Raw genomic sequence first — 72,089 nt, 5'->3', positions numbered from 1 at the left:
TCAAATTACCTGTTTCACTAAATCTATATTTGCAACCATTTTATAATCACGTTTTCTTTTAAAGAAAATTTATTTGAAAGTAAAAACAAATCTTTATAAAGGCGTTGCTAATTACATATTCAAACTCACTACGCGTTTATTCATTACTTGTAAAAACCATTACATTATACATGCAAACAGTTTATTTTTAGATTATGGAATAGTCTATTTTTAGCAGAAATAATGCGTTACGTTCCGATGTAACTCATTGCAGAGTTGGAGCGGTCTTCTGCGCATGCCCGAAAGTGATTATCAATTGGAGCGCACGGCAAAAATATGCATATTTTTGCATGTCCGCACGCATTTAGTGTACAATATGCATAAAATACTGACTAAAGGTTAGGGTTAGTATCACCATGGTTACAAAATATATACATTTAAGATAGTTTTCGTTCAAATTTAGTTAATCCGGTATGTACCGGAGTCTGTAATTTATACCGGCGCTCCAAGTCTGTATTGAGTCACACATACATACATACTCGAGCTAACCCGAGTCACCCTGGGTATTACTCGAGTATAACTCGTGTAACCCGGGCGATAGTAGTTGTGTCATCCGAATACTACCCACCTCCTGAAGCTGGGAAAGGCGGGTGATCGTATCCGAATGCATTAACACTTTAAACATGGCGTCTTTGGTAGACTGTTAAAATTTTGGGTGCAATTATCTTAGAAACCACAGATGATATTGAATTGAAACTTCAAACACGTCTTTCCACTCATCAGACCTACCAAAATAATCAAGTTCCTTGATAGAATCTTATGTGAATTATGGGTCTCATTTATAAACTTATTGCTTTGAAACCTATTTTTGGACTTTGAAAATGCAGTTTTAAGTTTTACATGCAAGTTAGTATATCCAAACAAATGCAGATTTTTGGTTAAAACTTCACACATTTCTTCTGGTCTGTAAAATAAGGTCATATCAACATATCACAAACCTTATAACTCTTACTTCCCCTTTCTAGAGTTAAAGTTTTGCATGCAAATTTTTTAAACTAATGCAGATACTGGGTTGAAACTTCATACATGTTTTCCATGTTGTAAAGGATATGGCATCAACTTCCATAACTCTTACTTGAACTTTGGCCAAGTTATGCCCCACTGTTTAAAGTTAGAAAAAGCTGGTTAAAGTTTAGCATGCAAGTTATTATCTCGGGAACTAATGCAGATACTGGATTGAAACTTCCATACATGTCTCCAGTGATGTAAAGGAAGGTCAAAGCATCAATTCCCATAACCTTAATTTTGGACAAGTTATGCCCTCTTCCTTGTGCATAGATATTGTTGTGTTTGCATGCAAGTTGCTATCTCCAAAACTAATGGGGGCATTGGGTTAAAATTTCTCACATGTCTTCAGGGTTGTAAAGCAAAGTAAAAGCATCAAGTTCCATAACACTTACTTTAATTTTGGCAAAGTTATGTCCCTTTTTTGTAGTAAGAAAATGACGGTTAAAATTTTACCATCAAGTGGCTCTTGTCAAAGCTAAGGGGGTACTGGGTTGAAAACTTCTTGTATCTATTCAGTGTTTTAAAGCGAGATCACAGAATCAAGTCAAATAATCCTTGAATCATTATTTCAGTTCAAGAACCGAAATTCATTCATATTGACAATTGCCTTCGAATAGTGGAGCGTGCTGTTATTGTTTGAGCTTTTGTGATCGCCCTGTGTCCGTCGTCCGTCGTCGTCCGTCCGTCCTTCGTCCGTTCTGTCAGAACGTTACCCTCAATAAAATCTTGGACGAGTTTTATATTGGGTCATCTGGGGTCAAAAACTAGGTCACTAGGTCAAATCAAAGGAAAAGCTTGTTAACACTCTAGAGGTCACAATTTTGGCCCAAACTTAATGAAACTTGGTCAGAATGTTACCCTCAGTAAAATCTTGGACGAGTTTGATATTAGGTCATCCGGGGTCAAAACCAAAGGAAAAGCTTGTTAACACTCTAGAAGTCACAGTTTTGGCCCAATCTTGTTGAAACTTGGTCAGAATGTTACCCTCAATAAAGTCTTAGACGAGTTCGATATTGGATCATCTGGGGTCAAAAAGTAGGTCACTAGGTCAAATCAAAAGAAAAGCTTTTAACACTGTAGAGGCCATATCTTAATGAAACTTGGTCAGAATGTTAATCTTGATGAGTTTTAGGTCAAGTTCAAATCTGGATCAGGTGGGATAAAAAAACTAGGTCACTTTTTTCAAATCAAAGGAAAAGGTTGTTAACATTCTAGAGGCCACATTTATGACTTTATTTTCATGAAACTTAGTCAGAATGTTAATCTTGATGATCTTTAGTTCAAGTTTGAATCTGGATCTTGTGGGGGTCAAAAACTAGGTCACCGGGTCAAAGCAAAGGAAAAGTTAGTTATGACCATATCTTAATGAAACTTGGTCAGAATGTTAATCTTGATGATCTTTATGTCAGCTTTAAATCTAGGTCAGAAGGTAGCCAAAAACTAGGTCACCAGGTCAAATTAAAGGAAAAGCTAGTTAATACTGTATAAGCCACATTTATGATCATATCTTAATGAAATTTGGTCAGAATGTTAATGTTGATGATCTTGGGGTCAAGTTTAATTCTGGTTGAGGTGGGGTCGAAAACTAGGTCACCAGGTCAAATCAATGGAAAAGCTTGTTAACACTCTAGAGGCCATATTAATGACTGTGTCTTCATGAAACTTGGTCAGAATGTTAATCTTGATGATATTTAGGTCAATATGTCAGGTGAGCGATACAGGGCCTTTATGGGCCTTTTGTTTTAAAACCTTTTACCTGCTTCTAAATGTAGAGTAACTTCGAAATGCTCTTTTGGCATTCATGCCCCCATCTGTACATACTGCTAAATAGGACAGAGGTTGAGAAATCTGCTTCTTACAGCAACATCCATGTCAAGCATATTTCGAGGATTTTCGATCTGATTCTTAAAGCTTGTAAGTTTTCTCTCTAGGTTCACAAGGGACAACTATGAGAAAAAAACATCTAGGCTTAAGGACACATAATGAGTGATAAGGACAAATAATCCACAAAAGAAGCCACACATGTTGAAGTTATAAGTAAGACATTCAACCTTCCCACTTGCCGACAAACCTTCTTTCCACAAATACATATGGTACTGTTTTCTAGTTAGCTCAGTAGTTGATGCACTATACTGCCGGGCCAAAGGTCACGGGTTTGATCCGGTTAGCGAAGAAATTCCTTCCATGGCTATTTGCAGTCTTCCTTAGTTCATACGAATGTAGTTTTCAGTCCCTTATGAAAGTGTACTGGTAAGCCACTTAGGTTGCTAAGCTTGCCAGGGAGAGTGAACATTTGTTACCATTAGTGACTGTCAGTCATATATGGCAATAAGATTGTTGGAAATGGTGTTGAAACCAATTGAACAACATCAAGAACTGCATGGTACTTGGTCTTTTAAAAGTCAAAGAAGCATTTAGCACATTTCATGGCTTTACTACGTACAAAATTTGAAAAAAAGCATACTGTTATGTGCTATATGTGAGCATGGTGAATTCAGTTATGTCATTTTAAACTAATTGACATTTTCATTCAAAAAAGAAAGAAATTTATTAGCATGGGGGAATAGAGACAGCAGAGTTGAGCTTATTTATTTTCGTAACATTTCTTCAATGGACATGGCTAAGTGATATCAACGTCCCTGGCTAAAGGTTGTGGATTCGATCACCTGTCATGATATACAAAAGTAGTTGCAAATGGTAAATGTATCAGCAGCTGTCCCTGGCATTCAGCTCAAATATGGAAAATGGTTTCTCTCACACCTGCGTGGCAATGGTTACCATCCAGAGTGATTATTTATGCCCAGTGTCCGATAAATGGGTCTTGGCAAACAGTGCAGATTGAACACCGCAAAACAGATCATGTGATCAGTGTCTCCGCTGTTTCCTTAAATGAATTTCAGTCACAACAATGAAAAAGAAAGAAATAATTATACCAAACACCCTTTTAATTTGAAATGGTTCGGGGTAGTAGAGTCATGTGTAGACATAAGAGGATTAATATAAGTTGTAGCTCTTGCTTCGGAAATAATTTAAAGTATAAACGAACATAAAATAGAAATTTTTAGTCTATTAAACATTATGGGCTAAACATTTTTTTCCAAATGTTACTTGATCCCAGAATCTGAAATGTATATTGGTAATAATCCAGTCTGATTTTTCACTCTGACAGAAGTCGTACCAGTTTATTTCTAACAACGATACCAGACTGTCTGTCCTCATTATTGTTATCAAACGTATCTATATTAGGTTCTTCACAAAAATCATTTAATTCATTGTCATTGAAAATGCAAACATAATATAATATTAATGTAAGATACACGCAGCGGCAATGTAATCAACTAACAGCACAATATCGCAAACATAAAACCTATAGTCCATTAATTCAACATAATTTCTGATACGAGTGATACTGTTTCGTCTTATTAGCTGTTTACTTTGGAAAAAGAAGTCATTATGTGTCAAAAGTAGCAACTATTCTTTATTATTGTTACAGCTCAGAAGCCTTTAAACTGTTAGCATATAGGTAACGTTCAGTTACTCGATAAAGCGTTCGGACTACAATTGTTACTCGTGTCCGACTCAGGTGAACTCGAGTGATCTAGTCAGAGTTACACGGGTTTGTATGCCGAATGCGTCCACAGTCGTTACGTTCTTAAGGAGTTAGGTTACCTTGATATTTGACTGTGCGCATGCCCAACCGGAAGCTAACGTGACGATTTACGACAAGGTTTACGACAAACTAAATGTGTTTGTATATCCATTCTTCTTAAAGATAATCATGAACCTGTCTCCGATCTAATGCTTCATGGTTTAATAATTCAGAAATAATGAATAAATTGCTGCAAAAATGCTTCAAAACATTGTTGACTTAAAATGACGTCATTGACGTCATGACATTACGTGTCAGTTACCGCGCAAAATTAATAGCTTTAATAAAGAGTGATTTTTAACATGAATTATTATATTTACTTCCCTATGGAAGATCTTTGAATGAATATAATAGCTTTTATTCCGAAAATACGTAATTCTGAGCTTTTCTATATTTGAACTATTTCTAAACAGCCATTATTTGCTGAAATATTATTTATGAGTCTTTGAAAGGTTACTTATTATGGCCATTTTCAAATAAAAATCGGGCTGTTTGATTTGTAGTACATATTTTTCAGTTTCCGTTGATAATTTAAAACTAAGCACTAAAATTGTTCCAATTTCAGTAGAAAATTGTGGTTTCTTGAATTAAAATGATGTTACCATGGGAACGAAGCCTTATATATCTAAATGTAAAATTCGAAAGCGTTGACACTGGTCTATTTAAGGAACACAGCGTCAGCTTTTTATTTGCATTTTTAACAATATACATGAGGCTAATAGCAGCATGCAGAACGATTTTCTATGAAAATTTCAGACGAGTGGTACTGCTGTAAGTACTTAAAGCAGTGAAATTTATTTAAATAAATGCAAATAACACGAAAATATAACTTACGTTAGAAAGAAGATGTTTTAAAGCTACATTAACAAGAAAGATAATTTTATATACTTTTTTATCATAAGAAAATACGATAAAAAACAAGATATAAGCTATTTTAAACATCACTGTTGCCGTGGTTACCTTAAACTTTAAGAAAAATAAGATACCATGTAAAGTGCTTGGCATTTTGCTAATAATATTACTCAAATATTCCATGTTGGTCATGAACAGAATGGCACTGAAGCCGTCGAAAAAAACCCGTTTTCATACATCATTGTTTAAAAATGAGAGAAAATGCGTCACCATGGAAACACGAGCCCCGCGACATATACATTTTAAGGTTATATTTGAAAGCTAACGCGCATACTAGTAAAATTAAAGATTACGCATACTTCTACGGATAACAATGAAACTGAAATACATTGAACAATGTTAAATATCCGGTTTTTTCCTTCTTCTTTCATTAGAATACCTTTGGAGGGTAATGCACTTCAAACCTGGACAAGTAAAATTTTGATGCAGAGCATCAAGTCGCCGGAGAGCTGTCGGCTAATATTTTGAACATTGGACTGGAAAAAAGGCTAATAAAGCTATCACTGATATTGCGGTGCATTGCATGCCGTTGAAAGGCTGAAAAACGTTGCATCCTTGATGAAAGTTACAAATCTACGACGGCAAATATTTTTCACATTTTCAAACAATTCAAAGATTTCTTGTAACCGAAACATATCAACAAATTATATCATATCTTCTAATGAAAGGCCCATAGTTTGACAATAAAGTAAAAAAGAATCACGAAATTTATAGACTGTTCTTACAGGTTAAAGGTCAGTAATTTTGTCTCATAAAAAACGACAACATCAGGTCGTCTTTGCGTATCTTTATAGAACATCATTTTTTGCTACACCTATTTTTCATGAAAGTTCTATCATAAATTAACGAAAAAAATGAAAAGAAAATAGGGTTTGAGTAAGTCCTAGTTAAATGCCAGTCAGTTGTGGTCTGCTACCCTAAATATGGCACATATTTGCTCTTGTCCGCACAATTAAACCCCTACTCTCGGTTTCGATCTGCAAAACTTGCCTTGTGGGGTGTATAAACATGAAAACCGTCTCATTTCATGCAGAATGTATTCTAGCAGTGAAAAAAGTGCAATTTAAGCACTCGTTCTACACGAATTTGCGCTAGAAAATGGGAAAATTAGGATCTATTTACTATGGAATTCTTTCGACTACACCACGGAAGCTCACTTTCGACCGAATTACTGACCTTATTCCTAAAGACAATTATGCCCTCAGACTGTGTTACTTCCCTTGTCTTACATGCGCTCATGTAGATTTGTTTTTCGTCTTTTTTATTTATTTATTTAATTTTATTTATTTATTTATTTATTTATTTATTTATTTATTTATTTATTTATTGTTTTATTCGTTTTTATTTGATTACGTTGCGCGGCTTAGTTTTGGCCATTTCCGGCCAAATAATAAGAAATGTACTTGAAGGGACAGAGATAAACAAATTGAGATTGTAGCAGTTAAAGCAGCATGCCTCCAGATCGTTCGAAAAAAAATTTTTTTTTAGATATCTTGAAATAAATGCTATATTTCTTAAGAAGGCTTTAAAACTTAATTACTGACAAACTTTATGTTACGGAAACACATGAGAATTTGCTGTTTTTACTACTTTTTTCGATGAAAATCGAAAAGCGTTTGTCACGCTTTTACTCCAGGTAAACTGTCTCGATTATAAATATCTATATTTTGTATTTTGAAGTCATTATTCACTACTTCAGCTGTAGCGCTATTGGTTACGACAACGGAAATATGTCTTTATTGCCGCGGCAGTCCGGGGTTCGATTCCCGGCGTGGTCATATTTCTTTTCTTGATTTGGAACTTTTAAAATATTTTAGAAACAAAAATTCAGATTCTAATGTTCATAATATGACCAAACTTCAATTTGAAAGAAAGATTACTTTTTTGCCAAATCTGGAGGCATGCTGCTTAAAACATTAAATTACACGAAATACAAAAAATTGCCTCGGTTCAACTTATTTGAATTTACCCTGGTAACAAGGTAACCTACCTCCTTAATTAGAGCTTTTTCAACAACTCGTATATATATAATCTAAAATAGAAACATTGAAATAAATAGTAAAGATACCGAAGTTGCTTTAAAAAGTAAATGAATTTTCCCCATGCATAATCTATTGGTCGATTTTTAGGTTTTTCCGTGTTTTATTTTAGGCTATACGCGACTCATAATAAAAGCCGTACCGCACGTACGTTTCTTCTACCTTACAAAGAGAGCTGAATACGGTCGGCGCATCACATGATAATGGTGTAATTAACCGATCGATTAAAGTCTTCTACGTCTTCCAGACCACTGCTGTAATGCATGGATCCAATTCTTTTCGATAAGGAACGTCCCCTACCCCACCCCACCACCCTGGATATTGTTGCTATGTCTCACAAGCTTTCTCCAAAATGGCGGATAGGCATGATACCGCTGTGACAGATTCTCTTTTATCATGTAATTATAATAAGCTATTAAATGTCGGTGATAATAAAGGTTTTATAGATACATAAGTCGAAGGATTTCTTTTCTTTCTTTCTTTCTTTCTTTTTTGCTCAGTTTAGAATTGGAATTCTTCCACTCAGAATTGAAACCGGAAGATATATAGGTGTCGTATAATGACTTTATGAATTCATTATACTTATTTAGATAAGCATATTTCATCTTGTTTTTCGGTCAGTTATAAGTCATCGGTCAGTTATAAGTCACACACAAAGAATTTCGGAATGCTACTTTAAATAACTTCAGCGTTTGTTCATATCTGGAAAATGACAGGTTAAGATATCTCGCCCAGGTTAATTACCCTCTGGCCACGTTATTGGCTGCGTCATGATTGTTGTTTTGTTTCTAACTAATTGTTATGACAGGTGACTAAATGAAATAATGACATGTTTTTATTATTATGGTCAAAATGCGTGCCCTTTTTGAGAAAAACAATTTAGTCATCCCTATGAAGTTTTCCTTAATACCGCTAATTTCTAGATAGAACTTCTGTATCAATTTGGCTCGTCCGAAATGTTAAGTTACGTATGCTGATACTCCACACGATTTAAGTTAGTTTATAGTCGAGGCAATTAATAATGAATATTATTGTTAGAGTTAGTCATTAATGAAATAATAGAGATTATGTTAGGAAATTGTGAAGAAAGACATTGATGTATATATTAACTCAGAACATAGTACTATATTAAACATTAGTTATTATAGTGAACAGAGTTGTTGTTGTTGTAGTTAGTAGAGTGAACTTTAGTAACGGTTACACCACATAGGTGAATCTCCAGAACAAAAGCTGTGTAGGCTGTTTAACTGGAACCTGATAGAAGACGAAATTCACTTTCTTGTTGTATGTACTTTATACAATAACACGAGATCTGTCATTAATCAGCCAATGTTTCTAACAAGCTGTTCAAAATTATATGTATGCTGATTGTCGTGTGCAACGCTGAATGAAAATCCTGTGACACTTGTCATTCATGCAAATAAAAAAAAAGTTGTATTTCAATTGAAATGATAAATCTGGCAAATGAATACTGTACATGAGTGTTTGCAATTATTTATTACATGTGTTCACTTCTTTTCTTATTTCTCAATGTCAAATTTACATGTTATATTTAAAACATCTCTTTTTAAATACAGGGCAATGAAGAGAACCTTAAAGAACACTGTTTTTATTTAGAACTTTACAATCTACAGGTACTTAGTTACGGCTGGAACAACTGATACGTATTAGACATTTCTGGTTACGGTGAGCTTGTGAGAGACAATGGCGCCTAAGCAACAGAGATAACGGATCGATTGATAATGCATTATATCATAGGCCAGTATTATTGGTTTGATTGACAGGTCGGATCTATGCATTATTCGTCGTAGAAAAAAACAACGAAACAAAATTGCACCCCATTAGAAACCTTTGTGAAAAATTAAAAGAGACCCATTTAAATTGTTAAAGTATCGTGTTTAGTTTTGCTATTTTGAAAAATGTTAGATAGATGACAGAATAGCACAAATTACATAAAAACCTCATAAACGTCTTGTCTTATTAGAATTCACAGACCATCTTTTTAAAAAAGAATATTTCTTGTTAAAAGTAAATGGCATTTTAAAAATTGCTAGTAAAAGCAGTGAGCTTCTTTACATACAAATATTAGCGTTGACTTAATTTACCAAATCAATGTCAAAATGTGCAATATCGTTATAAAAATTAAAGAGACAATGTCGAGAGTTTATACAAAACGGCAACGTAGGGTTATTGTTGTCGCATTTTGTCCTTTTTCCTTTTTAGTTCTTCTGTTTCTAGGTATCATTCTTTATAATATATAATACCTCATTTTTGATTGCAATGTTCCTAACCAGTAGGAAGTTGTGTATTGCTCTGCAATACTTCTCTCGTTTGTACACCTTACAACTTAAACATTGTAAGCAGTTTCATTGTCCTTTGGGCAGTTTTCCAAACATGTGATTGCATCCCTGTATATTAATATGATCTTTTTTTCTACAAAATTACTTATTTACGTATATGCAAGTCTATATTAAAGTCAATGACTCAACTAGGTTTTAAGAGTTTATTTTGGAACCATGGCGGTGGCCTACCTTAAGGATACAAACACAGCATAAACGGTTTAGATTTACCAATGTGCTTGCCACTGGTGGGGACAAGACGGTGTAACTTTTGTTGCTCATTTTGTCTTTATTGTCTATAAGATTTACTTCGTCTATATTTTGTCAGATTCCCAAGTAAGAATTACGTTCCGTTTGTCCCATTAATTGTGTTATCCCCAACGAAGCAAACATTATGTGTTTTCACCACCTATAGTCTGTAATACCGTAACACTACCTGTCTCAAGTTAGTTATGATGATTCCTCTCAACAATACCCTATGTTCGCCTTAGTTTGATACGAAAAACCCATAATATTTCAGATTCTGCAAACTGATTTCCCATACAATTAGTAAATGTTTTGTGGTAGCCAGCCTTTCTGTACTTTCAGTACTTTGATTCTTAACAGGAACAGTGGGTATACAATTTAACAGTTAGTTACATGCGTCCGCTAACACCATCATCAATACATTTGATTCGTAAAATTCTGCTGCTGATCGAGTCATTTCCTTTTTTAAGCCTATAAATGTAGAAGTGGTTTGATTTGGCCAACTCGGTCTTTTTTATTAGACAAACCATCTTTGCTTTCAGAGACAGAAAAGTATCAAATTAGAACACAATTATGTAATATTTTGTTAAATAAAATTTCTTCGAGTTTGTTTTCAGTTTATTTCCGGAAATCAAATCTCATTCACAATATAAAACGTGGCTGTTAGAGTTGCAAATAAAACAATGGCGACAAAAAGCTATTTAGAAGTTCAGCACGTTTGTCTCTTGTCTTTTACACTTGCAATAATGCAAATAGCGACACAAAACTATTTAGAAGTTCACGGTACGTTTTTGTCTTGGCCATAGACTTACAAATAAATCAATAGCGACACAAAGCTATTTAGAAGTTCAGTACGTTTTTCTTTTGGCCCTTAGACTTACGAATAAATCAATAGTGACACAAAGCTGTTTAGAACGTCAGCACGTTTTTCTCTTAGCAGTTGACTTACAAATAAAGCAATAGCGACAGAAAGACGTTTAGAAATTCAGCACGTTTTTTCTTGGCCGTTAGAGTTACAAATAAATCAATAGCGACACAAAGCTAATATGAAGTTTAGCACTTTTTTCTTTTGTCTGTTAGATTTACAGTAAAACAAATAGCGACACAAAGCTATTTAGAACTTCAGCACGTTTTTTCTCTTGGCTGTTATACTTACAAGCAAAACAATAGCGACACAAAGCTATTTAGTTGTTCAGCACGTTTTTTCTTTGTCCATAGGCTTACAAGTAAAACAATAGCGAGACAAAGCTATTTAGAAGTTCATCACGTTTTTATTTTGTCCCTTAGACTTACAAATAAATCAATAGTGACACAAAGCATTTAGAACTTCTCTTGGCCATTGACTTACAAATATAGCAATAGCGACAGAAATGTGTTTAGAAGTTCAGCACGTTGTTTTCTTGGCCTTTAGACTTACAAAAAAATCAATAGCGACGCAAAGCTAATATGAAGTCCAGCACTTCTTTCTCTTGCCTGTTAGACATGAAAATAAATCAATAGCGACACAAAGTTATTTAGAACTTCTGCACGTTTTTTCCCTTGTCTGTTAGAGTATTAAATAAAGCAATAACGTCACAAAGCTGTTTAGAAGTTCAGAAGATCAACACTTTTTCTCTTGCCTGTTAGACATGCAAATAAATCAATAGCGACACAAAGCTGTTTAGAACTTCTGCACGTTTTTTTCTCTTGTCTGTTAGAGTATTAAATAAACCAATAGCGAGACAAAGCTATTTAGAAGTTGTGCACGTTTTTCTCTTGGCTATTAGACTTAAAAATAAACCAATAGCGATACAAAGCTATTAAGAAGTTCAGCAAGTTTTTCTCTTGTTATATATAATTCTAAGAAATCTCCAAGCTTCTTTTTTCTAAATACTTTTTTCACAGCTCTTAATATGTTTCCTTAAAAAAGGAAACAACTTTTTTCCTAAAAGCACTGTTGAGCCAGAAGTAGAAGTAGGGATTGGCACAATTGTTGATCAAATACATTCTGATCAAAAGAAATATAGCTATACTTCCATCTGGATTGTTTTTAAAACCTGTTGATGTTAAAACAACAGTTGCTAAGGAGGGAAAAATCGTTGACACAACAAATACTACTGTTACAAGAAACATTAACTTAGTTGTCCGCGCAGCTTTAACATAATGATTTCCAACCGGAAATGGCACAGCTTCTATGGCATGACTTCCGGTAGCACTGGTTGTCGCATTTGTCGGATTTATTCTCATTTTCGACCTTAAGATGATAAAAATACGTGCATAGCAATAAAATGTCACAATACTACACAAAGTAATTATTCCGAAGAGTAATGCATATAAAATTAATTGAAGTTTTTTTTAGAAGGATCATTGATGCATTGACCTATTTTATTGTTCCTATTACTGAATGCTGCTAAAGCCCCTAAAATAATTGAAAACCCATACGCAGCCATACTGCTGTAAAAGGCCTTGCGCGGAGTAAAGAACTGAAAAATGTATTTTGTCTTCCACAGCCTATCCACTGCAATATATGTAAATATAATGATCGAAGCCGAGACGTTGAAGAGCATACAAAAATTGTGATATCTACATCCGGTTGTTGATCCAATACTCGGCCATTACTGTATTATTATCATAACGTGGATAGGTGCACATACAACTAGAGACATAATGTCGCAGATCGCAAGAAAAGTCACAAACCAGTCGACTGTCGTTTTAATTTTGTTTTTGGCTTGCACTAATATAACGATCACGTTCCCAGGTAATCCGGTAAAGAAAATGATAGCAATAAAAATGATGAGAACATTCCTGCACCACTGTGGGACTAAAGAAACCAGCGCAATTTTAACGTTCATCTCTGAATCAACAGAATTCTGCATAATTGTCAGGTTATCCTCCATCCTCAGCCTTGGATCCTACGACGTCGTGTAATAAATCTTCGAATTCTGTCGAATAGTTCTAGGTTTCACGCCTTCCTGTACTTGCCAGATGCTGTGTGCTAAAGTTCTGGTAATCCGTATTATTTGAATCCTGCAAAAGGCAACAGTTACTCGTGGAATTAATTTTCATGCATGTGTTATCCAAACAGTTAATATAGATATCATAAAATTTATCGCCATAAATTGACAATCATTAAAGATATAATATGTTCGTCTTTCACTGAAATGCTGTATTATTTGATATCAAAGGTATACGGGATCCAAATTTCATATTTGAAAACATGAACAAAAATACTAAATATAGGTTAAGTAAACATAAACTTTACAAGTTTATGTGAATTAACAGTACTATGCATTATGTAAGAAATATATTAACGAGCTGAAAACATGACCCGATTTCAAACTTTGTCGAGAATTTGTTAACTTAAGTTTAACCTCTACAGTGTTAACAGTGAAATTGTGTACGGCGGATGACGACGGATGACGACAGACACAGTGCAACTTGATGATTCAGATGATCTAAAAAGTCGGATGTGCAACTCCTAATGTTAAATAAAATCCCTATACAATTTCATGACCGTTACGATTGTTCAATACTTTTGGCGATATGTGTAACACAACTTTTCTCTGATGAACAGAAAAAAAAACGGAAAACAGGCAAATCCAAATTTATATCACCTACCGCATAGTGATGATATGATATGATAACCCAAACCTTATTGCCGTTAAAGGCTGGTTTTCCTACCGCGCATAATATAATCAAATTATGTTGAGATGACCCCCTTGAAAATTCAATCGTCCTAGGTGTTCACACTCCACTTCGTCTTAATTCGCAAATGTGCAAATGTCTAATAGGAGATGTACATTAGTTAGATTGAAAATTTTCTACGCCTGAAATAAATATCTAAATCCGTTGGACATCTTTAACTGTATATGTTGAAAATTCTCATAAAATGTATTTTCTCTTGGCTTAATGAACACACTGGCCATAGCTTTCGCTGAAGCCGTGGTTCCAACTCCGCGGCGGTGGAGGATTCGTCGCAGAAGCGGTGGAGAAATATGGCCGACTGACTATATTTACGCTCTCATCGGTACTTTTTCTAATGAGTGTTTCACGTTTGTCTGAAAACAATCAGTGAGACAGGAGCCCACAAGTGTACTCTTCCAGCCACAAACACTTGTTTAGTGCAATTCTTTGTCATTAATGTAAACACTTCTGTACAGTTTGACGAGGGACTGCCGTTTTTGTAGAATTCCCATCAGAAATGGTATAATCTTGTACAAAACGACCCCTGAACACGTTTGCATCAAAGTGTAAGTATGACACTGTCAAGCAAAAACTTTTTCTCCGTAATCAATGAGTTTTCATTGTAAGTATACAAAATGATCGACCAAACATGATTGCAACGCAGTGTGCGGTAGGTACAATTGCAACGCATTACGATGGATTTTGTTTCTTTAATGTTCGCTATGGACTTTAAACTGGAGTAAACAGCATTTTCCCAGGATTTTGTTTGGGTAGGGCTAAGAAATCACTTTGACATTAGATAGCAACAGAAACTGAAAGTTTAGAATAAATATGATATTGATTTGCACATCCGTACATACAAATTATCAAGTGGCAATATTGATTTTCTGATTAAATGCTGACCATATGCGACTTCTGCATCGTAAGATAAACCAATTTGACTAAAGTACAATACATTTACTAATACGTAGCATACCATATCAAAATGCCATTGAGCAGCTGTGTTATAGGAGTTAAGACTTTTTACAAGTAGGCTAATTGACCTCTTCTTCAACAATATCCTTTTATTTTCAGACGTTTACCACAGAATCTCAAAGTGTCAAGGAAAAAGTTAGAATTTTTCGTAGAGACAAGATGAGATTTTTTGATTGCCCTTCGTCCGTCGTCCGTCAGTCGTCTGTCTGTCCGTTGTCCGTCCATAATTTCTTGTGAACACAATAGAGACCTCATTTTTCAACAGATTTTAATCCCTGAAGGAGCCAAAATGTTAAACTTATGAACATGATCGCAGTGACAATTTACTTTCGGATTTAACCACACTTACACACAAATTAAGTCACAATAAGATCTCGGTTCCTATTGAAAATCAGCTAGATTCCATCATATGTTCAAGAGATACTGCACCTGAAAGGGGCAATTTTCTATTCGGCCCTCTCAATCATATAAGATTTCATTTATGCTTGGATTTGATACAAACTTGCATCAGCGTGCCCAATCATGGATCGCTCTACGTCATTTTGAGCTCGAAAGTGAAAGTGGAAACGTAAACAAAATTATAAATCAGGGCTTAATTTTTTATTCAATATATTGTGTTAATATTATGTACATTATTCGAAACCTATTTGAAAGTGCTACCCCTGGTACTAAAATTTTCCCGCCAAAACCTTCTCGTTTTAACACTATTCCTGATCAACCACTTTCGACAGTATGCGCTCAATGTGCAAGTCAATTGAACAGAAATAGCATTAAAACGAGAAGCTTTTGGTAGGGAAATCGTAGTACCGGGGATAGCACTTTCAAATACCGGTAGGTTTCGAATTATATGCATGATATAAACACAATATGTAGATTAAAACTTATGCCCTGATCTTCAATTTTTGTTTACCTTTCTACTTTTACTTTCGAGCTCAAAATGACGTAGGGCGATCACGTGATTAGGCACATTGTGCATGGAAGTTTTATCTTAATAATCTATAGGTCAAGTTCGAAACTTTGTCATGTGGGGTCAAAAACTAGGTCACCAGGCCAAATCAAAGGAAAAGCTTGTTAACACCATACGCCACATTCATGGCCTTATCTTCAGTAAAGTTTATCTTGATAATTCTAAGGCTAAGTTTAACATTGAAAGATAAATGGTGAAACAGAGTCCAAATAACTAACAACAACCAAGCAGTAACACAATACAGTAAAATGAAGATGTTATTTCATGATATTCTTCAAACAGATGAATACTTTCGAGAACATTTTCTATGCATTACAAATAAATACACACACAGCAGTTTTGCCAAAGTGTCTGTGTAAAGTGCATTAACAGTAACAATTATCAAATCCTGAGGAATGATGAGATCGATTTCTAGTATTTTGAAGAGTGCGCAGTAACTGATTCAATCCTTACAATGAAACAATTAACAGCAATTTAGATTACACAAACAATTCAAAGACCTTCACACTGCACAGTTTTATCCGTGGTACTAGACGTGCAGATACATTGACCCGTGTCTTCTAGTGGAAGAGCCTGCATGTTCTTATGTGATCATCATTTATGACAATGCACTGCAAATGCTTAAGTCGAAATAAAGTTTCTGTTCTGTTCTGTTCGATTTTATCAGTACAGTAAAATATGACTTATTCGGCACCTGCTTTAAAGGGCAAATGGAACAGTTGAATCAAATAAAAAAACAGAAATATGAAATAAAACAAACCATAGTAGCCCAGCCTTGGTCATGAATTATTTGCCCTTGAAAGGTTGAAAATACTGAAAAAAATCTACTTTCAAGGGCAGATAATTCAAGATCAAGCCTGGGTACCTATGAATTTTTATATATATTTCCGTTTTAAACTTGATTCTCAGTCAGTACACAAAGTTGAAAGAAATTCTGCCTGTAGGAAAATTTTGCCTATATACATATAGGCAACTGTTCCATTTGCCCTTAAAAGCAGGTGCCGAATAAGTCATATTTTACTGTACTGATAAAATCGAACAGAACAGATATTCCTATGCGCAAAATCTAGATTAAAGAAGAAATTCCTTCTGTAAGAATATTTTTGTCCCATGTCAATATAGAGACTGTTGCAAATGTCCTTAACTGTGAACATGACAAAATTATACTGCAAAGTCCTAGTCTTTTTCATGGACCAAATTTCTTTAAATTTTGTATATTGACTGCAAATGAAGTCTAAAACAGAAATAAAAATATTTTGCGCATATTTTTAATATAGATTTTGCGCATAGGAAAAATTTTGCCTTATATATATATATATAGGCAACTGTCCCATTTGCCCTTAATGGACTCACGCCTTACCCGATACAGTCATTCGGTCCAGATTTGTTTTTCTGTCTGCGTAAGCATAACCTACTTTACCCGGGAACATTCTGTTATCCGGCGGGGAGTAGTTGTCCTCTTAGCTTTGATAGACCTTTAGAAATAAAATTTTAACGAGCATTGTTCAATTTATTAAAAAAAAATGTTTAATGTTTTTTTCCATCATGGGTAGACAACCAGAAGAATAAGACATGCCTTTCGCGAGGATAGTAGAATTTTAGGAAACGTTAAAATGCTATTGGATCTGACTGAATAAAATAACTATTTAAATACATTCTAGTAAAATCACCATATAATCAACAAATACTGCAAAACGAGGCACATTTTTTAATGTACAAAAGACAGTCCCCTCAAGATTTTAACCAACATGCTACATGTACAGCACATGAAATATCGGGATTTTGTTCTTAATTGAATACGTATGAACTATTTCAAGGCTCATAATGCCTTTGTTCATAATGTGGCTGTGACATTTTTATTGTTTTGAACATATTTTTTTTAATTTTTCTTACATCCTGTTTTCGATAATTAGTTTCTTTAATAATTGTTAACGATTTGAATATTGATTAACACAATAGGAAGTTTTAATTAAACACATTTTCTTTATATTATCTCCCTTTATGGTTTAAATAGAATAAATGCATGTGCAGTAATGAAAATAGTCTTATTCTAACCATATAATTATGCATATTATCTATTTAGACAGCTGTTTCATATGAGTTTAACATAAAAATTAAAGCCTTACGGAACTTTAATTAAGATGTTTGAAATGTTTAAATAGTTGATAATTTTACTTTTGTTGTTCAATTAGCGTTCATGTAGCGCACATGGCACCAATGGAAAACTTGGTTAAACCCTCAATCTGTATTTATAAACATATTCATGTGGTTTCTAAAAATTCGTATAACTAAAAGTAATATCAAATCTCTTACTTCTGAGAAGAGCATGCCCTACCTTTCAGCAACTTCTGATGGTAATAAATCAATCCATTCAATGTTAGGCTACTGCTCAGAGTCCTTCTAAGACACTGCAGCCTTTTTACTGTGCAAAAAGAATCACGAAAGTACCGATTTTTCACCACTGTAAATAGGCGTGCTTAATAAAAGGACACGAACCCGATCATCCTCATCATTTTTCTTTTACATCAAGTAATTATTTACAATGATATAGAACTTATGGCCTGATTAGTTATATTATTTTTTCTTGTTTTTTTTTTTTGGCGTTGTTACACTCCTCAAAGAAGTGGCTTCATCACATTGTACGATTAGTATGGCTGTTTCACACTAACTAAATAAGTTAATTATCTTTTCAACATCGTCACTGTTACCTCCCTTGACTCTGTGTAACAAGTCTGTTCAGGTTACGGTCGTACTGAAAGGAGTGGGGACTGAACTACCTTGCAGAACATAAACATGTCCTTAATGTAGGTGCGGCAAAATTAAAGGAAGGTCAAGCAGAGAGTTTTAAGGTTTTCGATCGAAGAGGCGCAGACAGAGTGTTCAAGGACTTTCTCTCCGTAGCCACTAGGAACGCCTAGAAAAGTGTAACCTTTGTTATTGTTTTGACGTCATAAGAATTGTTTAAATAGTTTCGAAGTATTTTACGATTTTAAAAGAGGGCGCTTTCTAATTTACAAATCGTTTTTTTTTTCTACAGGAAGTATCATTGTTTACAATAAAGGTATATAATAAAAAGTCGGAACAAAGTATGTAGCCACAATCTTAATTTGGAGCTTTGCCACAGGATACAGACTTTTCCACTTTAGGGTTGGTAAATGGATTGTCTACTGAGAAAAGAATCTGATAGCCCCGTCTTTGAGTGTAGAGAGCTGATTGAGAAATACAGTCCCTGGCTCGCGGATTTTGCTTTTTCCGCGTTACCACCGGCACAAATATTTTTCGCATTTAAGCACTACTGAAGACTGTGATAAATCGCGATGATTTTGTAAGACCCCGCGATCTATTATAGATAAAGTGTCCACGGCGACCCGCGATGAAAAGTCTCAGTGGGTCGCGCTGAATTGCGATGGATCGCGGCGAATCACCGTCTGTCGCCGAGAAATCCAGATAAGGTTTGCTATTTATACACTTAACAAATGATATTTTCGAACTATTTGCAACCGCGTTTATTGCAAATATCTTCAAAACTAATTACTAGTAATGTGTTTTATAAACTTTTACTGTTATCAAATACACTTTCAATAACTTAAATGCAATAATATTTAAAATGATAATTTTACTTTAATCACGAAAACGAAGACGGTAATAGGAATTAAAATAAAGCGGCTCCGTTATTTCAAATATAGTCTATTTCCTTTAAATTGGTTTGCTACAATTATACTTGGTATATAGAAGTAGTATTTTAATTATTTTCATATAAATATAAAGAACGGTCTACGATGCTATTTTTTAGCTATAATTAAACAAATCACACATTACGATTGATTCGTGCAATTTTTTAATTCGTTTTCTTATCATTTTGTTTATCATTTCAACATGTACTCCTCTATACAAAAACAAAGAGTTTATGCGCCAAATTTAAGGTTACCTTGTTATATTGCAATAACAAGAAAAGAAAAACTATTAGGCATATTTTTTTGTATTTTACATCCCTTTATTTAAAAACTTTCTTTATCTTTTAAACTTTTAAAGATTATTCCATTTCGTAATATTTATGTACTATCTTGAAATTTAGTTAATAATAATTTTTGAATTGTGAAATGTAAATGTTGTAATAATTTTGGTTTGCTTTTGCCGAATTACTGTAAAATTAATTATTGTATTTATACATGTATCTAGCGGAATGTCACATTACATTCACCGATTTAATTTTAAAAGCGCGTAGACTGTTCGTATTGCAGTTTAAGCAACTGTATATATACATATTATTAATCTAAGAGAGGTTCTTTTATGTATATGCGATTTATCTTTCCTATTCATTCATACTTATTATCATCAGTTTTGACATTTCCTGTGCAGTTGAACCTCAATAATCTGATTTTATACTGTTGTGTTATATTTCAATAGCTTTGTATGATTGTATATGATATAAAAAAAACTTTTACCATTCTTTTGTAAGATTTTTAAATAAATAAAAAATCGATTACACTGATATGACATTTTTTTCATTGATCAATTTATTTAATTAATAGATCTGCATGTGTCATACAGCTGGTTTGATAAGGTAGGTATTAACTGTAATTTCGTCTCATTAAGCATAAGTATGAGCTTTTCATGATTACTTTTCCCGTCTGTCAATGCCTGAAATGTTTAGCTTGTTCTATATTACTATTACATAAAGGCCCGAATTCTACAGCTGAGTAAGAAGGTGCAATAAGACCTAAAACTCTTTTCTGAGTCAATGTCGGTTTCAAGAAATGTACAAGTTTATTTGTATGAATCAAACATATTTTTCCTGTGGTATATTTTTTAATAAAACATTTGACTTTAAATCTACAGCATCTTCATCCTTTTGTATATGCCAGCAAGTGTAAGACTATAACAAGAATCACCCATGTATCCAGAATTAGTGTATCAAAACATGCAAAATGATGCATAAACTGGTTTCATGAGCTTAGTAGTGAAACGCAGAGGCGCCAAAAATGTCGTTTTGCAAACAAACATACTGACAGATTTTTCTGACTGTTGAATGACCACTTTTAACCATAGATACAGAATAGTATGCATGTCGAAGGTTAGCAGATGCAAACCATGTGTGAGGTTTTACAAATTTTAGAACAGACTCAAAAGTTTCCATCTTAATGGCAGGTGCGTACCTGGACATACGCCTATACGCCTGTGCGTACAATTCAGTTTCGGCACTGTGGAAATGAAAATGCTCAAAATGCTAAAAATGGAATAAAATGACTATCCTAAGTAAGTTAGGTGGCTATTTAAAGTTTTTCATTTGAACAATATCACCTGAATGAAATTATCAAATTCGTTTTTGAAATATAAGTTGAAATTGTGTGTTTTTAATAATCGGGACTATAGAAAAACAAAAGGTAAGTGAAGATTTCAAGGAAGCATAGCACAGCAAACACAGCCAGAGACACATATCGCCAAATAGACCTGCCACAAATAGAAACACGCACGTACGCACAAGTACACACACTGACAGCGAGGACAAAACGAACGGATAAAGGAACACATTGGGCACTGCCAAGGAAGAGCCAGTGGCAAGACGTTCGAACGATACATCAATTTATATATTTTTCTGTCTACATCATACACTGCTTACAAAGAAGCAATTTTACAGATGAAAGCTGGTCTTACTGACAGTGTTTTTTCTGTGTTTCCAGTTCTCGTGATCATCAATATTCATCAGTCAGAATCAATATTATTGTAACCAATATCGCAAACGTGAAGAAACTTCAGATAGTGAGTACAGATATAACAGCTGGTGTTGATAATATTTTATTAATTATTTCAAATATCGTATATGTTTAATGGAACTTATAAAGTTTTTCACAACCATGTCATATGATCTTGATTACACATGTGTATATTGGGCATCGCTAGGTTAAAGTTTTCAATAGAAGAAATTTCGCATAGATATGTCTCACAAGAACCAAAATGCCCAAGTGACAAACTTAAATAGAAACATTCGAACAAGTGTATTAATGCCATGGGAAAAATGCAGGTAAACCCTGAAACGCTTAAAAAGTTTAGTATAAGATGTTCAATTAAAGTAAACTTGCAAATTTTACAAGTTCGTGTCTTATGTCTTAAGAACAATCCAGCTTTTAACAACGTTTAATGTTGTGAGGAAGACCCCGGTTGCCTCATTCGGACATAACTTTAGCTATGAACTGGTACCTGGATAAAGCCATGCTTTGTTCACAAAGCCAGCTTGATGGCTTACTCTTATTACGAAAAAGACACCTAGTGAGGGGTTTTGAACATACAAAGACATGAGCGGTTACAAGCTACAGACATATCTCAAAGGTATACTAGATCCGAATTTTACATTTGAAAATATGAACCATTACTACATATAGTTTATGTAAACATACAAATAACAGTACTATGCAATAGGTTTAAAATAAGAAAAATAAATGTAAAACAGTATAAATATTTATTACTAGTATAAGGTCTAGCCAATGATTTACATTTAATATACATAATTGGATGTTTTAGATTTAGAGCATCACTTCAGAGGCATCATTTTGCCACAAACTACAAGTTGGATACTCTGTCAAAATGTGCATATCAAGTGAGGAAGCCATCCAATGGCGTACGGAAAGTCGGTGGTTCTACATAGGTGGCCCGTGGTGAAATAATGCATAGAGGGGCACCTGGGGGTCTTCCGCCGTCATCAAAGCTAGAAAGTTCCCATATTACCTAAATTTGTGTCGGTGCGTAGTTATACCATACAAATCTATTGTGCATGCAGGTTTCTACAAACATACCAACATAACACTATGTATGTCCATTGAACCTTGATGTACTCAATATAAGCATGTCGGAAAATTTTGTTTGCACAAAAAACAGGATACCCGTCTCGCTCTGCTATCCAAGCTTCAAATGACAATGTGTTTTATTGGTAAACAGCCGATGTCTCGAGTAAGAAAAAAGTTACGCTAGATATAACACTCTTCGTGTGATATCAAAGATCTTTTAATGGTTGCAGTTAAATCTATCAATCTATATCAAATCTGGATACCGAAAAAAACATTTAGCAATTTACGCAGTTTGCGTTTGCCTATATTAGATGTTGTTTACGTTTACTAGAAAAAAAATTACGTTTCGCGTGAGAAAACTTGAAATAGTTGCAATATGTGGGTAGATACATTTATTAAAATCTGTCAAAATGCGGATGCAGAAGTCATGCATTAAATTAAACATTGAAGAAGATTTCAAAAACGATAACAACAAAAAAAAACTAGTTGCACACAGTTCGAATATATGATTTGTTCACATGTGTAGCAGTTGGGATTAAGTAAGAGTTTAGATGCAGTTACCCTAACAGAGACATTGTTAGATCCCTTTGGCGATACACAATATGCCTGCGCCGGTCTTGACAGTTGCACAATAAAATATATCATAGAATGATACAGTGTTTCAGTGACGCAAATATTTTTAAACTTAACTGTATATCTAATGTTACTGCTGATTTAAAATTGTTGTGTCCTGGTGTGTATTGTAGAGCAGACTTTTCATTATTCTATGCCTGGCAAAATTCATCATTTTATGTCTGGCAAAATGTATCGTTGTTTCGAAGTAATTCAAGGAAAAATCTGCGAAACAGATATTAAACATTTTAAAATCTTAGATAAAATTATTAACGAATACTAATACGGGCAATGTATCGTGCCAGAGCGATCGATCTACTGAAGCACACACTTTCCAGGTTAAAGTTACATAGGACTCTATATGAAAAATGGTTTGGGTTTTTTTTTTTGGATTTAACGTCGCACCGACACATGATAGGTCATATGGCGACTTTCCAGCTTTGTAATGGTGGAGGAAGACCCACCGATCTTCCGTAAGCCAGCTGGATGGCTTCCTCACATGAAGAATTCAACGCCCCGAGTGAGGCTCGAAGCCACATCGATGAGGGGCAAGTGATTTGAAGTCAGCGACCTTAACCACTGGACCACGGAGGCGTTTATATTCCTCAAAATATCCGGGGCTGCTCCAGTTGCAATTTTAGACACTCTCACGATCCCTGCCAGTAAGCATGAGCGGTGTGATAAACTATGAATTTAAATGATTATCTTTGTAATATGTAGAACAAATGTGACAAACAAAATATATTAATGCTGGAATATAGCAAGAGAACGCATCTCTTGTCAAAATTTTTCAACATTTTCAAGGGGAGATCCCTCCATAAAAAAACAATCCACCGGGAGATGGAGACCCCCTCCTTCTTCTATCCAACACTCTCAGCATCTTTGCTTGGTTCGTATACAGCTCAAAATCATCCAGGTACGCCCCTGAATGGTGATAAACAGTAGATTTGTTCAGCTTCAATATCATTAGATAGAGGATAATTGTTGGTTTCGGTGTAATATCACGTTATAATTTCACCGAGTGGGCACCAAAAGTGATATTTTCACGAGTGGCGCAGCCACGAGTGAAAATAACAACTTTTGGTGTTCACGAGTGAAATTACCGTGATATTACATCGATACCAACAATTTTTCTGTTTATTTTATGTCTAAAACTCTACTTTTGTTGTGTTTATTTCAATAAAATGTCGAAATTTGCGGGAAATTTTATCAGGAAGCATCGCAAAGATGACGTCATTTTAACGACGTCATCGTCATATTGTTTCCGGCTTTCAGTACGCTCGGTAAACTTTTTGACGTTAATCCGGGTATCAGATTTGATAATTTTCACTGAGTGGCCAGTGAGTTTATCAGGATATAATTCACCGTTATATTTCGATAAACCACCGAAAAACATAAAATAAATATTGACCATTTTGTTTTGGTTTGATGAAATTTAAAAATGTACTCATTTGTATGTTAGTCTACTTCGTCAATCACTTTCAGTTTCAACAATTTTTCAATTTGCTAGTCAATATTTTCTTCTTCTTCTTTTGCAGAAAACCAAACTTCATTGCTAATAGACTTCACCACGCTGCACACATTCACTATGACAATGTTGTACTATGTCAAGAATTTCTTTGAAGTTATTTTTCCCCAGTTATGGTCATATTCTTTCATTCTACCAATCTGAAAATCACTTACTTCTAATACTTTTTGGCGTGCCATCTTCTGTTTTTTACATAGTTACATAGTTTGGTTTTCTCAAGTTTTTCGTCCTGCTTTACAATCCATTTATTTTGAAAGTTCAGTTCCTTATAACCAAGGACAAAGTCTTCATTAATGTCTTGTGTGTGTGTGTGTGTGCGTGCGTGTGTGCGTGTGTGTGTGCGTGTGCGTGCGTATGTGTCCATTACTTAGAAAAAAGTGTACAGACATGTGTAAATGTGTGCATGTGTGCCTGCATTTGTTTGTATGTGAGTGTGTGTGCGTGCGCGCGTGCGTGCGTGCGTGTGTGTGCGTGTGTGATTATTTTTAGCAATACATAGCAATACAGTAAACTATTCATAGTTTCTTTGTCTTGGCGAGGGCTTTCTTTTTTCTTATCTGCGAATATCACCGGAGGTTTTATCAGGGAGTCGACTATGATGATTGTGTGAACCGAAACATTTTCCGATAAATGTATGCAAACGAAATATTTTCCTCATTTCAAATATGAATAATTTCCTGTAATTTTTAGTCAAAAGTGAATAGATACCTTTAAGATATAATGTAGTACGTATGCTCGACTTTACAGCTTGAAACTTTAAGTATTGTGTATTGCCAGTAATGTTTCTATTTCACATAAAATGCAAATAATTTGTTCTTATTTTCAAATTTCACTTTTGTGTGATGTTCTTTAAGGAAATTCAAAACAAAAACTGAATTCAGATGCATAGCTTTTCGATCCCATAATATTATGGCGTCTCCAGAATTTCTTTTTCAGATGAAACAAATGTATAAAATATACCCTTTTTTGGTACGTTTATCATTAAACTGATGTGACATAAAGCCGCAAATATGTGTGCAGATGCTACTAGGTAACACAAATTAAAACTTCAGCTTCAGTATGTAACATATTTGTTTGAGCTTTCATACTTTACATAAACAAACAAAAATGTTAATTCAGATTTAAATATTCCTAAGTCTTTTGTAATATTAGATGTGGGCATAATTATATGTTGTATTGTCTTGCATATTCTCAAATATAACTTAAACATAGGTAAATAAAACCAACCAATCTAAATGTAAGACAAAGCATGGAGTGAGCTAATGAACTTATTTTGATTTAAAAGCGCATTACTAAGAGCAGAAAAAGAATATTGACTATTTTTTCCTTTGAATTAAACAACGCATGACATACAAGGTACAACGATCCATTTACAAATCAAAAGTAGCCAATACCAAGTTCTATTGAGGCAACGCCCTTATGGGTATATGACATAAACATAGCACACCTAACAACATGGCATATTAAGCAAGATATATTCATGGGTAACAATGTACACGGAGGATGAGAAATGCTATTAAGGTAATGGACCCGCAATGACAATCACTCTCCACACACGATCTCAGCACTCTCCGGTCTTAATGGAAAGGCATGTGAGCATTAATTACCTCAACATCCAAAGAATGCCGAAAATATTTTACCAATTAGACAATGTACCGTGCTATGCTTCTTCCAAAAAAGAAACAAAATCATTGGCCTAATAAAGGCTTCGTAGTGATTATGTCTGTTTAACAATGCTTAGAGGTAAAAGATGCATAGTCTGCAGGATATGAAAATTACCTAGTCACCTAAGACTACGACAAAGTTTTTGCGGAGTAGTATCCACCTGGAAACGTTGACTACAGCTAACCATAGCGCAAGGTAGGGCAATCACAAATAGAAACTGTAGTGAAATGATATAACAGACGTTTGCTGCAAATATCCATCAACATGCACATTTTAATTAAACGAAAGACATGAAAAATGAAAAGTAGGAACGGAGTAAAGGAGATAATGGGGATATGAAAAGGGGTAGTGTAAAGGAGGGAATGTGAAGGAAGAAGCACTACCAACATACAAAATGTAATACAAAATATGTAAACTGAAAATAGGGGACACCGCTTTGGGAAGGTCTCTTAATATATAATTGAAATTGGGAGGATTTAAAGTCATTGTGAAGCCGTTCAAAACGCTGAAACATTCTTTTGAAGACGGACTAGAAATAGATACGGTACTTTGAAATGTCAAAAATTGTTGCTCATGTTTGTGATGTCATTTACACACTACTGGACGTAACCTTACCTTCAGGTGCAATGTATATTAATTTCCGATGTGTCAAAGTTTCTTGTGTTTGAGATGAAAAGCAGACAATTTCTTTCGTTCCAGTTGGAAATGTTAGAAGTCATGTACGTAAACATTAACAAAATACAGTTCAAATAAATATCTGGAAATAAATGAAATCGTCCTTCTGTTACTATGGAAATACTAGTAACATAATTGCCTTTTGATGAAATATTAAAATGATCATACCTTTCTCCGTTTTTATGGGGGATTATTTCACTTAGACAACTAATCTGATAATATTTACATACGAACAGAATTACTAGTATCTTTCTCTTTCTATATAGTGTATTGTACTGTGTTTATATATAAATCATACCCGAAATTCATATTTGAATATATGAACATTACAACACAGTATCAAGGTAAACACAAGTTTATTTCAAAATTCCATCAGGCCAGTGGCCCAAGAAGACAAACATAGCATAATACATGGCAAGACAATGTAAGCATATACATACAATGATATGGTAAACATAAAAGACACATGTTTGTGTGCATATACGTTGTATACGATTTAAAATATTGCAAACTTATAAATGTATAAGTAAACACAGTATGAATATTTACCTGCAAGCTTTTTAAATGACGGCTATTAAGATGTATGATATTTAAAGGCACATCTGACAGTCAAACTTGACGATTGCATTAAAAATAGGCAATACAAATATAGGTCATGGTATTCGTTTAAATCTAATGCATCTGTATTTTGAAAAAAAATACACACACACACAAAACTACCCAAAACGTTTCTTTTAATCTCGTTTAAAAGTTATAGCTTGCAAACAGAACTTATGAACAATAACAAAGCAAATGTGATAATACTTATAAACAATAAAAGATGTAGAATCTAAATGATTTAATCTTGGTATTTGTGAAAAAACGATTTTACATGTGAAAGTTAACCTCCATTGTTCCAAGTTAATTCCTATATCACGAACACTGCAATATTTTAAAGTGTATAAAAACAATGATAGGTCATGGTACTTATTTAGAAGAAAGACATTTTGTCAGAATTTTAGTTAAAATTGCCTAAAATACAAAAATAAGAACTGCTCTCTATTTGAATTTAAAGGTGTGATCTTTTATAAATCATCCATCTGAAAACAAATGACATATTCCGAAATAAATGACAAGACACTAACTATATAGTTATATGAAATAAGGCACTGCCTCAATCGGAAATCGATCCGATTTCAACTCATTCCATAAGGCAAAGACAAACCACACGGTAGCGCCCTCTCTTCTTCTTTCTCGTAACTTCATCCCTCATATCGAGTATTGTCGAAGATTATGCTATTTTCAGTCTTGACGGGAAATAACTCGTGTTTACCGCTTTAGTCGTTCGTTTTATTTTCAGTCATTACAGTCCATCAGCTTGCCCACAGATATGCGTTTGTATTAATTTAAAAGTAGATTTTGGAATAAAAAACAACACTGTCCATATTTTAACTGATGTGCAAGACGTTGCGGTCTGGACATGTTATGTGAACGCTTATTAGTCACAAGGAAAAAACGTATTCCTCCAAAACATCCGAAGTCAGACGCTCCGTGCACGTGCTGGAAGTACATATTTTATAGTTCGATAGCATATCTCATTCGATAAACCGCATGTTACCGTAGAGAGATCGAACCCGATTTTCGTCGCGACGAAAATCGGTAGGATCGATTCCCTATTAATCGTGATAGCAATAAACAGTTGATTCATATCTTTAGCAAAGTTTAATACATTTGTTGATCTAATGAGGATTTTCTTGTTATTAATCTATATGACAATGTCATGCTAAAATATTGAAAAAAATCCGTATTGTACCTTTTGTTCAATACTACGTTCACGTACACAGTTTTATAATTAACGCACACGATGACAACTTGATTACGATTTTGTCGATCTTTAAGTTGTAGAACATGTGATACACACTGCGCATTATTACAACATTCAAACAATAATTCAATAACTTTAAACATTAAATGAATGAAAATCAATGATAAGAAATTATTATTTGGTACAAATAACATAAAAAGGGAATTCTTTGTAATAAATATTAAAACAAAAATTATAAGGTCTAAGATGCATAATAAGATGAAAAAAATCTATAATATCTTTTTGGAAGCTAAGAATTCAAACAATTCAAGCAGAGTAACTATAAAAGCAATCTCTCGTTTTTTAAGCCCACTAGAACCGGCATACATAAAGATTGAATAGATTCTAGAATATGATTATAACACCACTGAGTCAAAGTATGGACAGTCTTTTTTCGGCCGCCACACACTCGACTGTACGTGTCAAAGACAAATTCAATGATAGGAGTTATATTAGCTATAACATTTCAATGAAAAATATCAAGTTTGTTATAAAGATGTTCGTGTCATATAAAACATTCAGTCATCCTGATTTTACAGATACGTTATTTTTTCGCCTTTTATTGACTAGCCTTCCTTTATACTGTCAGAAAACCATTTCCTCTCTATGCTCATCTTTTTGATGTAAGAGATATTGTAAATTTTTTTAGGAAGTGCTATTAGAAAGGATTGATTTTATAGCCAAGTGCCTTACATTTAATGACTCTAACGACTGATGCCAGTCTATGCATCAGCTTATTCAATTGTAAGCTACTGTAGAATGAGAATTTGCTTAAAATTCAATATCAGTTCCGCAGAAATGTATTTTCACTGTCTAGTCAGTAGCGCTTCTGCTATAGAGTATTTCACTAGCATTCCTTCCGTCCGTGGTACCGTCACCCTGTGCAGTCAATCGCCAGAAACATTTACTGTGACCTTTAGCATATTTTCCGACATACACGCGCCCAGTAAAGTCTACATACATACAATTATTTCCTTGTGAACTTAGCCTAAAAAAATAATAAGGATATTCATTAGGTGTTTCCGGTTCGATTTCAACAATCTGCCACTCTCTCGATCCCTGTGCTGGGTCCGAGTGTATTCTGACCCAGTCCTGGTTATAGACGTAATACCCAGGCCGTGTAAATGGATGAAGTGTAACGATATCACCGTGTCGTACTCTCAGTCGGAATAAAGTGTGATTCCCCTCTGTCCCGACATCACACCGTACAACTGTTAAAAGAACCAGGTCGTGAAATGACAATAATCTGTCTGGATGAGCAACAGAGAATATCTGACAGACCCTGTTGTCAAAACCATTTGCACTCATTACAAGCCGTCTTCTGTGAAGAAACTCAACGACAATCGGCCACTCGTTTGGTGTATACTTAAGGAAAATGCCTAGTGTATTTTTGCTTGGTCTATAAAGAAATCGTAGTAATCTTTGATCGTCCTGCCGTTGTCCTTCTATAACGTTAATGATGCTTTGAGTATTAATTCCATACGCCGATTCTATGGTGAATCTTGCAAGTAAGAAAAGTTCACGAAAGGTAGTAAGGCAACAGTACATTTGTACCTTGTTCATCAATACTGTCATTTCTGGTACTTCCGTTGCATCGATCAACTTTTGAATATCCACAGCCAGTATTGAAATTTCTTTCAAACCGGTATTAATAGGATTATCACTCGCCAGACGGTCAATGTACATTTTTCTTTCGTCGTTACTTAAATCATCTGGTCTTGGCAATCCGTTTAAGTACCTTACACAGTTCTTAAATTTGTGGCTTGTTGCATGGCATCTTGTCATAAATCTTTCATCTAGAACAGCCCTGAATTTTTCAGCAACCTCTTTCACTACATCCTTGCTGAAAACATGCACGACCACGGCAGCAATAACACTTAAAGTTATTTTAGCTGGTCCAGAAACAAGTTTGGCAACTTCAAATAATCCTTGCCCTGTGAATTTTATTAAACTCTTAGTATTTGCAACCGCTCGTGAATCGTCGTTGTTGTTTTCAGTTCCATTAGCTTCCGACAGCCCACGTTGTAATCTCCCTGACGCATCTATATCTATTAGTTCTTGCATGTTTTGTCTGAGTTCGTGTCTCTCTTCATCGGAAATGTCCGACGAATGTCTATTAATATCATCCATTACAGACTGCAATCCGGATGAAAGCATCCGTGTACTACTTTCCGCCATGTTGTTTGCCTATTCTTGACCTTTTGTCTCCAAAGATATACTTTGTTCTTCACGGTTGTTTGATCAACTAGTCCAAGAAAGAAAAATGAAATTGTAACAAAGTAGATCCAAGTCTGCAGAGGAGTAATAATATCTGTACTTAGGTATTTAACGCATATTGCCATATTGAGCACATTAAGCAGTATGAGCATTGAGCAGTATGTATAAACTGTTGGCATAGCTACACGCTGAGAATCGATATCGAAATATTGAGAAATGAAAAGGGAATTTCTCAATGAAGTTTCTAAGCATGATATACTCTGTAATATGTGTCTTCTGTTTGGTGTAAATATTTCAAATAACTGATTGTCTTTTGTCTGCGTATATAATTGCACATGAATCGATACTCTATGCACAGAAACACAAATATATCCCGTTTTAACAGAACAGCTGCTTCAACACCTCACACGTGTCGCAATATTGGACTACAAGTAAATCGGTTTATTCCTGGAAAATGGTCTTAAAATAGATTCTGACGAAGGAATTACCAGAGCAAACGTGTACTTTCATTTTTGTGAATATACATAATGTCATATTCAGTAGTATGTCAATGATATTGATGTCAATTAAATTGATTTGTAAATAGATATTTGTCGTGTAAACTATCTAATTTTGTTGTGTGCATATATTAACATTTTGTATATTCACGCGAACGACATAGAATATACATGCACATGTAACACGAAGGCTGCTGCATATTTATGCAATGGTGGTTAGGTAATCTTACATTTGGTTTTGTCACTGATTATAATATAGACTAAAATCGTGATATATGGCAATCGGATCTCCTCTGCTTTGGAACTCCCTTCCTATCAAGATTAGGGAAGCTGACACGCTGGACGCTTTCAATATCCTGCTAAAAACAACTTCATTGTACAATTCACAAACTGACCGATACATTGACTGCGTAGAACACTATTTCATCCTAGTGTCACTTAATGGAATTAATTTTATCTTTGCAACACAATGATACCATTTATTTACACCATTCGATTTAGAAGAAATATTGCAAAATAATCTGTGCTAAATAAATGACACTAGATTAAGTTTCTTGTAAAATGTAAAAGATCATAACAGATTAATCGAATGTTCAACAAGATAAAGAAATTAACTTTAACAATAGATCTACTTTTGTTAAATTTTTCTAACATAAAAATGTTGTCTTATTCTGGAACCTATGTCTTAATTATGACATGCATTTGTTTCCAATAAGAAACGCAAGGTAACAAACAATTAATTGTTTAAAGTATTTCGTTATCATATACATTGTAATAAGTAAATAAATTTACTTTTAAATGAGCTAATGGTATATTACACTAAAATGCTTTTAAGAAAAGGCACATAACATGACTCTAATTAACTCGAACTTGAAGCATAGTTTTAGTAACATTTTGTTTGAGGACCTAGCCTGATTGAGTGAAAAATCAATATGTACGAGTATGTATTCATTTTCTTCTATTCTAGTAACCGCGTTGTACAAAGTCTTAATGAATTGTGTGTCTTATGTGATTGAGTGGATTGCATCCAGTGAAATCTTCTTCATGAATATACAACATACATTACCTGTCGTTCACCTGTAAAGTATACCTACACTAGACCTACACTAGATCAATTACTGGATATTGGATATACGGTATCTGACATCAATAGGGAATTAGCGAAACTAGACCCTGTGGCCTGTAGGATTATAAACTTACTTAACCCTTGGCTTGCTGGCGGCAAGTGATTCTGCCTTTGCGACCAGTGCAGACCAAGATCAGCCTGCACATCCGTGCAGTCTGATCATGGTCTGCACTGTTCGCTATTCAGTCAGTAAATTTTTAGTAAACACCCCTTCAAATGATAAATGGTACTGCCCAAATTGGAAGATGGACCAGTTCATTATAGAAATTCAGCATGGTAAGGGTTAATATAGCCTGTAAAGTCGTACAGCCATGTTGAATAAATTACCTACAAATTAAGAAAAACCGAAAATATTTAACTAAAGTAGCCACTGATATTATAGTTTTGTCTCTAGTTTTTTTTTCACATTTGGATTACTGCAATGCCATTCTGTATGGTGTAGCTAAGGTGAGGTGCGTAAGATGCAACGTTTTCAAAACATGTGTGCAAAACGTGTCCTTAACAGGAGGAAATTTAAAGTCAGACTTTTAAGAGCCCGACTAAGCAAGATGCAAAACGAAATTCCTCATCTTCCATCCATTTTTTAGGATTTAGCGGAAAAGCATCACGGAGTCTTGCGCGTGATTAGTCATCGCACCATAAAAAGGAAAACGTAGTGACCAACTCCACACGTGCAAATTACCAAACGTACTCCATGCTTTACGATTTTCACAACGTATCTTCTTTAGCTCGAGATTGTCTAACCGATAATATTCTAATGGTATATACATTCTTTGCTATACTATATATGAGCTACTTTTAAAACGTTGTTCTATTGGTATACACAATAGCTTCCAACGTTCTATACTTTAGATTGTCAAACAGTATACAATACGATTCACTGTAACAGTATACCAAACAGTATAGAATTAGAATAGAATTCATAACCAACAATTAGTCGTTTGTTAAAGTGCTTGTTTGGGTGGGTTGTTAGAACAAAAAGCTTTTTTAAAAGATTCAGGTGATCAATGATTCAATCTGTATTTACATGCGATATATGCAAACCATTATACACCGAAGGAAGAATAATATTGATTAATAATATGCAACATTAATAATCTGTAACATTTTAACTGATCAGTGCCTTCCTCATTTATGTATCCTGCTAGATAATTTCAACACAGATTCAGTTCAGAAGCCGCCATCTTGGCAATCATTTTTCTGTCAGTTTTACCACTTGCATTTGCCGGTAATTTCTCAAACGACATATAGTACTTCGGCTTGAATAAAGCATTGTCCGCCCACAGATGGGCGAAGTACTCGTGCATATTGTCCGTATCCGCAGTTTTTGTCTTTGACAGAACGATACAAGCGCATATAGCATGATGAAGTCTTTCATCTGGAACCGGTACGACTATCACTGCGTCTACCTCCGGGCAATTTAGTAAGACTTTCTCGACTTCTTGAGGAAAAATCTTCATGCTACCAACAGACATTTGGTCACATGTTCGACCAACCAGTACAAAATTGCCGTCTGCTCGTATATGCGCCAGATCACCAGTTTGTAGCCAGTTTCCATTGTCAACTGTGTCAAGAAACTTTTCACGCATGTTTTTGTACTCCAGGAATCTGTAAACGCTCCGAACATGCAACTCTCCATTCTGTCCCATCGGTACAACATTACCATTCTCGCCAGTAAGTTTCATCTCAATTCCTAAAACAAGAAATTATTTTCATAATTTCAACCGCAAAATTTAATACTATTAAAAAATAAAAACACTTAAGTATATAAATTTATACAGGTTACATTATATTTATTCAATTCCTAATTTTCATTTCATCTTGAAATATTAATCATTTGTAGTAAATAAAAGCATTTAATGATATGAAAATCATACATTTAGTAGACTGATATAACGTGTCTTCTTACCAAAAATAAACAAATGAGCCATGCCATGGGAAAATCAACATAGTGGGTTTGCGACCAGCATGCATCCAGACCAGCCTGTGCATCCGCGCAGTCTGGTCAGGATCCAAGCTGTTCGCTTTCAAAGCCTATTGCAATTAGAGAAACTGTTAGCGAACAGCATGGATCCTGACCAGACTGCGCGGATGCGCAGCTGGTCTGTATCCATGCTGGTCGCAAAGCCACTATGTTGGTTTTCCCATGGCACGGCTCAAATATTGACGTTGAATATAGATTGAAAAACAACATCCTCTGACAATGCTGCCGTAAAAATTGCTGTTGAATACAACTAAAACCTTAAAATTCACAATGAAGGTGCCCTAGATCTTTACGCAATTCAATAAGCGAAAAAACACTAAGCCAACAAATACAACTGTCATATTCTTATATGATTAATTACTTTTTATTTTTAGTGGCCTGATAATATATTTTATTAATATATAGACTACGCTAATGAGCTTCGTTTTTCAAGGACATGTCTAAAACATTTAAATATTATAAAAGATGTGATCTAAAAATGATAATACATGGAACTTAACTATAAAACTATCAACCAAGATAAATTACAAGAAATACAACATTTCAGTAAAAGAAGGAACTAACAATTTCAGTATTAAAGAAGATTTAGTACGCCGCTTTGAACCGGTACACCGATTCGCACTCGTTTCATTCCAAGCATGCCATATTTCGGTAGCCCAACGTGGGAAATACGCGCATGCAATCCATGACAACTATTAATTACAAGCAAGTAAATGTATTTGTTTCAATGTAAATGATGCATTACAGTAATGTAAACAAATTAACTTTTTATTTCAACTTTACATGTGGTAGTTTTTTAAACAGCTTCGGAGTAATGAAAATTGAAGTTATACCGGGTAGAGGTTTCCCGATGATTCCATCTTCGTATTCCTCGGAATTCTGGGAAGAAAATGCTGATACTCCAGCTGCCTCTGTTGACCCGTACCATATAACCAGTTCTTTACAAAAACGTCCCAGTAATTCTGTATACCGCTTTGGGAATCTTTCATGAAAATATACATAAACAAGAAATATCTTTTAAAAAAGATGGTCGGCCAATTGTAATAAGACAAGAAGTTTATGAGGTTTTCATTTTGAAAATGGCAAAACTAAACACGACACTTTAACAGTTTAAATGGTTCTTTTTTTAATTTTTCACAAAGGTTTCGTATCCATGGGTGCAATCTTGTTTCATTTTTGCTACAACGAATAATTACAGTAGTCTGGAATATAAGGATCTTAAATGCCTGCCTGTGTAACACGGGGTTTTCCCTACCCGAGGGACAGTGTGGAATGGAAAACCGAGCGTTAGCAAGGGTTTTTATCCATGCTGTCCCGAGGGTAGGAAAAACAGCTGTTTTCTTGCTGATCATGTTCAAAATAGATCGTGGAGACAAATAAGTTTTGGTATTTCTTGACATTATTTATAAAGTTTATGACGTCACAATGGTACCAGTATTATGTGACGTCACCTTAGTGCACGCTATTTTAGACAAGGTTTTTCCCTAGGGAAAGACAGGAATATCTATCCCCGGCGCCTGCTCGGATAAATGTATACTTTCCCCGCTAGGTAGGCAAGAAGTCACTTCTCTACATAGAAGACTTTAATCGTTCGGGTAATCACACTACACCCTTATTAATGTGATACGCAGACCGTATTCAGCTCTCTCTCTGTATTGATATTTGAACAGGTTTTTGTTATATTACATATGTATATTAAACTTACTTATCATTTTAATATATCAATATTCTTGCTAAATATACTGAGCAAAACATATCTTTAAATCTGTAAACAACGTCATTAAGGATAACCGCTTTGTCTGACATTTTACTCAGCGTTGCACAATCAACAAAGTGAAGAAAAACATTAACTCTCGTCCAATCAGGCTGAATGTTGCATAAATCTTCCATTACGATAAATTATCTATAATGTCACAATGTGTTATCAAATAATCTGATTTGCAAACTTAAGTCACGTGGCATGGATTAGTTCAGGTCACGAATTCGTTCATAGAAGGCGTTCGCCGAAAAATATGTACGAATATTTGAATTGTTGATACCCTTTACTAATGGTTTCTTGTCTGACATTTTTTATGAAAGGATCACACCTTTTTAGTTTTATTCATTATGAATACTAGTAGTTAAATCAAACTTTAAACACGTATTAAAGTGTATACATATCTAGTAAATTGGTGCACTATGCAATCATTTCACATTGGAACTGAAAAGGTGCACTTAGTTATCGATTCACAATGGAAAAAATGAAAAGTCAAATTTCAAATTTTGAAGATACCTTTCTCCGGAACATTTGATAGCTCTGACACTTGAAAACTTTGCATCATTTCCCTGACTTTTAATTAAGTCTGAGATGAGATATCCAGGTAGATACACGTGAGTACATTTCTCTTGGTGAATGATATCAGAAAGCAGATCTGTAAAGTATCAACATCAATATTACGTGCATTGACTAAAGAAATTGATTTTATTTCAATAAACGTCAAAAGCGATATTAGAATGAATAAGCGCACTTTTAAAACGGAAAATACTGATAAATTACTAAAATGTTGATACCAATGTTATTTTGCTGCATCGACAAGAAACTATCCACGAATACTCGAGTTGCTCCAGAGGCAAGGAACGTCCTTGGAGATCCTACACCCCACCCGAACGGTCTGTCGCAGAAAAACCGGGACTTGCTGTCTATTCCAAGACAATCGTTGATTGAGTACGTACTGTTAAAAAATCCAAAATGACTATGCCCTACAAGTTTCGGTTTACCGGTGCTTCCAGATGTTTTGAAATATACCGCTATATCTTCAGGATACAAATCCGGTAGTTGTACTTCCGGTGTATTTGTTAAATTGACAACATGAGTTGCATTCTCTTCGAAGTTATGATGGAACAGTTCGGTCGATCTGTTATTGTATATGATTCCAAGAAGTGAGGTATCTTCAGATGATTGAACGTTTTCAAACATTTTCCAGCTTTGGTCCCCTTCTGTGGCGTCCATTACTAGCAATTTGGAATTGTGGTCACAGATCGTATCTATGACGTCACTTCCGTCTGCCATACTTTGCATTGTCGATATTGGTATTCCTCCAGCAAATTGTACACCAAACATTGAAATGAGCATGTTTAAAGAATTTTTCATACAGAACGCGACAGTATCGCCTTTCCGAATCCCAATACTGGCCACATACCACCCGAATTCTTTACTTTTCTCTAACAACTCCTGACATGTTATGGAATGTCTCTTTGCATTCGCATCATATTCTACAAATGCTTCTTTCTCTGGAAATGACTGCGCCCATTGTGTGAGCATCTGCATATGGGTTTTGTACACGTACTGTCTCGAATTTGTTGCGTTCGCGTAACTAAGGTCGATGTCCATTCTAACTAAATCTCTGACGAAATTAACTGCTTTGATGTTATAGCCTACAAATACAAATAGTACCATGCAAATTGACGAAACGCATCACGCGACCGGTCTTATATGTCATTGACTGGTAATGAACTGGACTTAATGCTCAACTCAATGTGTTTACATTATAATGGGTTATTCAACATAAAACGTTGTGTTAATTTTTATCTTATCTCCCCTTTATATGTCATATCGTGGCAAAGGTGTGACCTTTGTGGTAACACTTTCTCCTTGTTGTTGTTTTTTTTTTCGACACATAAATACATGAATGTACATTGAACGGTTTATTATCATATATAATAAAAATGGCATGCAAATGCGTAAATGAAACTCCTAACAATACTCTAGCTTTTAATATTTTTTAAAAAGTTATAAGTAAAAACAAAACTTACTGTATGAGGCACTTTATAAACATATCACTATATCAATATACAATGTATCATATACTGTGTCAAAACAGAGCCAATATCTTAACTTGATAATAGCCGTGTTCATACATATCAAATGATGTATCTCTTTTCGCAGTCGTACTGTATTATATACGCATTGTATAAGACATAATATCAAGATTGTTATATTTTACAAAATGTCAAAAACATTTATCTCTTTGCTAATAGACAATACTGTGATAGGATCAGCATAATAAGAAATACACTACAGAATCACAGAGGGGACATTCCAGTTTTTCTATTACTTTCCTTCCACAACATAGCGTCTCAAGAGTTATAGTCAGCACGTTCGAGTGACAAAGTGTCCTCAAATTACATGCTTACTGTCTCGATCACACAACAAAGCGTCTCGTTCTTTTGTTCTCGTTCACGCAACAATATTTCATTTACACGAAATATTTAAATTGTTTGCGTTTTCACAAAATATTATGCATTTTTACGAAATAATGTTCTTTTAATTTAGATATTAAATTCGTTTTATTCCGTAAATACGTAACAATATCTAAAGATATTTAAAAAAAAAAAAAAAGAATTCAATACTTAAAACAAAAGTACAGATTATTTTGTATCCAATGATATTGCGTAAATATGAAATGATATTGCATATGTTAATAAAAGAAATATAAGTTCACAAAAAAAAAAAAAATAATAATAATATTACGAGAATAGGAAATACTATTTCGCAATATCATTTCGTTTTTACAAAATTAAAAAAAAAAATGTGATGTCAAACATGAAAGTGTCAGATGTCCTTTTAGGGGCTCCGTAGCGTAATATTTTTATAAATTACAACAGTTTAAAAATACATTAGACCCAACTTCATAAATAAAATATGAACTATAACTTCATTGTATGTATGTAAACATAAAATGAGCATAAATAATCCCGTGTTAGGTTTAGAATAGCACACACTTCATTCATGCATCACTAAAATAACTGGAAAGGGTTTTCAAACAAATGACTGTTACATATAACATTTAATTTTATTTCGGATTGTAGCTCTCTCTATAAATGGAGTTACTTTGTATATTAAGTCAAGTTAAATTCATTTGATGAGGATTTTCTACATTCAAAAACTCTAAAAGTAAAGTATTATAGTGAAATATGCACATTGCAAAGAACAAGGCTCCTGAAATGTGAGTGAATGATATTATGATGTGGGCCCTCATTTAGACAGATATTGGATTATCCCCGTACTTGAACTCAATATGAAAAAAATATATTCTCTGCTCCTTCGAGGAAACGTAGTCCATTAATTGTATCTGTGTAACAGATTTCCGCGTAATGCGTTGCTATGGGAGTCAACGGTATTGCACACGTTTACTTCTTATCAACAAACTCAGTCAAACTGAATATGATTCTGTTTTGCTTAGTTGCGTTTTTGTGTCTCTTATGAACCGCCATGCAGATAAATTGATCTTTACCAAGCAAGTCTCAGTTGATACTGCAATAAGGTGATTATTATACATGTATAATGACATGAATACTGCCATTACCTGCTGGAAGTTATAGAAGCAACAATTACTGTTGAAAATTTACTGCAGTAACAACCTATAGTATTATTTCCGGCTTTTGTAAAAACTTCACATCTTATTTGGAAAAAAATAAGTTGATACGGATAATAGCTAATGTATCAAATCAGGCCTGGATCCAGGGCTGGGCCGAAGGGGCTCATGCCACCCAGTTGGCTGAGAAGTGACCTAAATTCATCAAAGATGTACCCTACTATTTTAGCAAAGGAATAATATTTTCTCAAAATTCAGACCAAGAACGCACCAGAGACCACAATTTCATACCTGTATTTGAAAATTTTCTAGGTGAACGCCCCTGACCACCCCCACTCCCTCCCCCCGCCCCCGCTCCACTTTAACAACATGGGAGTAGCCCCTCCATTACCTCAAAATTAAGATCTACAAATGCACCAGATGCCACCATTTCATGCCTGTATTTCAAAACTTTCCAGGGGGAGAGACCCCCTGACCCCCTAAAATCGGGCCTGGATGTAATGTAATTTCTTTAATGTCTACTTTTGTATTTGATGGTTTTAGACCTCGTTCACAGAGAAATATGTTTCAAAATCTCTGTACTCAGCGCCGTAGCCACACTGAGGCAAACCGAGGCAGTTGCCTCGGTTAAAATTTGAGGAGCCAAAAAAGTAAAAAGTGGGCCTATCACAATGACGAAAAATTCAGTTAAAGGTTAAAAAAAAATATAATATTAATATCATTAAAATATATCAGAATATCATTTGCCTCATTACATCATTGAGGCAAGGTGAGGCAGAAATCCTAGTAGTCATGTTGATAGTTTTGTTAGGCCCGGTTCCATGGGCCGGGCCGAGGATGCCCCCCCCCCCCCCCCCCCCCCACCCCCGCACACACACATACCACACACAAGTTGGCTGAGAAATGACCTATACTCATCGAAGTTGTACCCAATCATTGATTATTATTATCAACTTAAAACTCCAAAAATATTATTTCATACCAATATTTCAAAATTTTCCAGGGGAAGAGCCCCCTGGCCCCGAAACATGACAGGATTTCCCACACAGTATCTCAAAAATTAGACCAACAATGCACCATAAGCCACCATTTCGTATTTGTATTTCAAAATTGTCCAGGAAGGAAGAGAGCACCCTGGCCCCACTAAGAGAATGGGCGGGGTGGGGAAACCCCTCCCATACCTTAAAATTAAGACCACAAAATGCACCAGAGGCCACCATTTCATACCTATATTTCAATTTTTCCAAGAAGGGAGCCCACAGAACCCACTAAAAAAGGGTGGATACCCCTCACATACCTTCAAATTTAGACCAAAAATGCGCTAGTCAGAGGCCACCATTTCATATTTGTATTTCAAAATTTTCCAGGGGTGGGGGGAGCCCCCTGACCCCCTAAAATGAGGGGTTTCACCCTACAGTACCTCAAACTTTAGAACAATAAATGCACTATAGGCCATCATTTCGTATCTGTATTTCAAAATCTCCCAAGAATAGAGCCCCCTGATTCCCTAAAATGAAGTTTCTCAAAATAAAAAGAAACTGAGGCCACCATTTCATACCTGTATTTCAAAACTTTCTATGGGGAGACCCCCTGACCCTCCACCCCCACCTAACACAGACTGAGTCCCCTTCCCGTACCAACCCCCTCTCGGGCTATAAACGAATAAACTACTGGTAAACTGATAATTAGCATGTTGTTTTATGTCTTTACCGATAGTTTTCTTCTACATGTACTCCTCTGCAAATCCATTGAGTAGACATCATCGACAAGATACGGGTTTGTGAATTGTGCTCCATTTAAAACGCGGACTTACTTCACTCCATACGCGGCGTCAGGTGTTCCTAGAGTGAATTTTGTGAGTACTAATGGAATGGCAGTCCACCGCTCATTGGTTTAAATTTAAATTTAACATGTATTTATACTATACTGGTGATATTTATTTACATTGTGACATGGGTGTAGACAGCTGTTTTGAAATTGTTAAGGCTGTCCGCTGTTGTGATGTTTATTGGTAGATTGGTCCACTAGACCGCAGTTCGTGGGAAGAATGAATGTTTATTTAAGTCGAGTCTGCAGTGGTGTCAAAAACTTTACACAGTCTGTATATCTTGTCGACAGAAGTGGATGGTATTCAGCTGGAACTGCAACTACCTTTCAGTTACAACAATGATTGTGTCCGACCATATTAGACTAGGATAAATCCCAAAATATCCTTGTTATCATATTTTTTTTTTCTTAAAATATGGAAGTTGATCTAACTGTGATAAATAGGGCTAATTTATTAAAAGGACCATTTTTACTTGATATAACACCGTCTAAGAGTGCTCCAGAACGCACCAGAGACGTCCTGGGGAAAAAATCCGGGATGGGGGCATGCCCCCGGACCCACTTAGATTGCCTCGGTTAAAATTTGTGTCTGGCTACGACACTGGTACGCAGTACATCTCATTCGGTAATCTGCAATCTACAAAACTGATTACAGAAGTGTAACAGACTAAAAATATGTTCACATTTCGCGAAAAAGGGTCATTTCGTTTAAAAAAATGGCACGTGACAACGTGAAACGTCTCAAAGGGAAGTAACTACGAAAAACAAGTGGATGACCGTACGCGTGATTTTGCATTACAAAAGTAATTATACTGCATAATTTGGTACAAATATTCTGCTTCCCTTACTGTTTATTGTATTTGACATCTACATTCTATAGAATGACAACCTTTCTTGCTGAGAAATCAGTCGTCAGAAACAATTTTGCACGTTGAGTTGTTTCACAAGTTCAGTTTATTGGGTTTTTTTTGTTGTTGTTTTTTTACATCTGAGAGGACCCGATGCTTATGCCCTGTTTAGCAGCGCATTTTAGTGTCACATTTCACATGCATGTTATTTAGACTTGATACCAGTACAGAGATGTGTTACTCCTTGTTTTGTTTTTGATAGTGTAACAGTTACCGGACAGTCCCTTTTTCGTCTAGCGTAGCAGGAAACTAACCATTCCAAGTAATATCTGCTGATACACCATGTGTTTATCTGTTAAAATTGTGTGGCACATTATTAAGGGGCCTAGACTTTCAAAAATAAATGCATTAGGTGTATGGGCATTTTCTCCTAACAATTAGGGGGCCCAGCCCAAAATCTATGGCCCATGGGCACCTGCTAATTTATAACCCTGGCTAATTTATGTTGCTGTGTAACTGGGATGGAACAGTTTGTTTTATAATCAATTAACCAACAAGAACAGAAGGAATTGTTTGTAAAATCTTTCTTTGTATCTCCTCATGGTCAAACATAATCATTCTGAAATAATGTCCTACATATTAATAAAAGAAAAGTTTGTCCCAACATATTAATTTAACATCTTTATGTTTAAATCTATATGTGGCAGTTTGATTTTGTAGGATCTATTTGGTGTTTCTCGGGTATTTCTGTTACAAAAGAAAATATAAACAAACAAGTGAACCCCTGTATCTGTTAACCATTTAGATTCACGTTTTAGGTGAATATTGCTTCAGTCTTATTTGATATTTGATTTACAACCAAATTTAAGCAATATCTGGGAAAAGGAGGTCTGTACTCCTGGACAATCCCTAACAGTTACTAATAGTCTCGGAGTACGGATCCACTTCTCTAGAATCTTATTCTAGAGGTAAGGATCTTATCCCTAGACACTTCCTATCTTAAAACTGGAAAGATCTCACAAAGTGCAATCTAGGTTAAAAGAAAAAAGGTACTGCAGGGTTGTGGCCCTAATCCCTGTGCCATGCTCAGTGGAACATCCATCAGTATATTCCAATTTAATGTGCTAATTTCATATCAGAGACATTACATCTCTGAGGACATCACACTGATGTAGGTCATGTAATTACAAAGTTCATTATAAGAAGTTATTTCCAATTTTGATAATTAGAAACATTAGCTATCTTTTTTTTATACACCTGTCATTGAAAAAGTGGACTTATTTTGTGATGGCTTGTGCTGCTGTGCATCCATCCATCTGCCTTTCCATTTGTCATAATTCGTGTCCGGAGCATAATTTTATAGCCATTGGGTATTGACATGGCATATTGACTTCAAATTTGTCATGTAGGTAGGTGGCAATGAGACCATGTGCAGAGCATATGAACCGGGTCTGTAGGTCAAAGGTCAAGGTCACAACTTCAGCTCTTAGGTCAAATTTGTCTGTCATATTTCGTGTCCGGAGCAGGTCTTATTTACCATTCAAGGAATTTACTTCAAACTTGGGACAATGTGCAGAGAGCATGAACCAGGGTGGTAGGTCAAGGTAAAATCTTTCCGTCATATTTTGTGTCCAGAGCAAAACTTGAAAAATATTAAATGTATTGACTTGATGGTAATGAGACGCAGTTCAGACTGCAACAAAATGTACCCAAATTAAACCCGACCCCACCCACTCTAAAAAAATATATTTTCATTTAGCTTCTTGCTCCTGTCACCACCACTGCACACATGTACACCCAGCTTCCCCACCCCACTCCACACACACATCTTACCAAAATCAAATCTTTAAATTTTGCATTGGCATCCTCCTCTGATATACATGTTCATAACATTAGGAGTTCTAAAGTTCTCTGAGATTCGCTTTTGAGATAGTACATCTTACTTGGTACAGTCTGATCGGCAGATTAATTATTTCTTACATGCATATGGTGGTCTTGCTGCGAAAACAGAAAACAAAACTATATTCACTCAGAAAAAAAAAAAAACTATCGGCTATGTTATTTTGTTTATTTTGTTTTTAACACTTACGATTATGTGCGAGCTCTTTCTATTTAAAATACGCCGATAACGTGTCAAAATTTGACATGTGTTCAGACAATTATATGAAAAAATCTTGTGAATGTAATCAATGTGTCGCAATTTGATACAATGTGTGTGTAAAACATCCCTTCACACAATTGTTTACAATTTGGATATAATTTATTGAAAAAGATATAATCGTCAATGGCAATAAACTAAAATCAAAACATTAAAATTTTTCGGGCATAGATAACAAGGCCTGATAAAGGTAGACGAGTAAATTGAATAAATGATATACATTGTGTATTTATAATAAATACATTGTAGATGATAAATTTAACAATTAAATGCTTCTATATACTGTTGAAAAATTAATGTTAAAATAAAACGTTGACCGCGATGGTCCCTCGCGCGTGAACACTGCGAATCCTCGCGGCCGTTCACCGCGAACCGCTGTGTTCATGACCGCGAGGGCCGACGGGTGTCCGGCCATCGCAACTGAACACCCGAAAAAATTTTTACGCGTGAGGGTCGAAGGGTTTTTGAAGGTGCCGCGCTAGCTGTACTGTAACCCTTCAGCCGTAACTTAAAAAATTCTGGTTAAAGTTTACATGCAACTTATATAAATCTCCAAAACTAACGCAGATACTTGATTGGAAATCTATATTTTAATATTTAAGGTAATAATCTTGTATCTGGGACAACAATTCGAATAGTCAAGCATTGGCTGTCTTACAGACAGCTCTTGCAATTTAAGTTGTTATGAGCCCTATCAAAAAGTAAATTAAAATAAAAAATATTAAACTAAAAGGTATACTTGACACTAAATTTCATATTCAAAAATATTACTTTAAAATTAACAGGCTTATGTGTATAAAAGTATTATGCATTAGGTTTAAAATAGTAGACAACACATTGATAGCAAAAATACAATATAGATTTGTACAATCAGTTAAGGAACTGGAAGTGTTTTTTTATGCCCCCGGCATCTACTGATGTGAGAGGCATATAGTGATCGTCCTCCTCGTCCGTTCGTCCGTCCGTACGAGGTTAACCAAATGGGACCGTTTCGTCTAGCATCAATACCCCTTACTAGAATGACTTGATACTAATGCAGATATAACCTACGACCATTCCTCATCTTCAGACATAACCTGACCTCAGTTTGACATTGACCTCATTATTGACTTAGGTTGCTTTATATGGGCCATCTCTTGGTTAACCAAATGGGACCGTTTCGTCTAGCATTAGTACCGCTTACAAGAATGAATTGATACTAATACAGATGTAACCTGTGACCATTCCTCATCTTCACACATCACCTGACCTCAGTTTGATCTTGACCTTGATCTCATTTTGGACTTAGGTTGCTTTATATGAGCCATCTCTTGGTTAACCAAATGGGACCGTTTCATCTAGCATTAGTACCGCTTACAAGAATGAATTGATACTAATACAGATGTAACCTGTGACCATTCCTCATCTTCAAACACAGCGTTCGACACTAACTTTTTTGCTAGGTATCCCGAAGGAATACCTGCTGGGAAATTTAGGAATCCCTGCTGAAAATTAGGAGTCCCTGATAACAAAATGTGGTAAGAACATGAAAAAAACTAAAATCTAACAAACACAACTGTTTACAGTACTACATGTATTTTATTTCCACTTTATTTCCATTTTACATCAATGACAACAATAGCTTGTATGACTTTTGCTGTAAAAGAATAATGTCATTTCTGTCCAAGTCCTCTTCCCCCTCATCTTCACTACCATCGCACTCCTCTGCCATTTGTTGTAGTTCGTCTAAATGTATGCCGCCTAGTTCAATCCCCCTTATAACCCCCTTATTTGTAATCATTTTTTTGACATAAAAAAAAATTCCGAAAAGTATTAAAAAAAAATTTAAAAAAAAAATGTTCCGACCTACCTACCCTAATTTTTTATGTTACCAGATACAAAGATTTTTTAGGCCTTATTAATGCAACTCCTACAGACTCCCACAGACTTTATCTAAAACTAGTACATTGGTCATAATAGATTTTCTTAAACATTTCATATTTTAGTTGTTTTATTTTGCACATTGCCTAAAAGTGGGTGGGTTTAGTGTTTGCATGCTTTTATTATCAGCAAATTCTTCTAAATAAGAGCTGCTTTGGCAACAGTGATCATATTTTTCGTAAATGCAGACGTTTTATTGGCTTTTTATTTTAGTTTGTACTAGAAAAATCTTGTAAGAAATGATAAAAATGTTCGAAAATGTCGGTCTAGAAAACGAGTGACAAATACGAAAAACAAAAGTAACGGTTAAAGGTCTTGAAAAGATAACTGTTTTAACTTTATTTTCTCATCATACCACGTATAATTTCTGCTTATTTAATTTGTTTTGCCCAGACAAAGCCTCGGCAATGATAATAAATTTGTTATAGACCGTAACGGCCCACCGGCTCATGTAATCGCAAACAAAATAATGGTACAAACACGATAATCTAAGGCTGCATTGTTTATCAATTAAGTTGTAAACATTGATCAATAAACACCTTTGATAATGACAAAGCATATTGTACTAAATACAAACCGCGAGATAAGCACGTGTCATTTGGCGCGTGGCGTGACTGACATCTGTCGGTAGCTAATTAACATACGACGCTCCGCCTACTGCCATATTTCCGCTTGTGCCGGCGAACAATATTGAAATTCACTGGGATTTTGATTGACAGGGGGCAGAACTATCAAACTTGGAACGCATCTAAGTAAATTTCCGCGAGTCAAGCCGACGCACGTGCCGTAATTTATGCGGGTAAAATACGAGTTTTTCTCGATTTTCGCGGGTCAAAACCCGGGTCAACTGAACGCCCTGGCTTAGCAAAAGACCGATGTTTGAGCGAACAAGACTGGGGAATTACATTTTTTTAGAATCATATTTTATCTGAAAATCAAGAGTCCCAACGGAACACCGAAATTGTGAACTTTAGGATCCCTTGCGGATTTTTGGTGTCCTCGGGATCCCGGGACACCGTTAGTGTCGAACGCTGAAACATCACCTGACCTCAGTTTGACCATGACCTCGTTTTGGACATAGGTTGCTTTGTATCGACAAGGATGCCACTGGGGGCATCAAGCGTTTATTGAACGCAGCTCCTTGTTTTTTTTTTTCAACAAACCACTGTTACTGCATGACATTTCATTGTGAATGTAATGTAGCTGTACGTGTATACAATTAAATTACATATTTAGTAAAGTCAAATACATTTAAGGATTTTCTACATTTAAATAAATATCTGAAGATAAATATTTAGTTAAAGAATATTGGACATTGGATATCTTTAAAAAGTACAAAATTTTACACAAAAACAAACTTAGATTTCAGGCATAAGACGAATACATCTTGTTGAGGTATGTTACCACTGGACTCGTCACCATTTTGAGCGAGGGGCAAAGGCATTTAGGAATTTCAGTATAACATACATGTAGCAAAAAAATCAGGTCCAAAAGATGGCTAGTTCAGAGTTGGAGTTGGTCAAAGAAATCCCAGGGTATAAAATGATCCTGAAAGCAGTGCTTAAGGGCCAAATACAGCAACTGGTATGTTGAATATTGTTATTATTTAGTATATATTTGATCAACTTGTTAAAAGTTGAATATATTCAGGCCAGTGCTGAAGACTAACAGGTCCAAATTTCATGAAAAAACTTAAGTAATTACTTAGTTAAGTCTGTTATTTTAAAATCATGCTATTGCTTATTGTTATCTAATGTTGATTTTTTCTATAGCGATGTGTTTATAGCTTAATTATACTATGGTTAGTCAAGTATTTGTCTGCATTACTTATTTCAATCATGCAAGTATGATATTTCTGTTTAAACACAATATAACAAACTTAAGTACTTGCTTAAGTATGTCTTATTTACACTTCATTTTCTGTAAAATTCAGACTTGTTGTGTTTTGATCTATGAAGAAGTCATATATAAAATTCTGACAAAGATGAAAAAGTCAACATTGAATGTGAACAAAGGGCCAAAACAAGCACTTGAAATAGCAGTTACTTAAGTTTTTTCGTGACATTGGGGCCTATTTACATTTAAAAGACCTCAGATTTCTTTTCTTACCAGAATTTGCAATGTATTTTTAACTTCTAAATAGAAGCCACTGTTTAGCTTTTCCATAGGTGATCTTTTCAAACAGGTTTGGTTAGTATTATGACTTAAACAATGTTGAATCATAATTCTCGAAGTATTTCATAAATGTTTTCTACAGTAAAACTTCGCTCACTCGTGCATCAATAACTCCAGCTTTCATGCTCACTTGAGCAAGTCATATGGTTTCCCACTAGTTTAGTAATATTTTCTATATTAGGATGGTTTGAAACATTAGAGAGCTCAGGCATTTAAAATTTTGCGCATTCCCTTGCAACTTGTAGTGGTTGATGCTTTATTGCTTTAAAAAAAATCTAATAATCCAATGAACATCTGGAGCCTGCCCACTTAGTCCAATAGGGAGAGCGCAGATCTAAGGATTGCAGGGACCCTGGGTTATGAGTTTGATCAACGGGTGGGGCATATGTTATCTGTGACGATTTGATAAAAGATATTGTGTCTGAAATCATGCGGCCTCCACCTCTTATTCATGTGGGGAAGTTGGTAATTACCTGCTGAGAATAGGTTTGTACTGGTACAGAATCCAGGAACACTGGTATGGTTAACTACCCATTGCACAACTGAAATACTGTTGAATAAAACAGCGTTAAACCCAAAACAAACAAATTACCATCTGGAAGCATATGAGCAGCGCCATGAGAAAACCAACATAGTGGCTTTGGGACAAGCATGGATCCAGACCAGCTACGCATCCGCACAGTCTGGTCAAGATCCATGCTGTTCGCTAACGGTTTCTCTAATTGCAATAGGCTTTAAAAGCGAACAGCATGGATCCTGACCAGACTGCGTGGATGCACAGGCTGGTCTGGATCCATGCTGGTCGCAAAGCCACTATGTTGGTTTTCTAATGGCGCGGCTCATATATGCATTTAAACACAAAGAGACACATTGTAAGCAGGTTTATTCCTCTGTTATCTTATGATTTGTTGTGACCTAGGTTCAACAGTTGGCAGCGCATACAGATGAGGAGTCCATCATCTTGACAGCAAGTGTGGCCGACGGTACATTAAGTCATCTAGGCTCAGATTCCGGCAAATGTTTCTTGGAGAATCATGAAGACATAAAATCACAGTTCCTGGGCTTCTGTCTGAAAAGTGAGTTTATCAGTTTACTTTATCAGATTCAAGCTCATTCACTGATTGGTTGTTTATGACTACAGTTTTAAAATTGACCAATGGCCTGAGGTTAGTAGATGATCCATGATATTTTTTGGTAAAGCAAGGCAAGGTCACAGTAAATGTGTGAAAAACTAACTTTTGATAAACAAAATGGATTTTTTTCAAACCTAGTCGGGCATATTGTTGAAATGTTGAGGTCCTTCACAGTGAGTGACTTGGGCAAATTTGGGCCTTTTGTCTGTATTGGGTCATTAAACTGAAGGGCAAGACAAAAGCATACTTGAGAGTGATGATTGAAAACAAACATAAATTAGACAGACCATCATAATGGAGATTTTTATGTTTTGTACACTATTTCAGCAGAACCTCCTCATAACCTTAAGTGAGGTAGCTGTCAGAAGGGTTACAGACTTTTTAAGTATCAATATTAGATTGCTATGTTTTACAGATTGCCACAAACATACGTTGCAAAAGGGTGATGCTTCAGGTGTTCTGACCCCGTCTTCCAGGTCTGTACATCCTCGTCAGTCTCCAAGTGTTGTGTCACCACAGCTACAGGTTGGGGCATTGACCCGTTCATCTCCTCGGCTAAGGCATGAACCATATACTGTTAAAAGGATCGCCAGCAGAAGATCTCTCGATTTAGAAAAGGGTTTCAGTAAAAAAGAGGCCAGTACTGTTTTAAATAAGCCAGAAATTCCAAATGTAGTGTTTGATGAAAACATTAGAGTGAAAACTGAATGTCCAGAAAGTATTGGGGAGTCCACAAGTATAGGAGCATTGTCTGAATTAGAAGGTGAACATCATTTGAAAACTGAAAGTCTAAATGCTAGTAAAGTAAAATCATTTGAAAATCAGTCCACATCTCAAAAAGAGGCTACATTCCAAAGTGAGGCTGAAAGAAGTTTGTTAGACAGTGATAATGGTTCAATACCTTTGAGTGAAAATGCCAACAGAGTTATTCCAGAGAGTCTTTTTGTAAATTCCGGCTTTGCTAGTTCAGTGATAGAAAAACCAGATAATGAAAATAAGACAGAATCAGAAATTGATTCAGATGTAAATGTCAAAATTGAGGCAATATCAGAATCTGACATGGAGCTTGAAATCACAGGCATAGAACCAGGTGAGATTGTTCAGGATCATTCCACAGATATGACCTTGACCTCAAAAGGTGATACAACAGGCGGTCAGGCAGATACATCAATACAGTTGCCACAAAGTAAGTGGGAGAAATCTTTGTTCGTTAAACAGTTGTATGGGCTCTCCTTTTCCAATATTTTTGTTGTTTTTACGATCATTTCCTAAGACTGTAATACTTCATAGAAATTTTATCTTGTTTAACTAATTACTATGGTAGTATGCTCACTGCATATAGCATATAGTCGCCACCTTGTCCATCCATCCGTCCAGTCGTCAGCTTGTCTTCAACAGTTTTCTTTAAATGTCATCTCTTCCAAAAGCACTGAATGGATTTTGATCAACATCTCTTAATGCTGGTCCAATTTTGAAATAATTTCAATCAAATGGTCCTTATGTATCCTTCTACCAAAATTGTTAAGATTATTGTACCGCCCGACAACAAAGTTGTAAGTGGGGGTATACTGGTTACAGGTTGTCTGTCTGTCCGTCCGTCCATCTGTCTGTCTGTCTGTAGACACAATCTTGTGCGCACCATCTCTCCTCATCCCCTTGACACAGTTTAATGAAACTTTACACAAGTGATCAGTAACAACAGTAGTTGTGCATGGGGCATGTTAGGTTCTTTCAGGAAAAAAAATTGCAGAATTACGGGACTTTGTTTTTTGTTACTATACTATATACATATACACAATCTTGTGCGCACCATCTTTCCTCATCCCCTTGACACAGTTTAATGAAACTTCACACAAGTGATCAGTAACAAAAGTAGTTGTGCATGGGGCATGTTAGGTTCTTTCAACAACAAAAATAGCAGAGTTATGGTACTTTATTTCTTCTTAACATACTATGTACATACAGTCTGCATATGCAATCTTGTACGCGCCTAATCTTCCGAACCCTTGTACACAGTTAAATGAAACTTCACACAAGTGATCAATACCAACCCTAGTTGTGCATGGTGCATGTTACGTTCTTTTAGGTAAATATTCTGCGTAGTTATGGGACTTTGTTTTTTGTTACTATAATACAGTCTATATACATACAGTCAAACAAAATTATGCAATCTTGTGTGCGTCAAATTGCAATGTACTGTGTCAGTGCATGCGGGGGGTACATTCATCACCTTTAGTGATAGCTCTAGTTTTGATTAAAAAACATTGCTGGCGGGGGAAGGGGGGACATGGTCTGCCGTTCGCATTACACAAAAGTTAATCACTTCATACATTCAGAAAAAAATTCTTAAGACACTGTATTTTAGAGACTTCATGGCATTTTTTTAAAAAAATTGTGAGGACCAGAGTTATGGCCCTTGACATAGCTAGAAAAATATGTATAAAAAGGCATCGTGTGAAGTTGTGCACCTGGGATTTTGTTCCAGATTTTTATCAGTCAGACTTGATTGTCAAAAAATATGTGTAAATTGGATACAAGTTTGTGTCACATGTATCTCAAACAAAAGTCATTGAGTCATCAAACATTTTGGGACTGTTATATTACATGTTAAGTTGTGTACCTGGTATGGTCCTTGACTTAGTGAAAAATACACATAAAGTACTTGTGTTGCATATTATCTTAAAAAATTTCACGTAGTCTTGAAACCATGTAGGATTATTATCCAGCAGGTGAATTTGTGCACCTGAGTTTTTTTGGGTTTTTTTCACTGCAAGACCATAGTTATGGCCCTTGACTTAGTCAAAAAAATAAAAGTTTGTGCTGCATTCGTGTCAAAATGTACTTGATATAAAGTCATAAAACATTAGAGGATTAAATTAAATGTACCACATCATTGAATATGTCATTGTATAGAAAAAGCCGTCAAATTAAAGAGTTTCAGTTTCAAGGGGCATGGTGGCCCGATTTTAAAATAATTATACACAGATGGTCCTTGTGTGACCCTCTATCAAGATTGTTCAAATTACTGTGATTCCTTTACAAACATGGCTTCCTGAGGGTGTGGTCACTTTCCCTATATGTATATAGTGGAAACTTTAAAAATGTTCTTGTGTGAAACTGCTGGCCTGATTTTAAAAGAATTTCACACAAATGCTCCTTGTGTGACCTTCTACCAATATTGTCCAAGTTATTCTGTTTCGTCAAAAAACATACCAGCCAAAGGGTGTGGTCACTTTTCCCTATATGTATATAGTGGAAACTTACAAAAAAAAATCTTGTATGAAACTACTGGCCAGATTTTTAAATAGTTTCACACAAAGTCTCCTTTTGTGACCTTCTACTTTGATTAAGAAATAATGTAAAGAAAAACTGTGTTTTAATACAAGAAAAGAGGTTACACGTCTGCGGAATAATTTCATGAGGCCGTAGCCCAAGTGAATTATTCTGGCGACATATAACTGATTTTGAGTGTATTAATTTAGGTAGAACACTATTTTGCTATACATTATTTCGATTCTAATATGCCCTTAATCTAAAACAGTAGATAAAATACAGTAGCGCTCTTTCTTGTTCTGGAGTTATCTGCCCTTGAATGTGCAAATTTAAAGAAAAATTTAGTTTTAAGGGCAGATAACTCCTAAACAAGCATGGTGACCTATGATTGTTTTTGCATTTTTCTGTTTCTAACATGAAACTGTGTTCATATACAAAGTTTGAACAAATTCTATCATTGGGAAATTTTTGCCTCATCTCTCATACAAGAAACTGCAGCAAATGCCTTTAACAGAAAGAAACACATTAGAATTTGTTGTAAAACATGGGTTGCCACTTACCTTTAAAAGTCAGGGATAAAAAGATTTTTTTTTTCAAGGTCAGTGAATTGTTAGGGATATCTTGATAATGGTCAGTGAAAAATGAAATTTTAGAAAAGTCAAGGTAAAGTCAGGGAAAAATGAAATTTTGGGTCGATGTTTAAAATGTTCAGTGGCTATGGCAGTCTACAAGCAGTATTTATAAGTATTTCCAAACAGATTTTTTGTGTAATTGTGTATAAACATAATGTAAATGTGTTTGAATCAATTTCATTTTTGTGTTAACTTTGGAATTTTGAAGACTGAGGCTTTTCAACCCTTACAAGGGTGGGTTGGACGGCGGTAGGGGAGGTGGAGGCTGAATAAATATGGTGGTATTGGTCAGTGAAAAGTATGGTTTAGTCAGGGAAAAGTCAGGGAATTTCAGTTTCTCATCTAAGTGGCAACCCTGATAATATAAGCTAACATAAAAGAAACTTCGAATATCTTCTTCTCTAAATCCATAATACTGAGAGCCTTGATTTTTATGTAAACTTAACTCTGTTGTTGTACCATTTATAAAAACACACCTGAAACCTTTTCCACAGATGAGCGTTTAGGGTCATTTACTCAATGACCCTCTTGTTTTCTAGTCCTTTGGGATCATTGAGTCCATTCAATAGCTGTGTAATGAAATATTCTGCTGAAGCAGTTGCTAGAGGGGTGTCAGGGGTGCTGTGCGGGGACTGAAATGTCTACCAATACTTGGACTCACTGTTGTTACATTTTCTTGTCCTTTCTGAAGTCCGTGGCCGAGTGGTTAAGGTTGCTGACTTCAAATCACTTGCCCCTCATTGATGTGGGTTCAAGCCTCACTCAGGGCATTGAATTCTTAATGTGAGGAGGCCATCCAGCTGGATTACAGAAGGTCGGTGGTTCTAACCAGGTGCCCGTGATGAAATAATGTACGGAGGGGCACCTGGGGTCTTCCTCCACGATCAAAGCTGGAAAGTCGCCATATGACCTATAATTGTGTTGGTGCAACGTTAAATCCAACAAAATAAATAAATACATTTATTGAGTCTATTCAATATTTGTGTACTAGCTAGAATCCTGCTTAAGACCATGCAAGGGGGAGGGGTGTTGCATTTTTCACTACGCCACATGAACAGACTCGTTCAAACTGAGTCAGCTTTTAATGCACTTTGTTGCATTCTGTGCTTCCAAAGGGTCGTAATTATAGATTTTATTATTTACTATAGCACTTCACCATTAATTTTACTGATTACTTAATCTGCTGTGATAATGTGTATCAGATGGTTACAAAGTTTTATCATATTTTATCCAAGTCTTAGTAGATGTGATAATGTCATATGTGAGGACTTAATGTTATACAGAATCAGTTTGTCAAAACCTAAACTTGTTAGTTTTGTACCTTTGGAATCTTTTGACACAGTCAGTGTCATAAAATGTAGAACCTACACATTGTATCATATCAATGCTACTAAAACCCAACAGAATAAAAGTAAACCAGAATCTTGAAAACCAGAGAGAGTCTGGCAGCTTCTGAGCTCTCAGACAGAAATTTTATAAACTTTAATTCAGGACAGTCAACTCCAGATGTGTGTGTGTGTCTGTCTGTCTGTGTTTGCTGTGTGTGTGTCTTTCTCTGTCTGTGTATGCATGTGTAAATGGTGACTTTTACCAGGGCTCCGGAAATTTGCCGGTTTGTCGGTTTTGGACCGATTTTTGACGTTTCAGACCGATTCGTGAAGTGAAAAAACGAAAAAGATCGGTCCCGTAAAAATGTAGAAAAGTATAAATTTCGGTCTGAAATCTCAATACACGATCACCTGCCAAGCAGGAAATTGTTGGTAGCACCCTCCGATAATCAATAAACGTGTCAAACTGTCTGATTGTCACCTTGATAATCGGTCTGTAATTAGCACGTGAAGCAATCAGTGCTCGCGCGGCACATCCTTTAATGTTTGCAGACGGCCGACTGCAATGTATTAAACAATTTTGACTGGTTTCCAAATGTTTCTGACTGGTTTCCAAATGTTTCTGACTGGATCCAAATGCTTTGCAACCCGACTGTACCAAGAAAGAAAAAATGGACTGGCAAACACGAATGATAAAGAAAACCTTAGTGGCACTGTTTATCAAATCGGGCTTTTAAAAAACGTTTCAAAATGAAATTTTGTTTACACCAGAAGAGAACATATAACTTTATAAAATGTAGTTGCTAAGTACAACGCAATATCCGTGGCCAACCCGCGTGACCTTTTGGTACTACACATGCGGGGAAATTCGATCTCAGCGTTCACATAACATACACATTCGGTCAGGGGTTCCATTTGACCCGGGACCCCGGGTCCGGACCCGGGAGATTTTCAAAAGACGCTCAAAGGACCCGGCATGATACTTGCCTGTGCGTCCTCCGGGACCCGGAGGCATTTTCCTTTGATAATCCTTTCTCTTATCATTCATTTCCTTCAGTAAAACTATTTCCACGATAGACACGTGTATTCCAAAATAAACACTCGCGGTCATGCCCTCCTGCCTTTGATCTTCTGCTAAATCCCGCCCTTTCTCCTGTAGACATGCCTCGCTGATTTTTTTATCAGCAAGTTACGTCACGGTGAGTGCACATAGGTAAGAAGAACCAATGAAGTGTTGAAATTAATTGATAAAGAGTATTGATCCTGTGTACTGTCAAAAAAGGCGCCAATTATTAAATTATCGTAAGAAGCTGATTACCGAGCATGTGAAAAGTGCCCTGCAAGATTTTTTCATGCCAACTTTAAATTAGACCATTGTTTAGTGATCATACCGTAATTTCAACAAGAAACTTCACAAATTTTGATGAATTCTGAAAGCAAAAATAAATTTAGAATGTCCGTTCACGAGTCTAATTACACCCGATGTCATATGCATATTTCCAAAATTCCTTTAAAAAACTGACTTTCAATGCAGTTTTTAATGATAAATAGCATCACTATTTGAGGAACTATCTCTGATTTAGCTTAGTTGGCCAAGTAAACTAAGCAAAAACTACTTTCCGATGACATTCAGAAAGTGTGCCAGTATCCGGATAGTACATTTTGGATACATTTTTATAGAGTGTTATAGCACTGTTCTGTTATTAAAAATTAAATGAAATATAGAAGAAAAACCTAATCAAAATAACATGAATTTTGATAAATATTAGTTTACAATATGAGACTATATGACCTGAAACTGACATTTTTTATTATGCTGTAACATGCCCTTAGGTTTATTGTTTTCTTAGGTAAAGATCTACGTATTACTAAATAAAAAAAAATATAGTAAATTATATGGACGTGTTGGGACAGGACTCCTGTATTTTGGAAAAGGACCCTTCAAAATTTGGGCCCAAGGGTCCTGGGACTCTTGGGTTTTCAGGTCTAGTGGAACCCCTGTTCGGTCCCCGACAGAGTATTCTTAAAATACTGAGGATGTTTGGCAGAGAACATTTCACTTTGACGCATTGTATTTTATAAAATTCCATCAAAGAATGAGGAAACATCACAAAGTTTCTGCCGTGAATACGATACCGAAATCACGTGCGTTGGCTTTTAGACTAGTTAGGAACACGGTGTCAATGGAGTCCCTGTCAATGCCTCTCTGCAATTTTATCTCTGCAAGTATTTTCTCGGAAAAACATCGAACTTTAAACAAAGTAACGATCACATTTAACACTGAATAACTGTTTTCATTGTATGGTAACTCGCGGTGACCGGTAAATCATTCTTAATTAATGACATGCTTATTTCTTTACTCAATCACGTTTTACAAATATGGTATATTGGTAATGCCGTGGGTGGGGTAGCGCCGATGTCATGATTTTCGTTTCGGACCGATTGAGTTCTCAAAATTTCCGGAGCCCTGACTTTTACTATATATCCATGTCTAATGTATTTTAGTCAAAGTTATTTCTGTTTTCAGATCTGGAACTTGTTAGTGGACAGATAGTTGGTGAGGGTATGTCTCCTGTTAGGGTCCACATCTGTGATCTCTGCGGCAAACCCTTCCCCTCCAAGTGGGAGCTTGGTCGACACCGGAGAACTCATACAGGGGAAAAACCCTTCACATGTGAATACTGTAATAAAGCGTTTTCTGATAAAAGCAACATGAACCAACATATAAAAGGGGTCCATTTTAAACAGCCTTTTAGAAAAGATAGATGATTCGTATAGAAAATACATACAGCTGTTGAAGTAAACCATTTTCAGAGAAAAGACTCTTGGAGCAAAATATAGAAATGTTCAATTTTAGCTTGCTGTTTAGAAATGATGGATGATTGGTGTGATAAATGCTTGTGAAGATTGTAATACAGCATTTTAACTTTTGAAATCGTTAGGATATACAAAGGGTTAAGATATACTGTCGGTTTGTATGGCTGTTAAGAGAAGAAAACATCTGGGAATATTGTAATTCAGTATTTTCAGATAAAAGCCAACTGGATTAACGTAAATTTAAGGGGACCATTTTAGGTAGATGTTTGGACTGGATAAGAGATTGGTATGATGTTTGAAATTGTTGGTAATGATTTTATACAGGTAGATACAGGTATTTTTGCTGTCTTGCAGATATTACAAAAGTATTTGCCATCATTGTTAATAATTTCATATTTGTTAATAATTTTCAACATTTAAATGACTTCAGTTATGGTATATTTTTGCTTATAAGACTCATTATTAGGAGTAATATTTCCAGTTCAAGAGTGGGGAGCATCTTATAACCGTATACTACAATGAAATTAAAAGAAAAAGAAAACCCATATCGAGGGTTCAACGCAATAAGGGCGTATCTACATATAGCAGGGCTCCGGAAATTTTGATAACTCAATCGGTCCGAAACGAAAATCCTGACATCGGCGCTACCCCACCCATCACATTCCCAATACATGTATTACATAGTTTGTAAAACGTGATAGGGTAAAGAAATAAGCATGTCATGCATTAAAACTGAGTTACCAGTCACCGCGCGTTACCATACAATGAAGACAGTTATTCAGTGTTATGTGTGATCGTTACTTTGTTTAAATTTCGATGTTTTTCCGAGATAATACGAGGCATTGACACCGTGTGCGTAACTAGTCTAAAAGCCAACGCACGTGACTTCGATACCGTATGCACGGCAGATACTTTGTGATGTTTCCTCATTCTTTGACGGAATTCTATAAAATACAATGCGTCAAAGTGAGTTACACGACACATATTCTCTGCTAAACAGCCTCAGTATTTAAGGAATACTCTGCCGCGGACCGAATGTGTACGTTATTTGAACGCTGAGATCGAATTTCCCGCATGTATAATACCAAAATGTCACGCGGGTTGGCCACGGATGTTTCATTTCACTTACGTTGTACTTCAATAAGCAACTACATTTTATTAAGTTATATGTTCTCTTCTGATGTAAACAAAATTTCATTTTGAAACGTTTTTTAAAAGACCGATTTGATAAACAGTGCCACTCCGGTTTTCTTTATCATTCGTGGTTGCCCGTCCATTTTTTTCTTTTTTGTACAGTCGGGTTGCAAAGACGATTTTCTGCATTTGTTTCAACTGGAGCCCCAACAAATGAATCATGTAATTTTTTCAAATCAAGTAATTATAAAAATTATTTTTATCGGTTTTCCGTGTGATGTCTCATTAAATCAAAGACCTATAATGTACAATTATAGCTCTTTGATTAAATGCAGCGACCATTTGTTTGTTACCGTGATCAAACATAGCCTTTAAGTTTTGAAATAAACCATCCGTCGGATTATAAATAAAAGAAGTGGATCCCCGTCGAAATGATTTGGATCCAGTCAGAAACGTTTAATACACCGCAGTCGGCTGTCTGCAAACATTAAAGGATGTGCTGCGCGAGCACTGATTGCGTCACGCGCTAATTACGGACCGATTATCAAAGTGACAATCAGACCGATTGACACGTTTATTGATTATCTGAAGGTGCGACCAACAATTTCCTACTTGGCAGGTGATCGTGTATTGAGATATCAGACCGAAATTTATACTTTTCTCCATTTTTATGGGACCGATTTTTTTCGTTTTTTCACTTCACGAATCGGTCTGAAAAGTCAAAAATCGGTCCAAAACCGACAAACCGGCAAATTTCCGAAGCCCTGACATATAGTTATTATATGAAGATACGCCCTTATTGCGTTGAACCCTCGATATTGCACGTCCGATTTCGGGGTGTGTCTTACAAGCGAGTGCATCTTATAAGCGAAAATATATGGTAGAAGGAATTTAAGACAGTTAATCAGGAGAGCATGTACATTTAGTTTGTTCCTACTTGCAAAAATCTTTGTCACCTGCAATATAGATTCAAGTGGAGATTTATAAAAATATTTTGAAATATTGAAAATAAGTGTTAAGGACAATTTAATGATGAAAGAAAGCATGTTTACAAAGTTATACATTAAGCAGCGTAATTTCATTTCCACGACATTAAACATGATAATTCAGTTTATTGCATTTGCTTCTTGACTGTTCATATTCATACTATACATCCATTTTTATTACATTCCTTGAGAAATATTTGTAACCGTGATAAGTCTGTAGATACAAAATATTTCATATTTTTATTTTTTCTCTAAGATTTTATTATGCTTAGTCTGAAGTTGCTGTCAGCCGCTTTTGAAATATTCCTCTTGTTTGCAAAAATACTGCATATAATTTCACAGAGTGTGAATGTACAAAAATGTGTAAAACATTTGTACTAAGGGTGTAATTTATGTCAAATATCTCAACAATGAAAGTATTGATTTTGTGTTTATATCTACAATTTCTGGTGATTTGTTAAGTAGGGTAAATGTTGAATATCATGAAAACAAAGTTGTTTAATTATTGACTTTAATAGAGGTTAGTCTTGTGCACTCATGAACTTTAGAAAGGCCTCATTCATTCATGAAAATTATTTATTTTTAGCTCACCTGTCACGTAGTGACAGGGTGAGCTTTTGTGATCGCCCTTCCTCCATCGTCCATCCATCCACAATTTCTTGTCTGCACGATAGAGGTTTCATTTATGATTTTATTTTAACCAAACTTGCACACAACTTGTATCACCATAAGATCTCAGTTCCTTTCTTGAACTGGCCAGATCCCATAATTGGTTCCAGAGTTATGGCCCCTGAAAGGGCCAAAATTAGCTATTTTGACCTTGTCTGCACAACAGCAACTTTATTTATGATTTGATTTTTACCAAACTGGCACACAACTTGTATTACCATAAGATCTTGGTTCCTTTCTTGAACTGGCCAGATTCCATTATGGGTTCCAGAGTAATGGCCCCTGAAAGGGCCAATATTAGCTATTTTGACCTTGTCTGCACAATAGCAGCTTCATTTATGATTTGATTTTAACTAAACTGGCTTACAACTTGTATCACCATAAGATCTTGGTTCCTTTCTTGAATTGGCGAGATTCCATTATGGGTTCCAGAGTTATGGCCCCTGAAAGGGCCAGAATTAGCTATTTTGACCTTGTCTGCACAGTAGCAACTTTATTTATGATTTGATTTTTATCAAACTGGCACACAACTTGTATCACCATAAGATCTCGGTTCCTTTCTTGAACTGGCCAGATCCCATTATGGGTTCCAGAGTTATGGCCCCTGAAAGGGCCAAAATTGGCCATTTTGACCTTGTCTGCACAATAGCAGCTTCATTTATGATTCGATTTTAACCAAACTTGCACACAACTTGTATCACCACAAGATCTTGATTCCTTTCTTAAACTGGCCAGATTTCTTCATGGGTTCCAGAGTTATGGCCCCTTAAATGTCCAAAATTGACTATTTTGGCTTTTGCAGCCATATAGAGACTTCATTTATGGTGTTTTATTTGATACAAACTTCCAAAATAACTTCAACAACAATAATTCTTGGATTCCATGACAGATCAGATCCAAGCGTAGGTTCAGAGTTATTTTATATCTGATTACCTCCCCTGATTGTAATCAAAATGGATTTATATCAGTAAGTACGTATAGTACTTATTTGAAATTTCATTATTGTCATTAGTTGGACTGAGCCAATCAGGGTAGATAACTATGGACTGATTTTATGTCAAATTACCTCCCTTTATTTCAAATTAAAATGGGTATATCACCGTAACTAATGAAGATACTGATCTGAAATTTCATTTATGTCAACAGATTTATTTGGCAGATCCTTCTTTTCTTCACTTACAATAATTTTTTTTTTTTTTTAATTACTTCCCTTTTACGTTACTATAAATAGCTTATTTTTAGTAACTTTTTTATTATTGGCCGTAGGGAAAAACCGAGACCACTTTTCTGTGGTACAGCATGGATGGTACCTCCAATTTGTAGGTGTATTTTGACATATCTGTACCTTGTAAGAATTTTTTTTTTCTTTTTGGTTAAATTTCTTCCCTTTGTTGTTCCTGTCCTTTGGACTTAGATATTTTTTCTGAGGACCTTCTTGTCCTCAAGTGCAATGATAACAGGTGAGCAATATAGGGCCATCATGGCCCTCTTGTTCCAACTTTTATGCAGATATTGGATATTAACTTTTTATACGCCCAAAGGGACGTATTATGTTATTCCCCCGGTGTCCGTCTGTCTGTCCGTCTGTTAGCAATTTCATGTCCTCTCTGTAACTCTTGAACCCCTTGAAGGATTTCAGTGAAACTTGACACAAATGTTCACCACACCAAGACAACATGCAGAGCACATGTTTTGGATGTCTTGCTTCAAGATCAAGGTCACACTTAGGGGTCAAAGGTCATATCAGTTTGTTTCGTGTCCGCTCTGTAACTCTTGAACTGCTTGAAATATTTCAAAGAAACTTGGCACAAATGTTCACCACACCAAGACGACGTGCAGAGTACATGTTTCGGATGACTCACTTCAAGGTCAAGGTCACACTTGTGGGTCAAATGTCATATATGACTTTGTTTTGTGTATATTGCTCTGCATTGCAGTGCTCTTGTTAGCTCACCTGAGCAATGCACAGGTGAGTTTTTCTGATCGCTCAATGTCCGGCGTCTGTTGTCTGTCAACATTTAGCTTGTGTATGTGATAGAGGCTGTATTTTTCAATTAATCTTCCTGAAATTTGGTCAGAATGATTACCTTGATGAAATCTAGGCCGAGTCCGAAAATGGGTCATCTTTGGTCAAAAACTAGGTCACTAGGTCAAATCAAGGAAAAACCTTGTGTATGCGATAGAGGCTGTATTTTTATGCCCCCGAAGGGAGGCATATAGTTTTTGAACCGTCTGTCTGTCAGTCTGTCAGTCTGTCCGCAATTTTCGTGTCCGGTCCATATCTTTGTCATCGATGGATGGATTTTCAAATAACTTGGCATGAATGTGTACCACAGTAAGACGACGTGTCGCGCGCAAGACCCAGGTCCGTAGCTCAAAGGTCAAGGTCACACTTAGACATTAAAGGATAGTGCATTGATGGGCGTGTCCGGTCCATATCTTTGTCATCGATGGATGGATTTTCAAATAACTTAGCATGAATGTGTACCACAGTAAGACGACGTGTCGCGCGCAAGACCCAGGTCCGTAGCTCAAAGGTCAAGGTCACACTTAGACATTAAAGGATAGTGCATTGATGGGCATGTCCGGTCCATATCTTTGTCATCGATGGATGGATTTTCAAATAACTTGGCATGAATGTGTACCACAGTAAGACGACGTGTCGCGCGCAAGACCCAGGTCCGTAGCTCAAAGGTCAAGGTCACACTAAGACATTAAAGGATAGTGCATTGATGGGCGTGTCCGGTCCATATCTTTGTCAACCATGGATGGATTTTCAAATAACTTGGCATGAATGTGTACCACAGTAAGACGACGTGTCGCGCGCAAGACCCAGGTCTGTAGCTCAAAGGTCAAGGTCACACTTAGACGTTAAAGGTCATTTTTCATGATAGTGCATTGATGGGCGTGTCCGGTCCATATCTTTGTCATTCATGCATGGATTTTAAAATAACTACGCATGAATGTGTGGCACAGTAAGACGACGTGTCGCGCGCAAGACCCAGCTCCGTAGGTCAAAGGTCCTAAACTCTAACATCGGCCATAACTACTCATTCAAAGTGCCATCGGGGGCATATGTCATCCTATGGAGACAGCTCTTGTTCAATTGATCTTCATGAAATTTTGTCAAGATGATTACCTTGATGAAATCTAGGCCAACTTCGAAAATGGGTCACCCGGGGTCAAAAACTAGGTCACTAGGTCAAAACAAAGAAAAACCTTGTGTGCGATAGAGGCTGTATTTTTCAGTTGATCTTCATGAATTTTGGTCAGAATGATTGCCTTGATAAAATCCAGGCCAGGTTTGAATATGGGTCATCCAGGATCAAAAACTAGGTCACTAGGTCAAATCAAATAAAAACCTTGTGTATGCAATAGGGGCTGCATTTTACATCGGATCTTCATGAAATGTAATCAGAATGTTTGTCTATATGAAATCTAGGTTGAGTTTGAATATGGATCATCTAGGATCAAAAACTAGGTCATCTGGTCAAATTAAAGAAAAACCTTATGTATGCAATAGGGGCTGCATTTTACACTGGATATTCATAAAATTTAGTCAGAATGATTGCCTTGACGAAATCTAGGTCAGATTAGAATCTGGGTCATCTGTGATCAAAAACTAGGTCAAATCAAAGAAAAACCTTGTGTATGCAATAGAGACTGTATTTTTCAATTGATCTTAATGAAATTTGGTCAGAATGCTAGCCTTGATGAAATTAAGGTCGAGTTTGAATATGGGTCATCTGGGTTCAAAAACTAGGTCGCTAGGATATATCAAAGAAAAACGTTTTGTATGCGATAGAGGCTGTATTTTTCAGTCAATTGATGAAATTTAGTCAGAATGATTGCCTTGATTAAATCTAGGTCAAATTCGAATGTAGGTCATCTTGGCTCAAAAACTAGGTCAAATTGAAGAAAATGCTTGTTTACACTTGAGAGACCACATTTTTGGTCCAATCTTTATGAAAATTGGTCAGAATATTTGTTTTCATGAAATCTCTATGTCAAACATGTTTACACTGTCATGGTGTGTTTCTCAGGTGAGCGACCTAGGGCCCTCTTGTTTTTATTTTGCAGATCCTTTTTTTTGTTCACTTACAATAAAAAAAATTTAATTACTTCCCTTTTATGTTACCATAAATAGCTTATTTTGAAACTTTTTTATTATTGGCCGTAGGGAAAAACCAAGACCACTTTTCTGTGGTACAACACAGATGGTACCTCCAATTTTTAGGTGTATTTTGACATACCTGTACCTGATGAGGATTATTTTGTGGACATAGAATTTTTTTTTGAATTTCTTCTCTTTGTTGTTCCTGTCCTTTGGGTTCTTTAAATTTTGCTCCCATTCTCTGATGTAACCCTTAGCTTGGTGGAGCTCTTGTAATTATCCCCGCCGATGAAATCGGAGGGGGTATTGAATGGCGTTGTCCGTCCGTCATCCGTCCGTCAGTTCCGTCCGTTCCGCCGTTCCGTCCGTCCGTCCGCAGGCCATTTCTCAGTAACTACTTGGTAGAATTTCATGAAACTTGAAATAAACATGAACCAACATAACTGCGAGTAAATGCCCGTCAATTGTTTTTTGATTGGTCAATTTCCCTCAGAGTTATTGCCCATTTAATTAATAAAAATGTCAGTCTGCAGCCATTTCTCAGTAGCTAACTGGTAGAATTTCATCAAATTTGAATAACAATGAACCAAGATACTGGCTGATGCCCGTCAAGTTTTTTTTATTGATAAGGTCAATTTCCCTCAGAGTTACTAGCCTTGATTAATGAAAAATGTCCGTCTGCAGCCATTTTCAGTAAACTAGCAGTAGAATTCATCAAACTTGAAATAGACATAACCAAGATACTGCGACGATGCCTTCAAGTTTTTTCGATGGTCAATTTTCCATATTAGTAATTGCCCTTTAATTGTTTAAAATCCACAGATCGGTACATAACAAACCAACCAATTGGAAGAATTTCATTAAACTTCTTAACTTCTTCATTCTTTTCCATGAACTTTATTATAAACATGTTGTGTACACCTGGTCACCACCTTACCTGGTCAGGGCCCCCCCCTCCCCCCCCCCCCCCCCAATTTTTTTTTTTTTTTTTCATTTTTCGTTTTCTATCATATTTTAAACATGTAACTCGTTGAACCCGCCCCACCACCCACTCGGAACAAAACCATTCATTTTCTTTTAATTTGATTTGACTAATGAAATTATTTGCTTCTGGAAACATCTTAACTTTTTGCTGATATATTTTTTTTGCCGTTCCTCAACTCTGACCCTTTCGGCGGGGGATTCCAATTCATCGAATTTGCTTGTTTATTAAATCTAATCCAATAAGGTGGTTTCTTGATGTGTGCATGTCAAATTAATGTTATAATTCATATCATACAAAATATCATGCATTTACAAATATTACAATAAGTGACAAGGTGAGCATTTGTGATCGCGCGGTGTCCGTCATGCGTCCGTCCGTCCGTCCGTAAACTTTTGCTTGTGACCACTCTAGAGGTCACACTTTTCATGGGATTTTTATGAAAGTTGGTCAGAATGTTCATCTTGATGATATCTAGGTCAAGTTCGAAACTGGGTCACGTGCCTTCAAAAAGTAGGTCAGTAGGTCTAAAAATAGAAAAACATTGTGACCTCTCTAGAGGTCATATATTTCAAAGATCTTCATGAAAATTGTTCAGAACGTTCACCTTGATGATATCTAGGTCAGGTTCGAAACTGGGTCACGTGTCATCAAAAACTAGGTCAGTAGGTCTAAAAATAGAAAAACCTTGTGACCTCTCTAGAGGCCATATATTTCACAAGATCTTCATGAAAATTGGTCAGAACGTTCACCTTGATGATATCTAGGTCAAGTTTGAAACTGGGTCACGTGCCTTCAAAATCTAGGTCAGTAGGTCAAATAATAGAAAAACCTTGTGACCTCTCTAAAGGCCATATTTTTCATGGGATCTGTATGAAAGTTGGTCTGAATGTTCATCTTGATAATATCTAGGTCAAGTTCGAAACTGGGTCACATGCGGTCAAAAACTAGGTCAGTAGGTCTAAAACTAGAAAAACCTTGTGACCTCTCTAGAGGCCAAATATTTCATGAGATCTTCATAAAAATTGGTCAGAATGTTCACCTTGATGATATCAAATTAAAGTTTGAAAGTGGGTCACGTGCCGTCAAAAATTAGGTCAGTAGGTCAAATAATAGAAAAACCTTGTGACCTCTCTAGAGGCCATATTTTTCATGGGATCTGTATGAAAGTTGGTCTGAATGTTCATCTTGATGATATCTAGGTCAAGCTTGAAAGTGGGTCACATGTCATCAAAAACTAGGTCGGTAGGTCAAATAATAGAAAAACCTGCTGACCTCTCTAAAGGCCATATTTTTCATGGGATCTGTATGAAAATTGGTCAGAATGTTCATCTTGATGATATCTAGGTCAAGTTTGGAACAGGGTCATGTGCGGTCAAAAACTAGGTCAGTAGGTCTAAAAATAGAAAAACTTTGTGACCTCTAGAGGCCATACTTGTGAATGGATCTCCATAAAAATTGGTCAGAATGTTCACCTTGATGATATCTAGGTCAAGTTTGAAACTGGGTCAGGTGCCTTAAAAAACTAGGTCAGTAGGGCAAATAATAAAAAAAACCTTGTGACCTCTCTAGAGGCCATACTTTTCATGGGATCTGTATGAATATTGGTCTGAATGTTCATCTTGATGATATCTAGGTCATGTTTGAAACTGGGTCAACTGCGGTCAAAAACTGTGTCAGTAGGTCTAAAATTGTTAAAATCTTTTGACCTCTCTAGAGGCCATATTTTTCAATGGATCTTCATGAAAATTGATCTGAATGTTCACCTTGATGATATCTAGGTCAGTTTCGAAACTGGGTCACATGCGGTCAAAAACTAGGCCAGTAGGTATAAAATTGGAAAAACCTTGTGACCTCTCTAGAGGCCATATTTTTCATGAGATCTTCATGAAAATTAGTGAGAATGTTCACCTTGATGATATCTAGGTAAAGTTCAAAACAGGATCACGTACCTTCGAAAACTAGGTCAATAGGTCAAATAATAGAAAAACCTTGTGACCTCTCTAGAGACCATATTTTTCAATGGATTTTCATGAAAATTGGTCAGAATTTTTATCTTGATAATATCTAGGTCAAGTTCAAAACTGGGTCACATGAGCTCAAAAACTAGGTCACTATGTCAAATAATAGAAAAAACGACATCATACTCAAAACTGGGTCATGTTGGAAGAGGTGAGCGATTCAGGACCATCATGGTCCTCTTGTTTTTAATTTTCCAACTTTTTATCGATAAAATCAACTTAACAGACAGAATTTTGAGTATTTTTCCTGTGAATGAGATGACCCATTGTTGACATCATTGTCATGACGGGAGAAAACCTTTTCATGAAATATTTTTCAATACACATCAAATGTAGCTAATAATTGTCAGAATGTATAATAAAATTCTCCTAACACATTAAAAATGTTCAATCTTCTTGGATTTGTTTACGTTACTGACCAATCATAACAGAATAAACATTACCTTATTCCCAGGTATACAGTTAGATTATTCCCAGTAATTAAGTCTTTCGAATTGATGGCCTCTGACTGATAGACGACCCCTATTGTTTTTGGGGTCACTCTGTCAAAGGTCAAGGTCACAGTGGCCTGAACATTGAAAACCATTTCCATTCAATAACTAGAGAACCACTTGACCTAGAATGTTGAAACTTCATAGGATGATTGGTCATATGGTGTAGATGACCCCTATTGTTTTTGGGGTCACTCCATCAAACGTCAAGGTCACAGGGGCCTGAACATTGAAAACCATTTCCGATCAATAACTTGAGTACCACTTGACCCAGAATGTTGAAACTTCATAGGATGATTGATCATGCAGTGTAAATGACCCATATTGTCTTTTGGGTCACTCCATTAAAGGTCAAGGTCACAGGGATCTGAACATTGATAACCATTTTGATCAATAACTTGAGAACCTCTTGACCTAGAATGTGGAAACTTAATAGGATGATTGGACATGCAGAGTAGATGACCCCTATTTATTTTGGGGCACTTGATCAAAGGTCAAGGTCACAGGAGCCTAAACAGTGACTTGAGAACCACTAGGCCAAGAGTGTTGAAACTTAGCGGGATGACTGGACATGCCAAGTAGATGATCCCTATTGCAGCCAACCATCAGTGTCTCTTTAACTCGCTCCTGACCCCTGTTGACTTCTTGCCTATAGGACTTTGCATTGGGGGAGACATGCACTTTTTTAATAAAAAAGCAGTTTCTAGTTACCCTTATTTATTACCCATAATTCATACATACATGTATATACATTATGCAGATCTTCTTGAATCAGATTTTTTAAGATGTTTAGATGAGTTATATTTAAGGTAGCAGACTCGTAATTACAATCGACAGTTTCCATTTGGTTAAATAATCTACATGTGCGATTTTGGCAGTCCTCTGCTGATGGGGAAATTTGTGTATGAGCTACATATACAGTGAAATAATGCCGTTATTGCATACAAGAGTACATGATCTCACGGAAATTGCCGAATGTCATTATGGGTCTTATACCTGAAATTCTATAATATCTTATGCAGTTCAGTTGGAATATGTTGAGCAGATGAATTGAACAGAAATGTAATATACTGAGGAAAGCAAGTAAAAATTACAACTTTAATTGAAAGAATGTGTTTTATAGTACCATAACAGGAAATATGCTCATGTATTTAAACTACAAAATCATTTACACAGAATGGGGGCTTCTCTATTAATGGATAGGCTCAACATGTGTAATAAAGCGTGCTACAATTTTCTACCTTTATTTGCCTTGAGAATTTACAAGTAATTGTTTTGTTTTCTGTTCTGTTATAGCTCTGTACCATTTATTGTTGGACTTATTGTTGTCTTTTTTGTTTAATATACATAAATATATGTAGCACAATAGATATTGTTTTAGAACATGTCTTATTTTACAAGTTTGTATAAAATTGACTTTTTGTTTTTTCAAGTAATTGGATGTATTTATTGGATAAATAAAAGGTATTTATTACCGGTATATTTGTAATTTGGGCTTTTGCTGCTTTTTTGTTTGATTTTTAACTCACCTGAGCCAAAGGCTCATGGTGAGCTTTTGTGACCACTCAATGTGCGTGTTGGGGCGTGCGTCCGTCAACAATTTCTAAAAAAAATCTTCTTCAGAATTACACCAAACTTTACAGAAATGATCCTTGGGTGGCCCCCTTCCAAAATTGTTCAAAGAATTGAAAAACATGAAGAACTCTGGTTGCCATGGCAACTGAAAGGAAAAACTTTAAAAGTCTTCTTTTCCAAAACCGCAAGGCATAGAGCCTTGATATTTGGCATGTAACGTCTACTGGTCCTCTATGAAGATTGTTCAGATTGTGCCCCTGGGGTGAAAAGAGGCCCTGCCCTGGGGGGTCACAAGTTTTACATAGACTTATAGAGGAAAAAAACTTTAAAAATCTTCTTGTCTAAAACCACAAGACCTAGGTCTTTAATATTTGGTATTTAGCATTGCCTTGTAGTCCTTTACCAAAATTGTTCAAATTATAACCTTGGGTGAAAAGAGGCCCTGCCATGGGGGCTGTCAATTTTAACAGAGACTTGTATAGGAAAAAACTTTAAAAATCTCGCCTGAACTCTATTCCGAAACCGGAAGGCCTAGCTTTTAATATTTAGTATGTTGCATTGCCTTGTGGTCCTCTATGAAAATTGTTCAAAATATGCCCCTAGGATGAATAGAGGCCCTGCCCTGGGGGTCTCAAATTTAACGTCGAATTATATAGGGGAAAAATACAAATCTTCATGTCTTTAAATTCAAGGCCTAGAGCTTTGATATTTGGTATGTAGCATTGCCTGGTGGATCTTTAACAAGATTGTTCAAAGTTTGCCCATTGGGTGGAAAGAGGCCCTGCCCAGGGGGTCACTTGTTATATAGGAATATATACTTCAAAAATTATCAGATCATATTTCCTAGACTGTTTAATTATAATTACCTGATGACCCCAATGGATTAGAGGTAACTTGACTGTGACCTTGACCTACTGACCTACTTTCTTGTTTTTTTCAGAACAGCCTTGAAATTTGGATGTCATGTACAGTTTTGCACACCGATCTTAAAACCGATTTTCAGTGACCATGAATTTGACCTACTGACCTATTTTCTAATATTTTAGCATCAGTGTGCCAATTTAAACATGTGGCTCGTATTACTCAGGTGAGTGATTCAGGGTCATAATGACCCTCTTGTTATGTTATTAGCATGACTATTCGAAGAATAGTCCGAGCTATTACTCCTGTCAGCGCCACACTTTGGTTAAAGTTTTACATGCAATTACGTTTAGCTATCATTTCAAAGCATATACCTTTGAAATTTGTTTTTCTTTTTCTAGGTCAAAGCCCAACCGCACTGGTTCAAGTTCCATAACTTTAATATATTTTGGCCAAATTATGCCCCCTTTTGTACTTGGAAAATCCTGGTTAAAATTTTTCATGCATGTTACGATCTCAAAAACTAATGCAGGTATTGAATTGAAACTTAAAATGTGTTTCAGGGTTATAAAAATCTAGGTGATAGCACCAAGTCCCATAACTCTGGCATGTATTTTGGCCAAATTATGTCCCCTTTTGGACTTAGAAAATCCTGGTTAAAGTTTTGCATGCCAGTTACTATCACTGTTGGAACTCTAGATATTTTAACATTTAAGGTAATGTTCCTGGGACAATAATTCAAATACGTAGTCAAGCATTTGCTGTCTTACAGAGCTCTTTTCTATGCATTGAAACAAGGTTTTTTGTTACACCATGAAGCAACAATATTAAAGTTACTGTATTGACAGGTTATTAGTCCCGTACTGGTTGAAAACCAGTTTCGTGGACATGATTGCATTTTTTGTCCATAGTCATTGCGCAATTTCATGTCCAGTCCTTAACTCTGTTATTATTCAAGGAATTTTAATATTACCCTGAATGAGACAACATGTCATGCGCAACACTATAATTCTTAGCTCAAAGGT

General features: G+C 35.7%; 2 protein-coding genes across 3 annotated transcripts; one reads left to right on the top strand and one right to left on the bottom strand.

The window, feature by feature from the left end:
• Positions 1–32,079: 32,079 nt before the first annotated feature.
• LOC123548885 (3-[(3aS,4S,7aS)-7a-methyl-1,5-dioxo-octahydro-1H-inden-4-yl]propanoyl:CoA ligase-like) lies at positions 32,080–38,691 on the bottom strand. The gene is made up of 5 exons (XM_053527071.1): positions 38,559–38,691; positions 37,317–38,180; positions 37,039–37,177; positions 35,600–35,748; positions 32,080–34,475 (listed from the first exon to the last, which is right to left on the bottom strand). The coding sequence occupies exons 2-5, from the start codon at positions 38,134–38,136 to the stop codon at positions 33,937–33,939; spliced, it is 1,647 nt and encodes a 548-aa protein (XP_053383046.1). The 5' UTR covers positions 38,137–38,180; positions 38,559–38,691; the 3' UTR covers positions 32,080–33,936.
• Positions 38,692–42,689: 3,998 nt separating this feature from the next.
• Positions 42,690–65,406, top strand: LOC123540933 (zinc finger and SCAN domain-containing protein 21-like). 2 transcript variants are annotated; one of them, XM_045326258.2, is made up of 5 exons: positions 42,690–42,750; positions 48,236–48,457; positions 49,968–50,124; positions 50,597–51,367; positions 57,942–65,406. In XM_045326258.2, exons 2-5 carry the CDS (start codon positions 48,368–48,370, stop codon positions 58,181–58,183), a joined length of 1,260 nt encoding a protein of 419 aa, XP_045182193.2. In that variant the 5' UTR covers positions 42,690–42,750; positions 48,236–48,367; the 3' UTR covers positions 58,184–65,406. The 2 variants fall into 2 exon arrangements, with proteins under 2 accessions (XP_045182193.2, XP_045182194.2); XM_045326259.2 differs by having other exon boundaries at positions 42,690–42,771.
• The last annotated feature ends 6,683 nt before the right edge of the window (positions 65,407–72,089 follow it).

Source organism: Mercenaria mercenaria, chromosome 16 (genome assembly GCF_021730395.1).
Source record: "Mercenaria mercenaria strain notata chromosome 16, MADL_Memer_1, whole genome shotgun sequence".
NCBI classification, from domain to species: Eukaryota; Metazoa; Mollusca; class Bivalvia; order Venerida; family Veneridae; genus Mercenaria; species Mercenaria mercenaria.
Note: the sequence above shows the minus strand (reverse complement) of the source record. Positions and strands in the feature narration are given on the sequence as shown.

Coding starts and splice junctions, on each gene's coding strand:
- LOC123548885 (XM_053527071.1), bottom strand. CDS start 38,136: ATGGACATCGACCTTAGTTACGCGAACGCAACAAATTCGAGACAGTAC. Junction 37,178..37,316: donor GATGCAGCAAAATAACATTG/GTATCAACATTT, acceptor GATACTTTACAG/ATCTGCTTTCTGATATCATT. Junction 35,749..37,038: donor ATCAAATGTTCCGGAGAAAG/GTATCTTCAAAA, acceptor TTTTCATGAAAG/ATTCCCAAAGCGGTATACAG.
- LOC123540933 (XM_045326258.2), top strand. CDS start 48,368: ATGGCTAGTTCAGAGTTGGAGTTGGTCAAAGAAATCCCAGGGTATAAA. Junction 48,458..49,967: donor AGGGCCAAATACAGCAACTG/GTATGTTGAATA, acceptor GTTGTGACCTAG/GTTCAACAGTTGGCAGCGCA. Junction 50,125..50,596: donor CCTGGGCTTCTGTCTGAAAA/GTGAGTTTATCA, acceptor TATGTTTTACAG/ATTGCCACAAACATACGTTG.